This window comes from Sitodiplosis mosellana, unplaced genomic scaffold (genome assembly GCF_009176505.1).
Source record: "Sitodiplosis mosellana isolate CC-2019 unplaced genomic scaffold, AAFC_SMos_1.0 Smas_scaffold_38, whole genome shotgun sequence".
NCBI classification, from domain to species: Eukaryota; Metazoa; Arthropoda; class Insecta; order Diptera; family Cecidomyiidae; genus Sitodiplosis; species Sitodiplosis mosellana.
Genome location: NW_022595280.1, coordinates 1331397 through 1400740, shown reverse-complemented (window position 1 = coordinate 1400740; position 69344 = coordinate 1331397). Strand labels below are relative to the sequence as shown.

At 36.2% G+C, this 69344-nt stretch overlaps 9 protein-coding genes across 36 annotated transcripts in view; 7 read left to right on the top strand and 2 right to left on the bottom strand.

The window, feature by feature from the left end:
• Positions 1-11907, top strand: part of LOC129569587 (gamma-aminobutyric acid receptor subunit alpha-1) — a 19173-nt gene extending 7266 nt beyond the window's left edge. Inside the window, exons 1-14 of one of the 4 annotated variants that reach the window (XM_055448585.1) lie at positions 7404-7716; positions 7797-7853; positions 8561-8713; positions 8813-9085; positions 9178-9215; positions 9440-9507; positions 9593-9685; positions 9774-9901; positions 10013-10095; positions 10211-10410; positions 10495-10616; positions 10726-11035; positions 11181-11343; positions 11433-11901. In XM_055448585.1, coding sequence (XP_055304560.1) covers positions 8562-8713; positions 8813-9085; positions 9178-9215; positions 9440-9507; positions 9593-9685; positions 9774-9901; positions 10013-10095; positions 10211-10410; positions 10495-10616; positions 10726-11035; positions 11181-11343; positions 11433-11596 — 1794 coding nt within the window. In that variant the 5' untranslated portion in view covers positions 7404-7716; positions 7797-7853; position 8561 and the 3' untranslated portion in view covers positions 11597-11901. Of the gene's footprint in view, positions 1-7403; positions 7717-7796; positions 7854-8560; positions 8714-8812; positions 9086-9177; positions 9216-9439; positions 9508-9592; positions 9686-9773; positions 9902-10012; positions 10096-10210; positions 10411-10494; positions 10617-10725; positions 11036-11180; positions 11344-11432 lie in introns of those variants that run through there. The other 3 variants (XM_055448586.1, XM_055448582.1, XM_055448583.1) reach the window with 3 other exon arrangements.
• Positions 11908-12093: 186 nt separating this feature from the next.
• On the top strand, positions 12094-12983 carry LOC129569592 (proclotting enzyme-like). The gene is made up of 3 exons (XM_055448613.1): positions 12094-12390; positions 12473-12540; positions 12618-12983. The coding sequence occupies exons 1-3, from the start codon at positions 12217-12219 to the stop codon at positions 12778-12780; spliced, it is 405 nt and encodes a 134-aa protein (XP_055304588.1). The 5' UTR covers positions 12094-12216; the 3' UTR covers positions 12781-12983.
• A 3141-nt stretch (positions 12984-16124) lies between these two features.
• LOC129569590 (uncharacterized) lies at positions 16125-18575 on the bottom strand. 2 transcript variants are annotated; one of them, XM_055448609.1, is made up of 5 exons: positions 18452-18575; positions 17680-18076; positions 17249-17475; positions 16999-17175; positions 16125-16782 (listed from the first exon to the last, which is right to left on the bottom strand). In XM_055448609.1, the coding sequence occupies exons 2-5, from the start codon at positions 17875-17877 to the stop codon at positions 16530-16532; spliced, it is 855 nt and encodes a 284-aa protein (XP_055304584.1). In that variant the 5' UTR covers positions 17878-18076; positions 18452-18575; the 3' UTR covers positions 16125-16529. The 2 variants fall into 2 exon arrangements, with proteins under 2 accessions (XP_055304584.1, XP_055304585.1); XM_055448610.1 differs by having other exon boundaries at positions 17051-17175.
• Positions 17444-20956, top strand: LOC129569591 (androgen-induced gene 1 protein-like). 2 transcript variants are annotated; one of them, XM_055448611.1, is made up of 4 exons: positions 19172-19379; positions 19455-19685; positions 19779-19999; positions 20116-20956. In XM_055448611.1, the coding sequence occupies exons 2-4, from the start codon at positions 19485-19487 to the stop codon at positions 20447-20449; spliced, it is 756 nt and encodes a 251-aa protein (XP_055304586.1). In that variant the 5' UTR covers positions 19172-19379; positions 19455-19484; the 3' UTR covers positions 20450-20956. The 2 variants fall into 2 exon arrangements, with proteins under 2 accessions (XP_055304587.1, XP_055304586.1); XM_055448612.1 differs by lacking the exons at positions 19172-19379; positions 19455-19685 and adding an exon at positions 17444-18612.
• Positions 20957-22140: 1184 nt separating this feature from the next.
• On the top strand, positions 22141-51940 carry LOC129569588 (paxillin). Of its 18 annotated transcripts, none has more exons than XM_055448591.1 (12): positions 28162-28229; positions 33227-33392; positions 43030-43172; positions 43296-43609; positions 43910-44010; positions 44096-44208; positions 47147-47267; positions 47366-47628; positions 47720-47758; positions 47851-48042; positions 50387-50622; positions 50698-51940. In XM_055448591.1, exons 2-12 carry the CDS (start codon positions 33314-33316, stop codon positions 50726-50728), a joined length of 1632 nt encoding a protein of 543 aa, XP_055304566.1. In that variant the 5' UTR covers positions 28162-28229; positions 33227-33313; the 3' UTR covers positions 50729-51940. The 18 variants fall into 18 exon arrangements, with proteins under 18 accessions (XP_055304572.1, XP_055304579.1, XP_055304578.1 ...); XM_055448587.1 differs by having other exon boundaries at positions 28162-28390; XM_055448590.1 differs by having other exon boundaries at positions 28167-28266.
• LOC129569589 (uncharacterized) lies at positions 38586-41501 on the bottom strand. Of its 2 annotated transcripts, none has more exons than XM_055448607.1 (4): positions 39500-41501; positions 38958-39434; positions 38795-38894; positions 38586-38726 (listed from the first exon to the last, which is right to left on the bottom strand). In XM_055448607.1, the coding sequence occupies exons 1-3, from the start codon at positions 39879-39881 to the stop codon at positions 38815-38817; spliced, it is 939 nt and encodes a 312-aa protein (XP_055304582.1). In that variant the 5' UTR covers positions 39882-41501; the 3' UTR covers positions 38586-38726; positions 38795-38814. The 2 variants fall into 2 exon arrangements, with proteins under 2 accessions (XP_055304582.1, XP_055304583.1); XM_055448608.1 differs by lacking the exon at positions 38586-38726 and adding an exon at positions 38728-38746.
• Positions 51941-56482: 4542 nt separating the features above from the next.
• LOC129569495 (peroxisomal acyl-coenzyme A oxidase 3) lies at positions 56483-62097 on the top strand. Of its 5 annotated transcripts, none has more exons than XM_055448343.1 (10): positions 56483-56711; positions 58673-58979; positions 59052-59207; positions 59267-59589; positions 59671-59953; positions 60077-60202; positions 60320-60427; positions 60546-60780; positions 60909-61363; positions 61435-62097. In XM_055448343.1, the coding sequence occupies exons 2-10, from the start codon at positions 58683-58685 to the stop codon at positions 61537-61539; spliced, it is 2088 nt and encodes a 695-aa protein (XP_055304318.1). In that variant the 5' UTR covers positions 56483-56711; positions 58673-58682; the 3' UTR covers positions 61540-62097. The 5 variants fall into 5 exon arrangements, with proteins under 5 accessions (XP_055304318.1, XP_055304321.1, XP_055304317.1 ...); XM_055448342.1 differs by lacking the exon at positions 56483-56711 and adding an exon at positions 57602-58284; XM_055448344.1 differs by lacking the exon at positions 56483-56711 and adding an exon at positions 58280-58365.
• A 5675-nt stretch (positions 62098-67772) lies between these two features.
• The window catches only part of LOC129569594 (uncharacterized transmembrane protein DDB_G0289901), an 8474-nt gene continuing 6902 nt past the window's right edge, over positions 67773-69344 (top strand). Inside the window, exons 1-2 of the mRNA XM_055448618.1 lie at positions 67773-67818; positions 67918-69344. The exon at positions 67918-69344 is cut by the window's right edge and continues 3805 nt beyond it. The gene's annotated coding sequence lies outside the window, so the exon portion shown is untranslated. The remainder of the gene's footprint in view (positions 67819-67917) is intronic.
• LOC129569674 (uncharacterized) overlaps positions 69217-69344 on the top strand; it is a 2562-nt gene continuing 2434 nt past the window's right edge. Inside the window, exon 1 of the mRNA XM_055448773.1 lies at positions 69217-69277. Within this exon, the coding sequence (XP_055304748.1) occupies positions 69217-69277 (61 nt within the window). The remainder of the gene's footprint in view (positions 69278-69344) is intronic.

Genomic DNA, 69344 nt, shown 5'->3' with positions numbered 1-69344 from the left:
AGATAAATAAATAAATCATTTACACCTGATTTGAACACTTTCACATAGATAAATCAAATGGCACTTTCACTATTATGCAATAGTACATGTTGTTGTTGGGCGGGTGCGCGTCACTCTCTCGCATTGACACAACGTGATTGAATTCGATGCAGATTTTATGTCAATATGCACATGCACACATTTCTCATACTCACCCTTTGAATGGCTATAATCAATGCTAAATGGATGCAGTTATTTTTTTTTTCTTTCTTTTTATTTTCGAAGTTTGACGAATTTCGCGCCGCGGGGGAATTGATTGCAATTCACACATGTGCTACTACACAAAGAACCGAAAGGCATTACCAAATGGCATATACCCGAAACTTGCGAAGAGTTGTACAGTGTACACACACAGTGTGTGTGTGTGTGTCGAAATTGCGGATGAAATCATTTTCGTCACCTTGTTTACATAGGGACTTGAACGACGAACTTTGCACATCCGGAAAGAAAAAAAAACTTGCTGTAAATCAAAGTAGCTGAAAATCTTTGAAATCAAAGCATGTTAAATGTTAAAGTACTTTTATTTTGTGAAATGATTCAACACGAACCAATATGAAAATCGAAAAAAGATTCTGCTTTGGTTGCGAAGTTGCCGCAATTGATGGAGGAGGAGGAGACGATGAATATGTTGTACCAATGTCACGAAAAATCGACAAACACAAATGTTGCTTGCTGAAGCGAAAATCGAGGGAAAAAAAGTAGAAAAGGAGCGCGAATGGGTGAAGCGAAGTGGGGCAAAGGGATACAGTTAGAGAGGGGTAACAGGGATGGGGAACCAAAAAAAGGAAATGGAAAAAAGAGAGAGAAATAGATTGGGAGAAAGAGAGAGTGTATGAGAGAAAAGAAAATTCGGAATGCAAAAGATAGTTAATGGAAAGTGCTTTGGGGTGTATTTTGTTGATATGAAACATAAAACTACAATTTAGTGCGAGAGTATGTCGCATTGGCGATGACATGACGATACAATCACATCGACAGAGCGAACGGCGATGAAATTGAGGAGAAAGCTAGAAGAAAAAAAATGTAAACGCTTCGGATCTTCTCTATTGCTTGACATCACGAACAGGTGTTAGAAATTGAGCCACTGTTGTCATATACGCGCGTAACATGGAATCCCGCACCGATGTTCAATTCGATGTGACATTCATGAATTTCAAATCAGGCAATCGGTGATTTTCACCACCAGCCAGCAAGTTAGCAAAAAACGATTTTAAATGAATTTATTAAAGTTAGAGTTTTTTTTGCATGGAGAAAAGGCAAAAGGCGACCGATATGATGTGAAGAGGGAAGGGAAGGGTATTGTTTATGTGCAGTGGTCAGCACACACATAATGCGGATACCTGTCAGAGACCTTATGTCGAACAATCGACAAGCACACAACAACAACAGCAACATCATCAACAAAAACAGCACAACAGGCAGATTGAAAAGGGATCACTGCTTCGGAAACTTATTTTCGCATTAAGGAAAGCAGGAGACGCAATCAGGCAAATCTGAAATAGCTATATTAAAATCAATGGCATGCCAACTTTTTCGGATGGGTTCCAATAAAAAAAAAACTTTAAATTAAAATTCACGCAGCAGCCAAAAAAAAAAACACTCGGGTTCAAGTAAACACAATACAAAAAGAGTTAAGCATTTATTAGCATCGTCCCTTTTTTCTCATTCTTCTATTTTATGAAGTGGTGAATGAAAAAAATGAACGGAGTTATGATTTTTCTTTCCAAAGAGACTCTACATTCAAAGAAAATTAACCGCGGAATTTTCGGCGGTGAAACATGAAAGTCATTTTCGTAAACTCTCTTGTTGCAACATCAACGCGTCAACAATGAAGCGAACAATTCCACTGTGTGGTATGGAAATACAATCCACTTATCAATTGCACGTATAAAATAAATAAGAAGGTAATCCGCGGTGGCTACAGCATATGGTTTCCGTCGTGTAGCATATTTCTTTTTGTTAGGTGGGAAAAAGTTTCGATGTTGTAATACGATAAAATGCGCAAAATATGCGCCTCATAAAATTACATCATTTTGTTTGAGTTGAATTATTTCGACAATGAAATGAACACACGCAACAAATATTCTTCGCTCTTTCTTTCTTTCTCTCTCTCTCTCTCTCTCTCTCTCTCTCTCTCTCGGCCTCTCTTTCGTGCTCTCTCTCTCAAAGGGTATTTGATTCGCCTAAAATATGTTGTTGCTCGTTTGTTACGATACATTTTTGTTGGCGAAAGAGGAAGAGATGTTTTACGATGCAAATAAAATAAATGCCTAGACATGTGCTTGGGAATAATAAGAGACACAGATATGAAGAATAGAATCGAATTTCGCCCATCGAAGTTGAATTTACTTATGCAAAGTAGTTTGTGCTTGAATCCGCGCGAAATGGAACACTTAATCGGGAGAAAAGCAAAAATAAACCGTATAAAATGCAACATTATAGCAAATCCGGAGCAACAATTGCCTGCCACCTTTTTACCGCTATAAATACACATCCACGGCAATATACGGCATCATATGCGCATTCAGATTCGGTGGCATTATATTCAATTGGCATTATTATGTTCGACAACGTTTTATGACCAAAAATGGTTGGCATCTTCAAGAATTATTATGATGGAAAAAATTCGTTCATATTGCAGCTTATCTGCGTGTGTAATCTCATAAATTCTTAAAGAGCCGCTGAAAATGTGCATTTCCATCATCATATGAAATTATAATCGGTTATCCGCCACTATATTCAACATCTATACACAGCATTTAATATGGGCGAGCAAGAACAAGGCAACAACCTACACTCCGACAACGGTTCTGTATGTTTGGCCGAACGTGTTCCAACGCAAGAATTCCAGCCGTTTTCTAATTTCAAATCTAATTTATTCCACATAATTTCAGTTGAATGACTGCCTTTTTGGCGGCTCCCAAACCATGTGTGCATACGTCAATTATTATCTGTGTTATTAACAATTTGGATGGTTTTGGAAATGTTTTATTTGGTACACACACACACACACATCTTTGCATTTCTATTCTTGGATGCGGTTGGAGAAAGATTTGTGCGGCGGCGATGGCGGTTAAACGAAAGACTCGCGCTTCAAGTTCACGCTTTAAGCATAGGGGTATTGCAACGACCATAAAATATATGTATTTCATCAAGTTTATCAAGCTCTTCCCAAGTTTATGCATAGTGTCGAAATTTTGTTCAAGCTCTACCATCTAAATGTACAGTGAAATAATTTACGGGCACGACGTAAGATGGCGTTTTTTCTGGTCAAAAAAGTTGCAATATCCCTTTGGCTTCAAGTGAATTCCAAGCGTTGCCCAAGTTTTGTGTGATGGAATTCATGAAATTACATTGAATCTTCGCCACTGAACAAAGTGTGCATACAGGAGCCCTGTTTCAATTTCAAGCAGTAGCAGCAGCAGCAGCATTGTGATTGTATTATTTACAGCTATTAGAGACGATAAGCAGGATGACATAGCAATGGCAAGGAAAGTGACTACATGAACAGCAGTACGTCATGTGTGCAAGCAAATTTGTTGCTTAAAAAAGCCAGAGCAAGGAAGAGTGAGAGGATGTTAAGTATTAAATAAACAATATTTGAATAAGGGCGAATGTTCTCTTCATGATAATATTCTCTATATGGTGCGTGAATGACGTTATCACTCACAAAATGTGGGGAACATGGTAAAATGTTGTGATCATAACTTGCGTCGTGTTTGATTTTCGCATCTTTTGCCACCAATGTGATTGGTGAAAAAAAAAACGGGAGACTGAGCGAATGAAACGAAAACCGACGAATCGATGAAAAGCAAAACATCTGCCTTGTCAAACTTGCCGCTCTTAACAAAGCATTTTTTAATTAGTTGTCGAACAAGAAAAAAAAACGAACACATTTTACCAAAGTAAAGTTGTCGAACCCAAAATATGCTGGTTCCATGTATGCGTCGTGTGAACCCTTCTTTGGACCGGGTACTTTAGCCGCTTTACAAATATTGATGCTGTTTTAATCATTGGAAAATGTTTTTGGGCTGAAAATGCAAATAGATGGTTTTTTGTGTCAAACAAAACGATGGCAAAGAGTGAGAGCGAGTAGAAAAGAAACACTCTTGCACTTACAGTTCTCATTTGTGGTTTCATTTTTGTGGTTAGTCAAAGTCGCCGAAAGTTTTTTTTGGTCAGAATTTGTTAACAAAAGAAAAATAGAGAGAAACAGAATGTTTCGGTGTTGCGTCAATCGAACATCGAATTCCTTTTTTCAATGTCCGTACAAAATATCCATAAATTGGTCATCACAATGGATGTGACGGTCCATCCATATAGCTGCAATTGTGCACGTTATCAGTGTTTATATGTAATCTATCTAAGACGATTCCAAACGTTCCATGTTGTCAAATTAAAAAGAGCAATGGGTTGACGGGTGAGTTTCTGGTCCGCGTGCGTAATACGTGTGTACTCCGTCGGAACAGACGTGATACAACAGTTTTATTTCAAAATCCTTTTAAGCCAAAAACTTATGGTTGCTGCTGCTATTGCCGCTGCTGGCTGGCTGCTGATGATGACGACGATTCTGTGCTCTGTGTTGTGGTCGCATTCTTTTCATCTTGCTCGAGCGCCGGGACGTGAGACGATCCATAAAGCACGTTACTATACCCAAACAAACTGTATAAAAGTCGAGTGTATTATAAATAATCATCCACAGTTTGTCCTACTGCTACAATGAGTGGCAATTCAGCACTGTGCGCCCTCAATGATATCATCATTCGCCTTTCTCTTTCCCAACGAAACTTTTGTTTTCTAATTTACTGTTTTGGGTGAGAGATATGAATGTGTGTATGTGTGTGTGTGTGTGTGACGAAAGAAGGAACAAACAGACGAGGAAAAAAGATTGCCGACCGATTTTTGGCTGTTATTAGCATTGCCATTTGCTGCGCGAATGAAAGTTCGCCCTTTGTTGATGCTGTTCGGCGACACCGAACATGAAAAAGACTCCATTTTAATCAACTCGCCGAAAATGGCACTTTTTAATGCATTAGAAAAATGATGGCGAAAAGGGAGTTTACAGTGTTTTGGTGTTAATTGAACTGCGCCAAAAAATTACTTTTCAATTCACAAAAAAAATTGCCAACTAATTTCGGCTCATGCCAAAAAGCACGATGGCTATTTCGGCGATCCGTTCAACGAATGCTTTCATTTATTCGAAATTTTTGGGAGCACCGCGTACACTTTCGATTATGTAGCATTTTTGTATTGCCCAACAGATTTCACTTCGGCAAATTTAATGAAACAAACACAAGTATGTTTCATAAATATAGAAAAAAAGGAGAGTAGCAAAAAAAATGGACTGGATTATAAATGTCTGCAATGAGAGCGAATAGGAGAGCGAAAACATTCTGATGAATGAGCATGTTTCCGTTCGGAACACCACCACATCACATCCAGAAAATGAAGACATTTAGCGAATGTTGTAAGCAGCAATTGGTTCAACCGAAAGTTAGTTTTTGTACACGCTGATGTGTGTCCATATGCTTTCAAATCCGAATCCGAGTCAGAATGAGCGCACGAAAAAGAACAACAACAAAAAGAAAACTCAGGAAAAACTTTAACAAAACGGATAATATATTTTGTGATGAAAATAGCCGCAATGCACATCAGTTATCATAATATGATGAGGGCTCTTCAATTTTTGCTCCATTTCAGCATTTCATCGGAGAATATTTATGGTTCCAAATCCGTTTTATGAGCGCACGCTAGCGACGGAATGAGCGAGTGGCAACTCCGATTCAGCGACATACAAACACAAAACCAGCAACAAAAACGAAAACCGCACGTGATGTCATTGAAACGTACAAATCACAGTCGAATTATCAATCTGCGCTTGCCATTTACTTGATCCACTCAAATCTATTCGCATATCTATGTATGTGTGTGCTGCGCTGAATGACAGTAATGAGTTGAATTGTCCGTATAAGAAGAATGATACGAAAGCACACATACGGCAAAGTACGACCTCTATACCTCTATCATATCAAATGTTAAATGCTGCGAAACATTTGCTGCTGCTTAAATCTTTGGCCAGCCACAAAGTGTTACACACTCTTTCGTTTCTGTTTTTCTCTCACTCACTCGTCCGCTCACTACGATTTGTTTAAAGTTTCTTGAGTTCGTGTATGTATGTCAGATCACATTGCATCTTGCACATGAATGGTGCTAAACTCTTGGGCAAAGACCGAGCTGTGTGGATTTAATTTGTTCCTTGCAAGAAAATGCCGAACGAAACTTCTTGAAAATATAATATAAATTAAGAGTAAAACGGCATTTCAAATTACAGAGCCTCAGGAAAAAGGGGAGAATAGACCTGATGATACTACTATCCACTATGGAAATTCGCCATTTGAAAAGTTTGAATGCTGATAAGAGTGAACGAATAACTTCCTGCAAGGATTTCGAATGACACAATCGATGTGGAGATTCGTCGATGTGAAGGTGGTTCTGAATTTCAATCACGGTTTTTTATCGCCTCAGCTGAAATGGTCGACAATGTATTTACATTTGAATTTTCTGCTGCGTGTGGATTTTTTCTTCTCGAATGGGGTTTTCAAAATGAGGTGCGTGCTCAGCAGTCCAAAATTTAGTCATTAACAATCGATTTGTTTGCAATCATGCCACAATTCAATATACACAGAGATCGACACTGATTAGCTGTGGCAATGGAATTGATCGCAAATCGATTTTTTCCTCTATTCGCCCACTGCTCTCGATGTCAAGTTAATTTATTTTAAACAACTTGCATCGGCCATAAATTCAATGTTAGTGAAGTGGGACGAACACCTAGTGCTTAGTCAGTGAAACGCTGATATCGTTTTTAGTGAATGTGAAAATCAAAACGGAGTTGAATGGAACGAAAAAAGTGTGTGAACATGGTTGAAATCATTGAAATGCCATTCTTGAGTTAAAAGACTTCTTCTTTCTTTTTTTTTTTCGTCAAGTTACAAAAGATTTTTCCCGACAACATCCGATGCGATCTCTCCCTTTCACCCATTTGCACTCCTTCTATGTCTTCCATTCGCACATTCTCTCTTTCCATTGCTCTGCATCTAATTCTCTGTGTATCGGATACGCAATATGCCTTAAAAGCTCATGCAATTACATATGCTACATAAGCAAGGCGCTGTTTCTTTTCATCAAGATATTGTGTAACGCTAGGTGTAACGTGTGATAGTGAATTGTTTTTGCACTAACGCAAAAATATGAATTATGAGTATTTGTACATTGTTGTTGCGTGTGTTCCTTTTGCACTGTGTGCCGCGCTTCCATCCAACTCGACTGAAAAGATTTCTCATTTGAGCATTCCGCATTCGTGCTCCGTCTTATAAACAGTTTTGATCTCTGTGCCGATTGCACTTATCCGCTCGTTTACAACACACTTCCAAAAAGGAATTTCCATCGTTTTTCATAATTGTATGCTGGCAAAATGGCATTTTAAGGCATTGTTTGCTGTTTCACTCACTCGCACACTCAATGAGACAGCACGCGACACGGCTCTCTTCATTTAATTTCGCGAAAAACATCACACAAAGAAAGAATACACTGACGGTTGAATGTGAGATGGTGTAAAGACGGGGATATTAGGCATATTTTTCGTGTAAGAAAAGGGTTCATTGAATACGATAAGAGGTAAACGTTGATTTATTGCACTAAACATTTCAACGAATTACAGCATGACATACAACTTTTTTCCTTTTTTCTCTCACCAGACTCTCTATCTTTTTCTCGCTGTTTTTTCCACATGCTCCTTGAAATCCATTTATTTGGTAAATTGAAGCGCACTGTCATATTCTCATTGAACACTGCGGCTACAAGATAAATGTCCTAATTTATAACCAGACGACTCGACTCAATGAAATGCGATAATATTTATTGAATTTTATTTTACACGAGTTTTATTTTTGGCTAACACGCCGGGAGAGAGAGAACGAAAAAAAAGCACGTAATGTGTGCCATTTGAACACGAAAAATAAAAACATACCGTTCGTCGCCCATCTAACTTTTCTGTTTCGCATTGTTGCGAGTGGGTGAGAAAAATCAAGAAACTGACTGTAACAAATCATGTTAACAAATTGAGAACTCCCACTTTAGCGTGTTTCAACGAGCTGTTTCTTTTTTCTTCTTCTTATTTTTCTTTTTTTGCTCGCTTTCACGCGCACATTTGCTCGTACGTTTGAATGCGATGCAGTTAAGAATAGTCATCATCGTGTGTGTATGTGTGTATTACACCACCATCGTTTAGCATTTTAACCCCAATCCCAGTAATAGAGAGATAAATGAAAGGCCTTTGTTTGCGATAGAAGCGTGAATAAAAACGATGCTCCATAAAACTAAAACCAAGGTTAAGAGTTGCTACATCGACGAATACATCGTTTCAAAGTCAATTTTTGTTCCACCCTCTGCATAATCGCACTAACAAAAAAATTCGTTTTTATTCAATCTCTTGCTCGTTTTCTCTATTCCTTTCGCATAGAATGATTGCCGTGGCTTGGATTGCATGCATTTTTACGGTGGCATCAGCTGGTAATTTTCGAAAGCAAAAACGGACATCACCTGCAGCTATGAAAAATTCAACGCTTGCCAGAGAGATTTATTTAACGCAACAGCACATGTTGCAGCACACAAGGTAATTGCTTCGTAAACGTACACACACACACACACACACACACACACCTGAAACCACAACGAGATAATAGCAACTGGGCTTGGGTTTTAATCAATTTAGACACCATAATCTGGTTGCGGATAAAACTAAAGTGATGAAACATGATGAATACGATTCCAATCAACTTGAGAATACAAATCCACCGCTACCGATGAAATACTTCCCATTGAAAAGTATACCACTGTATCATGCACACTATCATCAGCATACGCATAATGCCAGCAATGGATTGATGTACGATACAGTGCGGAATAGATCGTCCATCAGGAAAAGAGCATCGGCGGGTGAAAAACTATCAACCAACATAACCATGGTTCTCGAAAGTTTGTTAAAGTGAGTTTTTCCACAAAGTGGCTTTGTATTCAATTGCATTTTTTTTTCTTTGTTAAATTCTTGTGATTTATGCAAATACTTTCAAACTGTAGGTCATACAAAAGCAACTACTTACCAACTCATGGACAAGGTTTGTTTTGATTTTACCATCTATCTAAATAGACATGGAGAATTGTTATTGTTTTGATTAAAACTAATTTTGCTTTATTTATTTTTCGTTGTAATGATGAAGTCCTGAATTCAGTTCCCTTTGAAAATATTTGTTCAGTGGATTTTAATCCAAAATCAGTTCTGTATTCAAAAAACAATAATGGAACAAGTTTGCATTTGGTAAAAATTCAAGTTTTTTTCCAGGTGTTCCTACGGTGGTGAAAACGAATATATTGATTCGGAGCATGGGACCCATTTCTGAGCTAGATATGGTATACAACATTACATCTATCAAACCTAATGCGCCAAACATGATACAAGTATAAATCTTCTTTTGAAACTAATTAAATTCTTAAGGAATATTCGATGGATTGCTATTTTCGACAATACTGGAGAGACAGCCGGCTCAAATTTGAGGGTCCAATGAAAACGCTATCGTTGAGCATAAAGGTAAAGATAATTTATTATTCAAGTGATATTAATTAATATTCATTAAAAACCTCCAAATGTGTGAAATAATTAACCGTTTAATTTACAGATGCTTGATAAAATTTGGAAGCCAGATTCAACCTTCTTCAATGGAAAACACTCATATGTTCATACGATTACAGTGCCAAATAAGTTACTTCGACTAACTCAAGAAGGGGACATTTTGTATTCGATGAGGCGAGTCACATCTGACAATGAGAATAAGATTGAGAGAATTTATGGAGATATTTAATTACCAATCACAAAATTAGATTGAACATGTTTGAAAATAAATATTCATATTTGCAGGTTAACAATCAAAGCATCGTGTCCAATGGAGTTGAGGAATTTCCCAATGGATCGACAGTCGTGTCCACTGATTTTAGGAAGTTGTACGTCAAATCTTACATATCTGTTAAAAAATGTTGAATATTATGTTTTGCTTAGATTTTTTGCATTTTGACGAATACTTCTATTTGTCCCATTTCTTTCTCCGGAATGACTCAGATGCCTACACGAAAAATTCGTTGGTCTACGAATGGCAAAGTAATGAAGCGGTCAATTTTGTGCAGGGCATGACGTTAAGTCAATTTGATTTGATGAGCATGCCACAAAGCAACTACACATACACTCGTCGCGAAGGTGAATTTTCAGTGGTTCAAGTCTCTTTCAATTTGCAACGTCACACGGGATACTTTTTGATTCAAGTAATTTATTGTTCTCCGTGGAAATGATACTGAAAGGAAATTCGAATCCAATGTGAATGACATTAAAAGCAGTAATTTTTCTAGGTTTATGTTCCTTGTATTTTAATTGTGGTTTTGTCATGGGTATCATTTTGGATTCATCGAGAAGCAACCAGCGATCGTGTAGGCTTGGGAATCACCACTGTTCTTACACTTTCGACAATTAGGTCAGTTTTCGGAGTCTATTTTTGCCCCTTTAATAGAGCTTCACCTTCTTTTGAGAAAATGGAAAAAGTCTAAAGTCTGTGGTTAATTCAATGGTTATTTTTATTTCAGTCTGGATTCGCGTACCGATTTGCCAAAAGTGCGATATGCCACGGCACTCGATTGGTTCTTACTTATGAGCTTCTTTTATTGCATTGCAACGCTATTGGAGTTTGCCGGTGTTCATTTCTTTACGAAAGTTGGAAGTGGCGAGATTCCGGCGTTGACCGATGATGAATGGGAGGATATAGCGGAGACAGTTGAACAAGCTGGATCAATTCACGTTCAATCAAGGGATATATCACCAAGTCAAAATCAACTGCTAGGAACGCAATCCACTTCGGCACGTAAACGCAATTCGATCATTTGCCCCATTTATAATGTAAGACATTTTACTAGAACGGAAGAGTAGATTCTTCACTTTTTCTCTAAACCTAACCTTTTTCTTCTCTTTCTTTTTCATTTTTCTTCTTTGGCTGAACATTTCAAACTGCAATCATAACTGAATTATGATTATAATTCAAAAGCAGGATCCAACAATAATGTTTCCACCGACGTCGTCGCATTCAACCATGGAACGGACAACGCAAACCGAACCGCCAAGAACCAAAAAATGGAAGCAAATTTGGCTATGTTTCTTGGGCGATGACAAATTCCGCAGACAAAGACAACGTGAAGCTACGGAAAAAAGTTAGTTTGCGCCATTGATTCATTCTAGGATTCATTCATCTTTGGTGTTTTTGAATCATAAGAGTAAATTTTTTTTTGAATATTTTCAGGCGGAAACAAAAAGCGATACATCAATTCGGTTTCATTAATTGATCGCAGTGCTCGCATCGGCTTTCCACTTTCATTTGGAATTCTAATTCTACTCTATTGGCTGATTTATGTCACTTATCAAGATGACTTTCCATTGATCAAGCAACAAGGACGTGCACAGTAAACGTTTTTTCAATCGCCAATCACCATAAAATTCTATCGTGCATGTGGTTTCACTGAAAATTGAAACTGTTTCAGCTAGTAACTAGCTGCTAGTTCTGAAAAGTTATACTTCGTCAAAGCCGAAATTATTTATTTATTCAGACATATATTCATAACATAGCACTATCCTACCACCTAATCAAATTTTATTCAACTCAAGCTAATGCTTTAGAATTATACATTATAATACGATGTCAAATTATATTTAATCGCACTAAATAGCCAGCAAATGTCTTTGAATGTTCGTTGAAATCAGAATAAAATAATGTAAAAACGATATTTGCTTACTCCTCTTTCAATTCATTTATAATTTTTACACCTATTTGCAAGTTTATCGGTTGTAAACAAACGCCGCGGTGTAGAATTTTATCGAATCAGTCAAAGGGAATGTTTCTCTGTTGCGTGGCCTTTCAGTGACAACAGCTGTGCGACAGCAATAAGAATCAAATTATGCTGAACGCATTCATTTATCGTACCATCGCAAACCGAGTGTGCTGAACATTGAGCTATTGCTATTTTCGGATCGTACAACCAATCTGCTTGCCACAATCCGAATTCGTTGATTACACTGGAAAATTGGCCATGATTACGGGCTGGATAAACAGTGGGAATGTCAATAAATACCAATTACATCAAATCAGTGTTCCAATTTGGTCAAACAAACAGTGCGAACAAGTACCTGAATATAATGGCCGATTCACACACAATATGATCGGTGCCGGAGAATACAAAAATGGAACTCGTACAGAGTGCAGTGTAAGACTTACAATTACAAATAATTATAATAAGATAAAAGAGCTTAAACCAACATAATTTCTACTATTTATTTGCATTACAGCTTGACATTGGACAAATGTTTATTGACGGTGAGCATGGTGGCATGGAGATGATTGGAATATACACATTGTAAGTTCTACCTTTCTATCGGTTCTGACATCGGTTTGAGAACAAAGAATTCAGTTTCCGTTTCGTTTTCTTTTCAGCGGTACGAAATGTGGTATTCTTGGAATGCCAGCCATTTATACTCGTGTAGATAAATTCATGCCATGGATTAAGCATATATTATCCAATGAATGTATGTGCGTACCTAAGACTGCCGATCAGGATGTCTCTTTGCAAAAATACGATTCCTGTGATTGCGGTTAATATTAAATGATCCATTTTCTCTGTGTTGTCCAATAAAATATAAAAACAATTTGGCAATGCCACGGTGGTATTAAATGATTTGTGCAACATATCAAAATATATTGTTATCATTTCGATCGATTCAAGTATTATGCATAAAATGATTTCGCTCACAAATTTTTCATATAATTTTGAAAATCGCTAACGTGTTGATTTACTCGGAACTGACACGTTAGCGATTTATGGAATTATCACAAAGTCAGTGGAATGAAACGAGTCTTGAAGTGGACTTGCAATGACAAATAAAACCTCAGTATAAAAGCCACTAATATCTGTTTATGTTTTTTCTCATTCATTTTACTAGTTTGCGGATCACGACGAATGGTAAGCTCCTACATCAAAATGCTGTTTTCGTCAATTTCTCAATTAAATATTATTAGATTAATTTTCTTGCGACTAATTATTATTTATTTATTTATAGCTGGTGCATATGTTGGACTGATTGGAGGAACATTTGAAGATTTCCAATGTTCTGGTTCTTTGACTTCAAACAAACACATTTTAATTCCAGCTAAATGTGCATTTATCTTATATAATCTTCAAAAAACGTATGGAATGTTTGTTAGTTTGACTAACGACATTGATCCAAACATACGTGGAACAGTTTCAATATCGCAATTTTGAAATTGGACGAAGATATAAATATTCAACCAATCGCTTTGCCAACATCACAAACCATCGATTACACTGGGAAATTGGCTAAAATTATCAGCTGGAATGATGGCAATGAGAAGAAAGAGGATTGGTGCACAATGAAAAAATCCACATTTGATCAAGATATTATTGTTGCGATGTGGTCGCACCAACAGTGCAACGAAGCGTCATCTGGAACATTTTTGCAACTAACCGAACATATGATTTGCGCCGGATCTGTAGATGGAAGTCGCTTAATTTGTGAACAAAATGTAAGATCGATTTTATCGAGAAAATTTAGAACATAAAAAATTTTCAACTATTTTTTCGGTTTCTAGCTTGACTATGGACAAATAATCACTGAAAATGAGAGCGAAAAAGGCATGGAAATAGTGGGATTATATACTGACAAATGTAATGCAATTTGTTTCCAAATAGTGCATAACGTTAACATTTTTGTGTTCCGATTATGAGGAAATGTTTTAAACTTGACGCATCAAATAGTGAATTGTTTAAAAAATAATAATTTTTAAATGCGAATAAAAGTTTCAAACTTAAAATCCAAATTCTTTCCTGCATCAAACAATTTTTTTTCAGAACCATTGATAGAATAAGACGATCACAATATTTGATGTAAACACGAGATAGAACTGTCATTGAATCTGTGAAAGAGAAAATGTTTCTGTGAATGCGCCTTATCAGTGACATCTATTATGCGGCATCAATTACAATCAAGCGATGCTGAATGCATTCTTTCATCGCACGTGCAAATCGAATGTGCTGAAAATCGGTTTCATTTTGACATTTAAACGAGCCCTTTTACTCTTCAGTGTTTGATGTTACTTTGTTGGACATTTTTAGCATGTCGGATCTACACAAATTCATTTAAAGTATTGAAAGATTTATTTTATTTTCAAAAAGAAAAGATCAAAGTAACTTGACCTTAAGTCTTCTAGGGGTTGATATTAACCAGTTTCAATAAGAAAATTAGAACAACTGTCTGTGTTAATCGAAGCGGTTGATATGCAGTATCGTAGTTTTTTAGCGAGAAATTCGGAGCATTTAATTGCCGGCGTTCACTTGTGGTGTTGGATCTACTATGATTTTGCGTCTCTTTTTGCACACAAGGACTCCGAAATCGGACCAAGTGTCTTACTGAATTCGACATCACATGGAATGGTTTGTTTGTTGTCATGCACTAAACGGTTCACTTAGAATTCATCAGTTAAATCGTTTTTAGATCTGTCTGATGCTGTTGTGTGTGCTACGTTCTTTCAAAGATGTCCAGGAGACTCAAGAATACAAACTCAATCGCTACGATTCCTTTTCTACGTTTGCTTTTCCGTTCGCCATACATTTTGCTTTATCAATGCTCACCATTCATCGCATCGATCACGAGCTGATTCTACCGAAATCGTATGGATATATTTCACCCAAGTAAGAGAGTCAATCAAATTGGTTATTAAACTCTGAACAATTACTAATGCATTTTTTTTCTTTACAGTTGGTTCAAATACGTGATTCGAACATATATCACGACCTTCTTTTCGATTGAACTCCTCTTGTTATTTAGATACTCAATCATGGAATATGTATCCAGCAAAATTGAAATAATTATCTCCACTATTTGCTATTTTATTTTGATTTTTATCATCCGGATTTTATTTCATGTTCAAATTACTTACGACTGAAACCAGCTGGGCATTGTTGATCAAATTGTTAAAATTATCATTCTAATGAGGTAATAAAAACTCAATTGAATGCTGCTATAATTTGCTATAAAGTCTTTATGTTGACTTAACCGTTTATTGTGCAATCACTTCCAGTTTGGAAGGAGAAATAATGAAAAGGGCTCAGTTCAATCTCTCTTTGTATTGTTTCCTCCATTCCAATTAACCTAATAAATTAATCAATGCATTGATCCATGGATACTAGCTAAAATACGTACAAGATCGATTCAATTCTGTATCAAGTGCATGTTCCACAGGTTGAATTAAAGCGAGCTAGTTGTTATCAGCCCTAATAGCCCGAACTCGGAATAGCCGGTCATTTTTTATTTGCTTTCTCTTCTTTGAATACGTCAATGAAAGGCTTTGGATTGTAGAAGCTGCCAGGTATCCTCAATATATTGTAGTAAATTTTCTAAGAATAAAACGTTTACTCTCTATGATTTAGGTCAACGTAACTGCCACAATGTTTAATCGCACTGCTTGTTCCTTCGACAAATAGTACGAAAAAGTTGGATGATCTTATTCCATTTGCAATCGTTTTCTTTTGAACGATTCTGGAATCACTTTGTAGCATTCGGACTGATTCGGACCATTTTTGCCATCTGACCAGTTATACATTCACGACACTAATTCTTTTTAAGAACCTATTAATTATTTTAGTAGATTCAAAAATTTATTACATGAACCAGACAAGCTGTCAATATTCAAGTGATGTCCTGATGAAAAAGGGTTGGTGGTTTTTGAAACCAGGTTTCTCTACATCGTAATCAACTTGCTATATCACTCGTAACTTTTTATTATAATTGAAATGGGTACTAACCACAATAGCAAATGTTTTGCATGACCAATTGCCATTCGGCGAATGTATCGACAAGTTGTCAATTTGCGGCTACCTTGCTGTCCAACGTTTGTAGTTGTTGATTGCTTTAAACCTAACAATGGTTTCGGATTACTCAGGCACAAACTGTTCTCTTAAGTTTAATTCAACTTTCAATTCTTACATTCAGTTTTTCATCAATCGGTTAACCATTGTGTGAACGTGTTGACAAAATAAATGCTATCAGTTGACATTGAAAATATATACTACGTATTTGACTGCCGAAATCTGTGTTGGGTGTGTTCAACCACAGTATTTATATATAAAATGTTTATTTTTTATTTTTTATTCTTTTTTATCTTCAGTCAAAACTGGAAAAAAACTGAATGCTTCATTTGATTGTATAAATTTGGATCTTAACTCTGTTATGGTTTTGTTTCTTTTATTCATCAAATTTATCGTCGTCAAAAAAAAGAGAAATAATCTCAATTCCGCAAAGTTGAAAGAACGATATGGTTCCGTACAATGACTTATATTTCCTTGCCTCCTGTTTCCTCTGTCCAATCGCACGGGGTTGCGATCCAATGTATCTCATCGATGACTTGGCATCCAATTTTCTCGAAAATTGATCGCGAAGCTGCATTTGCTCTTTTTACAGTTGCAGTTACTCCCGTGCCTTGTTCGCCAATTTGTTTGAAAATAGTTTTTACCACGGACGACCCGAGACCACGCATTCGATATGCGGGTTGTGTGTACAACGTTCCGATTGGTCCAGTTTGAAATCTAAATGAATGAATTAGATCAGACTTTCTAATCGATGATTAATAATAATTTGACGAAAAAAATTTAGGTATTTCTTCGGGATAAAAAAATTCAGTGACAAAAAAATTTGGATCAAGCAATTTTTTTTAAATTAAAAACAAAAATTCAGCAATAATTCAACGAAAAAATTTGAGAGAAAATTTAAAAAAAGTGAATTATTATTTAAAAAAATCCCACTGAAAGCCAGAAGAAACTAAATCATGTCCATCTTGAGTAAAAATGCCGCAACTTGAATTTAATCGAGCCAATCGCTGCAGGTAAAAAAGCGAACCAGAATGATTGAATGGCCATTGTGCATTTGCGATCTCCACGTCTGTGTCGGTGAGCGAACGACTATAGAAACCTTCAGGTAGCCTAAAATATCAGTAAATTAGATTCACTCAAAATATTGATCACACAATCGATTCTTCGGTTTCTTTTCACTCACTGTGTGTTGAGCGCCATTGCTTTTTCTTTTGGCAAATAATACAATAGATTTGGGTCGTCATACTCAAGTTGCAGCTGTTTCCGTCGTATGGTTTCCAACATGATGGGATAATGTTTTGAACGAACATGCATGATCCTGAATCCACTCGAAAAATCCAGTAATTCCAATAGTTTCGTTAGCTTTTCTTTGGAACCACTCAAACAGTCGAAATAGACGTGATATCTGTCCTGTTTTTGGAGAAATATGAATTTGTTGTTGTCTTGTAATAAGGCTATTTTTAATGTGATCTTTGGAATGGCAATTCGCAAATAATTTTCATGTTTGAATTAGGTAATAATTGAATTAGATGTTTTTATATTTCGACATAACGTATCAAAAAATTTGCGTACGGTTACATTAAAATGAATAGCTGTAAATCAATTAAAACCTACCACAACAGCAAACGTTCCATCCGACCAATCTCCGTTCAACGAATATATCGCCAAGTTATCAATTAATCCATCTTTTTGCATCCATCGAATGTAATTGCTAATGGTGGTTAAACCGAGGATCGTTTCTGGTGTCTCGGCATAAAGTGACTTCAAACTCGACCATTTTTCACTTTCAATCTTCACTAATCGGTTTTCCATAGCTTATTCACGCGACTGGATCTTGTGATGTTTCTTCAGAAGTACAAATGCAACTGTAAACAATATTCAGAACACAGACAATTATCTACCATTTCATTCAGAAATTTCCATAACCCGTTTTCTTATCTTCATGCTTGGATCATTGTTTTCTTGTGCCAATTCTGTATCGCACTGACTGCATCAATATCTGCATACTTGTCTGCTTGATATGAGAACAAAAATAAAAATGCAATCATTGACCGGTATAGAAACGCTACTCATAGAAAAAATGACAATATTATGAGCGATAAGATTGAAGAGATAAGGTAAATTGAATATTACAACAGGTAATGTTTGTAGCGTATGTGGCATACAGTATACCAAAAATCGATTGGAATTATAAAAATTGAAGGCAAAGTACAGCAGCCAAATAAAAATGAAATGTCATCGCTAATTCAGTTAGTGTCATTCCTTCGATTGGTATTGTACTTTGAACGACAATAAGCGAACCATTTTCTTGAAGGAAAAAATCAGTAGAGAATTTGAAGATTTGGATAAACAAATGAGTTTAAAATGGCTTTGTGTGTTGATATACCGCGCATTCTGATGAAATTATTCCATTTCGTTGCCTGGAGCCAATATTTTTTTGCGATATTTTATGATCTCAATTATGTCGTAGTGCCACGCAGTGATACACATCTGATGACACGGCCTGGTTTCGGTGGGCGACTCCGATTTTTGACATATTGGTGTCTGGTGAGTAATACAGAGGAATAAAGTGAGCAGATAATAAGAATAGCCAAAGAACGATTATAAAAAAAAGAATCAACCAAAAGTCGGTTTGAAATTGTAACAAAAAAAACCGTTTTTACACTGCATTTCAGCTGGCATTGTTCTAGTGATAATCCAATTATTTGTTCGCAGAACAAACGATAAGGTCGACCACTCAAAGACGTTGTGTGTTAGTCTGAAAGAAGAAGAAGAAAAAGAAGAAGAAAACGGGTCAAATGATGAACCGATAATTTCTAATTAGTCAAAATGATTTGTTCAAAATATGTTACCTTGGGCTCACGTGTGTGTGCTACATTGAGCTTTGGTGTTGTCTCACGCCACACGAACCAAAACATGTGTTAAATCACTTGATATACATCAATGTGTACTACACATTGTGTAGCCCATACACTATACTGTACGGCTGAGACAACATTTACACAGCAAAATACAGCACAAAGTGCCTATCGTATAATACAGTGCTGTGTGTTCACATTCCATACTCAAAACAACAACAAACACGTTCAGTACACATACAAACTGACGCACAAATACTTGTGCAACGATAGCTTCTGTCATCGCAGTGGCCCCTGTCACAGTGTTATCAAAAATAATAATACTCTGCACTTGACTATCGGGTTTTGGTTTTAATCAAATGTGATTTACCTTGTGGGCTATTTACGATTGACTCGTGAAACGCGAAAGTTTAATCGGGAATTGTATCTGTCACGATTTCTATCCTATTTCAAAACGTAATTACGGAATCCAAATATTGTGTCAAAGTGAAAATATTCGATTCGTTTGGTTGATTTTCAATTAATTGATAGTTCAAAGTCCATCAGAAGAAGTGATTCAGAATGGCAACCGTATCGGCTAATACGTGGAATCGGGGCATATTCTTGGCGCTAAGAAATTTAGTGCATCTTATAGCTGCCGTACACTTTTGGTTTGGCATCTTGTTTGATTTCAAATACGTGTATCCGCCAGAAGATCATCCCGCGTACAAACCACTCACAAGTTTTGGTGGAAAATTTCGCTATTTAACCATTCTCGGAGCGGTGTGTATCTGTGACAAATTGCACAAAAACCCTTAAAATGGAGTTGAAAAAAAAATCGATTTTATCTAATTTAATTTTCTGTTTCATTCATAGATATTCCAAGCGTTCTACTTTACACTATGTGTGGTGAATGATTTTATTGGTACAAATGAACATCATCCAAAGCGACCATCGAAACTACGCACGTTTAAGGATTACATCTTTGCAACTTTCGCATTTCCACTGGCAATGAATGTGGCCATTTCCTTTTGGTCCATCTATGCCATCGATCGTGAATTGATCCTACCCAAATCGTTTGAATCATTCTTCCCACAGTAAGTTATCATTTTGAATTCAAGTAACTTAGACTTACACCACATTGACATTTCATTTTGAAACGAGAGAAAAAAAAAATCGATATTAACCCATCAAATTTTCCCTTTATTTCCAGTTGGTTGAATCATGTGATGCACACAAATATTGTGATTTTCATTTTGCTGGAGCTATTTACGAGCTATCGTCAATATCCGAAGCGCAAGACTGGCTTCACTGGATTGCTCATTTTCAACATTTTGTACGTGATTTGGATTCATATCATCAAGTACAAGTCGGACAGATGGGTCTATCCAATTTTAGAGGTGCTTAGCTTGCCGCAACGCATTGGCTTCATCGTGTTCATTGGCGTGTTTGGAATCAGTTTTTATTTCGTCGGTGAATATCTGAACAACAAGATTTGGGCCAACGAACTCAAACTCACCAAATCAAGTGGCAAAAAGCACAAGTAATTTAATCCAGATTCAATGTGAATGTAAAAGAAGAGGAAAAAAAACCAACAATCGCCAAATTACTATTTGCAATTGTCACAAATTCACAAAAGCAATTTGAACAAATTTTTATTGTGCAATAACACTACTTAATTCCAATTTCCATAGTAATTCGTAGATATTTGTTGTCAGTTATGTGTGTATTCATATTAGTATATATTTATGAACAATTGTCGGGTTTTTAGTCCAATTTATGAACAAATCAAATTAATTAGAACAATTATTGGCTGTTAGGAGCTAAATTTGTAAATGTTGTGGAATTTATCAATGTTTTAATGATCAAAATCTTTGCTCAATTTCATTAGGTGTTTTAAAAAAATAGCAGAAAGAAGATTGTAGAAAAGTTCCGTTTTCTCTAAATGACATGTTACGTAGCTCTGAATTTCTTTATGAGTTATAAACTCTCTCAGTAAAAGTTACCAAACACAGGAAAATAAAAATAAAAAGAAATTGCGGTTTTATTTGGAAGTCAAACGTGTTTTCATCTTGTTTTGAGGTAAAAATTTTGTTTTTTTTTCAAGAAATGAAACGCTTCACGTTTCCACTCAGTTCCAGTTTGATAGCAGTGGCGGCAGCACTGGTTCTCGGTTTGTCAGCACAGTTGCTGAATTGGCTGTGACATTCACTCATAAACAAAGGCTTTGACAGATGAAAAACATTTCGAACGTAGTATAAAGTGAGTTTGCACAAAGAATCGAAGAGATTGCACACATCGGTGCTTTTATCTAATTGAATTAATTTGACGGAAGAAATTCACAACTTCGACGTAAAAATCACAAGGTAATTACAAAATAAAAAATTGAATAAATCAATTCGATGACTGACATTGAATGACAAATACTGAAAATCGCCCATTTTTCATTCGGCAGCTATCAGCGCGAACCGAAGCGACGATGAACCGATCAGCAGAAGATGAATGGGTCAAGTGTCCGTACAACGAGGCACACGTTTTGCCATACCACCGTATGCCGTATCATTTGGTGAAATGCAAGCCCAAATACAATGGTCCACCGCTCGATACGTGCCCGTTCAACGCCACGCATCTCGTACCGAAGGGTACACTGGAAGAGCACTTCAAAACATGCGTCGCATTTTTCCATGCCAATCGCGAACGATTCGAACGCAATGAGCGCGTCAGCCAACAAAACCATTGATATTAGTTTCTAGAGATAATTTATGCCAGAGGTGCAATTATTTATAGCAAATTGATCAAAATGATTTGATTTAAGGCTAGAGATTTAAGTCTCATCGAAAATAAGTAAATAAAAATATTTTCATTTTTTTGTACAATCAAATCATGACCGTGTTTTTTATTGAGATATTTCTTGTTTTGTTCTGTCCAATTTAGTTATTCCAGCATTTTTCTATGAAGAATTCATTTTTCCAGGTTTTGCCTTTTTCTCCACCAAAAACCAAATGTTTGATTTCAAACAAATCATTTTTTCTCAATTCACAACAAAACCGCTATAAATAGCTATCTCCAAAGTAAGTATATGAAATGAAAACAAAAACAACCGCAAAACGAGAAAAAACCGAATGTCAATTCAGCATGCGTGAATTCCACCACTGTTAGCAATGTCTGATTTCGCGCGCTCGTTGTTGGTACCAAAATCCATCGTTTCAATTGTTCCACGTTGTGTGCGCCATGTTTCATACACATTGCTGCTGTGTGCATGTGTGCAAGTAAGTGTATGTGACACTGTCAGTGAGTGGTGGAATAGGGTCTGAGGCAGAAGCCAAATTCATTCCTTCAAGTATTAGCCACGGAGAAGCTGGTCTGCAATTAAAGAAAAACGAGTGCAAAAACTAAACAATTTAAAAATACATAAACATACAAATCATAACTGCCCAAAGGCATAAAAAAAGTTGAAAAATTCCCACTTGTTTTTTGAAAAATCACTGTTCCGTGCCACCAGGAAAAAAAATGGATGATTTGGGTGAGTAAAAGAATTTTTATGTTGTTTTTTTTTCTCTTTCTCTATCTGCATCTTTATGATATAACTCGCTACGGTTTTTTTTCATCTTGCTTTTGAATTGTAACAAATAAATCTCATCCGCATAATTTATTAAGATCCTTTGTTTAAATTAAATACCGCTTCAGTTTGTGTTCATTTATGTGATAACTTCTCCAAAGTGACACACTCACACACACGGAACAAGTATAGATATGTATAGTCGGTTTTTTTTTATCTCGATTATTTTTTTCTGCGCTGTTTTGCGTGTATATCATGTGCATACAGCATATAAGGAAAAAAAATGAATTAAAACGCATTTAGATTTGTTTTTTTTTGTAAGTCGCAAAGATTTAATGATTCATTGGGCAGAAACAATTCTGACTGATTTTTCTTGACCAATTGAATATTGCGCACAGTAAGTTCAGCTGGAATCGTCTTGTGGTTAATCGAAATGTTATTTGTTTGACAAAAAAGAAATGTCCAGACCAAAACCCCTTTTTTAATCCCGTTCAACACACGATGCATTTGAACGGAATTCGTCTCTTTTTCGATAGTGTTTTTTTCTCTTTAGTTTTTTTTTTCGTCGAAGTTGTGAAATTCATTTTAAAAATTTGCATTTTGTACATAGGCTTGTTTTTTATGTTCTCAGTGTTCATGTATGAGATATGAATGTATGGTGTCATCGCATTGAATAATTGCGTATCACACACCGAATTTCAATGAACCTATTATAATTTATGGTTTATGGGAGATCTAATTGATTTAGTAAATTAAAATGAAAAACCAATTCGGCAAAATGAAAAAAAAAAACGTCAATCCCAACGCGATTCGATTGTGTTCCGAGCAATAAAATGGCAGATTACGCTATTTAGCACGTCTCTGTGTATTTTTTTTTATGTTGTACATACACGCTGTAACAACAAAAGACAGTAAGAAAAAAATACGTATATATACAAGCCTCTGTACTAAACGTACACAGAAAAATGCTAAGAAGAGAGAAAAAACGCCCGAAGAATAGAAAGAAAAGGGGGAAGAAAGAAAAAAACGAAGAAGAAAAAACATGCAAAGTCATAGAGTAGGCTCGAAATGTGATAAACAGGTACAGCTATTGCTCTGTTGATTTGCGTTTATTGGACGGCTTGCACACTCAAACTCCGCACATACACATATCCATACAAACATACATAAATTCACTACATTAAGACATCTCACACAAATGTACAAAGCATTGTTATTGCTTTAAAAAGCAATGCCATTCCTTGCACAATGCGTCCTTACTTCCTTTTGTTTCAAATGAATATTTTTCTCTCCCTCTCTCATCTGTACACATACACGCACTCTGTTCCCCGCTCCTTGCACTGCTGGAGCACACTGAGAAAATAAGTTACAGTGATATATGAATCGGGTATTATCTTTGACAATGTTTGCACAATTTGATCCATCTCAAATTGCCAAATAAGGAGTTGTTTGTGCTCGGTTCAAATTTCTCTACCTGAGCGCTGAGCACGTCTCATTCGCGCCGCATAAGCCACTAGAAATCGTCCACATTATAAAAAATTTGAATTTTAATTAAATTTATTGTTTGAGACAATGGTGGCGGTGGCGGTGGCGGTCATTCAAATCACACATTTCCGTGCGTCTTTGTTGTGTGGCATACAAAGTTTTGGGCATTCTAAAAATATCCTTACATGTATGAACATGATTTCGCAACAGTATGGCTATATTGCTAATTCCACCAATGAACCATTTTTCCAGTTTTTTTTGTTCATCATTCTCGTTGTTGTTGTCGTTCTCATTTGGCCGACTTTCCTGTACACACATTTCAAATAAAAGCAAACCAATTCTCTGTGCTGCGATCACTGTCTTTGTGTTTGCGTTATCTTCGATTCCCTTTTCTCTTCTGCTTCAAGGCCAGAAAGAAAACAATTATGTACGTTGATGAGAGACAACGCGCGATCGCACTGATGACTCACACGCAACAGGCGAACACATATTTCCAATGCACGGATACCAGAGATGAACATAAAGTAATGGAAGAAAAGAGATTCTTTTTTGCATCTCTGGAGGTTTTCTTCGTTTCGTTTCGTTCCGTCGTCGTTTTTGTTTTTAAGTGCCTGTATGCGTAGCGAATTTTCTGTTGTTATTTCGCTTCTCACTTATGTACGAGCTTTTCAGTCTTGTCGTTTTGTTATATACACACACATGCTTTACCGGCCGAATTATCGGCATAAATAACGAAAACGGGAATTAGACACAATGCATTGTCTCTGTGTATACCAATATACACAAGAAAAAAAAACAACAATCGTTCGCAGTCACTTATGTACTACATGACGTGACGCTGTAAACAAAAACACATGCTTTTCGGATTTATTTACTTATTCGTCATCGTCTGCATTTTCATTTATTCCACATTCATATTTTCATGTTTTCGTTCGGTTTCTATGCGAATTTTACGATTGTTGAACTATTTTTGACATTGTGACCGTGCAGAAGGGCATTTTATCGGCAAAATATATTTATTGCCAATTTCAATCAGTCCAGCAAATTTGACAGACGAAAATAAACAGCTTAATTTATGGCCTCAGTTTTTTTCTCGTACTCGGTCCTCACACCGTGCGTGCAACAGTTCATTTCAGTTGAAAAGAAGAAAAAAATGGCAAACTGAAAATAAAAAATTGAAGGAAAAAAACAACAACAACAACAACAACACACAGTTGAAATACGAATGCGGCAAATCAAAGATTCAAATAATCGATAACGACTGTCTCTGGTTGTTTTATTTTAGCGAAAAAATAGAGACATTGTTGCTTCAGACTTCATTCTCTCCTTCGTCCATCACAATGTTGTTTTTAATAAATATTTTCGGTATCGTAGCTTATAATTTCACCATTGCGAAATCGAAGGAACCACAGTTTATCGCAGACGTGAGATGAAATGTAAACAATTTTTTTTTTATGGAAAATGTAAATAACATTCATCATAAAGGGTGACATTGAAGTTCGAAGAATATTTGATTCCAAAGGAAATGTCATTCGATGTGTTGAAAAGATTCAAACCAGAAATAAGAGTGTTTATATGGCCTTTGATAGGTCTATTTAGTCTCGAGAAAATGCATCTTCTGAGATATAACACGGCATAAACAAGGCTTTTGTTCGTTGACATGTGTTATTCGCAGATGACATAATCGTTTACAGTTATTCACACGGTCAATGCGACTCTTGCATCAGTTGTCAGTGAATATAAACGGCGCTAAAACAAATTGCGTACATGAGTTTTATGATTAAATTCAATCCAAATATCCATTCTATTATCCCATACTGACGCAATTGACAATACGTAATTTGTTGTTTTTTTTCTTCTTCGTGGCGTCGTCCATTGACACACAATTCGTATAGAATTGTTCACTCAATTACACCGGATCCGCACATTTATTTATAACGCTGCGAATAAATACGAATGTGAATAAGCCGGACCGGTGAGTAAATAAATGACGACTTTGTATGCAATGGACAGAGTCCAATACCACATTCGATTCCAGTGCAAAAATAAACAGAAAAAAAATCATACGAATTAATTCGTTAATTAACCAATCGATTTAATATAATGACTAAATCTAATCGCTTGCGCTTATTATTATCTACTTGTTTCCGAAGTGTGTGTGTGTGTTTGTATCGTGTGCTTGATAGCCCTTTGCCAGTAGCATAGCAACAGTACTACTATATTGTGTTTGAGCCTCTTTTTTTCTCCTGAAAAATTTTGTTTGATTCGTTAGTTCTAAAATTAATCGTATGAATTGTGTAAAATGACTACGAGATCGAAACAACGGTTCATTATTGTCATTTCGTCGGTTCGCGTGAATGGTTCATAATCTAAACACGGTGCCACTCAAGACACACGCCGTGTGCAAGAGAATGATCGACGTTCAGTTATGAAAAGTGAGATGTTTTATTTTTAGCAAGTGGCCATTTCTCTGTTGAACAACAATTTATCATGGCGTTGTGGCGTTGTGTGTGTTTTTTTTTTCTCTCTCGCGGGATAAATGAAATTGTATCACGACATTTTTGCCAGTCGTCATTAAATGGGAGGGAGGGAAACGTAGTCAATTTTTCATGTTTAATTGAATTTAGTATAGAACCAACCGAAATATTTTAAATAGTCAAATTGCATAAATAGTTTATTTCCATCCAGCGAAAATGTATCATTTGTGAACATTTGCGTATCGTTTCCATCATTTTCGGTCCATAAGCGATCCTAACCGTTGCGGTGGAAGATCGGGGTTTTTGTTTTGTTTCTCTTCTGTCTCTTTCTCGTGGCATTTTGTCTATTTCTGTTTACGATGCTCTTAATGGTGTGGTTTACGACGTTTTCGGGTTTCGCTGTGGTACACGGCTAATGGTTTTACTCCTTTTTCTCTACTATATTCAATTTTCAAAAAAAAACCCAGCAAAACCCAAATTTATATAGACCATTTAACCGTCTCGCAAAATTTATTACAACAAATTTCAAAATTATTTATTTTCGAAGAGTTTGCCACTTTTTATGTTGAGCATTTTGCAGTAATTTCTACTGTATGCTTCTTTTTTAATGGTTCTAAACATAGCTGAATAAAATGTTGCATTCAAGTTAATCGACTGAAATTGCGATTCCCTTTATGTGACTGCTTTTCAGTGTGTTTTTTTTGCCTTCATTACATCAGTTCCTCATTCGCACTATCAGCATAATGTTTTGCCTCTCGGAAAAGCCGACGAGATCAAATCAACGGGTTTGGTTTTAATCGACTTGATTTTCGCTTCACACGATGGCAAAACAGGCTTATCCGTGCGCCGTTTCAAATGGAATGAAGTTAATTAAAATGAATTGGCATCGCATTGCATTGCATTGCATTGTCGTTGTTAGTCCAAGTGCACAATTTCACTGCCGGGCACTGTACATGAAACTGCAGACATACGCACGATATGCGCGAAATTCGCAAGAATCGCAAACGCTAGGCTAATTTACAAAAGCAACAGCGAATTACAAAGCCGTTTATTGTTTGGGTGGCGCTTCTATCAAATTGTATTCAATCACAATATCCGACCGCAGATTGCTTAGAACGAACGAATGAACGCACGAATGCCCTAACATGATAGTTGTTTTTTTTAATATTTTTACACAGTGAGAATATAACAATCATTTCGATGATGATGATGATCGATCGCCTCAATGTACTATTATAACAACTAAATGGCAAACGGGCCCAGCGTTCACGATCGGTGTGTCGGTTGCATTTATCGACAGCGTTTTGAGGCCCATCCGCAGCAGCTTTTGATTCTCTTTTTTTTTCATTTCGAAAATCATATTGAACCGAACCGAACAAAACAAATGGAAGCACATAAAAACAGTCAATAGAATGCCAAAGCAACCATAATAATCATGATCCAAACTGACTGATGATTGCACGACACACAACCGGGCGAGTGAATGAGACAGAGAGTCCATATGAATATTGTTATGAATGTGAATAGCAGGCGCTCGCTCGTTTGTTCGCCCGCTCCAACGCGCGCGCGTATTATTTTGTTATTTTTGCTTGTTTGTTTGTCTCCTCTCGAAGTCTCTCGGGCCACTGGCGCACATATAGTATTTCTCAAAATACACACTCGGCCGGGAGAGGAGTGAGGAGCTGAAGCTGCTGACACAACTGACTGAATTCGGTGCCGTTGTAAGTCATATTGTTCTGTTGTCGTTCGCCAGCCGCCAGTGATAGACACACGCTTAAATCGCATTTTTTTCGTCATCTGTTCTCAGTCGGTATCAAACGTTCCAAGCGTTTTAACAGTTTATGTACGTTTGTGCGCTAGATTCACTCTTTTTTTTCGTGCGTGTGTGAACAATGTTCTTTGTTGCGGGCATTTTTATTGCGTGAAATTTTTTTGAATCAATTTTCGGTTTGGTCCAATTATTTATGGTATTTTGGTGCATTATATTTTGTTATTCCCGAGAGACGAAATGTGATTCTAGAGAAAACATTATCGATTTCGTCATAAACTTTCACACTGTGTTTGAATAGTGCATAGATAAAAATCGATCTGTCCAGTTTCGATGCAGTTTTCCACGATACTAACTGTTGTATTTCATCGTTATACCGATATTCTGATCGTATACAGTGTGAATCGATTGATAAGATAATGAAAATATTCAACCGACTACAGCCGAATGCGATGAAATTCTAGAAATCACCATTCGAAACTCCAATTTTATTTACAAATTGTGTTTGATTCGAGAAGTGCAAATAGAACGCAGTGACAAAATCGCCTTTAGGTCGTATTTCTCGTAAGAGAGAGAGAGAGAGAGAGAGAGAGAGAGAGAGAGAGAGAGGGAGAGAGAGAGTGTTACAATATTTGGGCGCACGACGATCATCAAGTGATGTCAAATAATGATGATGATGACGACGGCTGACGACGATGGTGATGGGAAATTCGTTGCTTAATTTTTAGTGTTTTTTCTCGTTTTCACATTTTGTTCGAAATTAAAAGAAACAAAATAAAAATAAACACTCAGTTCAAGACTCTCACTTGAGAGTCGTAAGAGAAAGAGAGCGTGTGCGTTTTATTTTACAACGCAAATCCAACGATAAATGTCCCGTGTGTAGGTTATGAATCGGTTTTGATGTATCAAACAGACCATATCGTCGTCGACAACATCAACAAATCACACGACAAATTTCATCGTATCGAAATAAAAATACACATCATCCAATAGACTGAATTCAAATGTGTGTGGACATATATATATATATATATTTTCAGTGGGCCAGAATGAAAAACAACAAATTTGGCCACGTGTGCGTGTGCCCGTTCGTTTTCGAAATGACTATCCAAAAAGCCGTTTGATCTTTGTTGATCTCGGTTTTGTCGCGCCCGTATAATTTCAATCCTTGCACCAAGCATTTCATTTTTGCAACTGTCATTAAGTGTTTTTTCACTTCATCGTCTTCTAAATATTTCGTTACCGTTTATTTTCGGACCATTCATGTGATTAGTTCGCAGAATTTATAATTCGTCCAGGTGTGAAAAAATGTCTGTGTGTTTGTGTCTGTGCACGTTTTGGGTGAATGAAATGGTGTTAAATGAAACATATTGAAGCCGAGTGTCTCTCGCTTTAATTAGATTCCATAACGATTTCCTGTGTGAAATGGTCTGACGCTGTGTATGCGTTTGAATGCAATTTGATCGAGTCGATCTTGCATTGCACCACAAGTCACTTGTTGCCTACACATAAAATCCGATCACATCCACACAATTAACACTGTTTTTATCTTTACTGTGTGCCTCCCAATGGAAAAGTACGAATGTTACCAATTGAGATATGCATATTTAACACCGAGTGTGTGTTTGTGTTGTTGTTTCACATGTGGCCAACGTTGTGGCTCAATCCACCATGGAACTCAGCTCTGAACGCCCAATATTTGCGCCGAGAATTCCATGCTGCATTTTAATGTTTCTTCTGTTTTGTAAGCGATATGTTTTTTTTTCGTTTCTTGTTTGTATTCTCTCTGTGTTCGGTTGCATAGTGTGTTACATAGTTTCGTCACCATATTTAGTTGTTTTACATGTTCCCGTTCATTGTATGCATATTATGCCATATATATCGAAGCGTTTCGTGCTTGAATAATAAAAACTAATCGGAAATTTAAGTGCGTTCTAAATTCTTGATTGGTCGATGTGATAATAAGTGACGCTAATGGGAAACAATTTGCTGTAAAATAAACTGCTCCATTCTAATTAAGTGCAATTTAGTGGAGAAAAAGAGGGAGCTATTGAGAGGCAGTCTCTTTTATGTTATGATCACTTACATCACGACCCATTTGGTTAATTAAATGCCATGTACAAGTGCAGTCCAGTGTTTTTTTCCGTCGTGAGTCGTTACACTATTTTCATGTGTGTTGTTGTCGTTTCAATTCGGTGGCAAGTGCCAAAATACAATTAAAAATAGAATCTTAAATCAATTTTATGCTTGTTTGTGTGACGGTTCTTCTTCGTTTTTTTTGTCGTTTACAATACCGTCGATGCGTATGTATGACTCATACACGCAGTCTTACATGTCGCGGACGATTTGAACGAAGTAAAATGTTTACATGAACGAATACATGCACTGTAGGGTTTATTTAGACGCTCAAACGACAACGATCGACATCGGAAAATTGGCCCACAAAAAATAAAAGTTGCCTTGATAAATGTCAACACACCGTTTGATGGGATATTTTTGGGATCAATTGCAATTCATTGCGAATTATGTCATCGAGAGGATTCAATTGAGGCTTGAATCGATTATTATCGCACATATTTCGGAGCATTTTCGATGGATTTGATCGAGAGAGAGAGAGAGAGAGAGAGAGAGAGAAAGAGAGAGAGGAAAGGAGAATGTGGAATAATTCGGGGGATTCAATTATTCGGAAGCACAATATGTTGTGTAAATGTTTGTGGAACTGAAGACAACGATGAAAAATGGCGCGATGGAGAGAAATGAGATTCAATGTGAGACACACTTGAGAAGAGATTTTATGGATGGAAATATGAATGTCAAGTGGAGAATGGCAATTTTTTTTCTCGAAGAAATTGAAATTTCACGGAAGAAAATGAACGAAATTTGATTTAAACATTGGATCTGAAGCAAGAAACCAGCTATTTCTTCTAACTGTTTCTATCGTAGTGTTATTTTCATTTAAATTAACATCTGTTGAATTAAGATTTTTTTTTCTCAAATTCGGAACAATCCATTATAAAATCGAAAATATTCATAAATTTGCAGAATGTCATTATACGGCCGAACTTGGCAGTGAGCAGACGTTTGATTTTCCCGAATTGAATTCACAAGAATTGCAATTATTTGCGGGCGACTTTGCAAATACGTTGAACAATTGCTCTTTGTCCGATTTAGGGCTGAACGAAGGCGCAAATTCGGTGAAACAAGAACCGCAGCAAAATAATCAGGCGGTTGTCGTGTACCAGCCACCGCAGCAACAACATCAGCAAGTGCCGGAGCACTTTGGTAGCCATCCTTCATTGATGGCGGTTCAATCCAATTATGCGTTCGATATGACGGTTCAGCCAGACCCATCGGTCATATTTTCGCAAAACAAGTTGTTCATCAAACGTGGTGTGAAAATGACGTTCCGTGTATGCTATCGTGAACAAGAGCGCAATGAACCGCTGTTCTTGCGAGCGATGCTCGTTTTTTCGAAACCAGCTGAAATGCATTTGCCAGTGAAGCGGTGCAACAATCATCGTACAGGCAACGGGGAAGCGGTTGCACTTGCCAGTATCATTCGCATAAATAATCCGAAAGCCGTATACTGGGGCGATGAAGCCGGCGAAACGTTTGGCCAACGTTTGTCTGTGGTTATTCCACTTGAAAACGGACACTTCGATGAGGACGGCAATAAAACGCAGGATATATCGTGCGAATTCTGGTGCCTAAGCTCTTGTTCATCAGGAATCAATCGTCGCCCGACAACCCTGGTATTCACACTTGAAAATGTCAACTGTGTATTGCTGGGCAAAGGAACTCAAGAATTGAAGGTGTGCAGCTGCCCAAAGAGGGATGCTGAACGCGAAGCTGTGGAACGCAAACGGAAGAGCGAAGCCGTACCATATCCACGGGGCAAAAAACCAAAGTACGAGCGTCCTTTGCCACCACAACAACAAAATGTCAAAATTGAACCCAAATTCGAATCAGACTCTGATTCCAACAATGAAAACAGTCACAACAATCCGGTGCCGCCAGTGTCATTGATGACGGTAAATATTCCAACAGAACTGGCTTCTGCTTTCCTGGACGTTGGATACAATTTGATTGCCGGCAAACTGCGTAAAATCGACGAACGTGCTGTTTCCATCAGATCAGCCTATGAAAGTTGCTTGAAAGAAATCGAAAAGCAACAAAAGAAATTTGATCGCAATTGATTGGCTTCAATTCCTGCCACACACACTTACAAAAGAAAGTTTTCTGAGATATTTCCTTCATGCAATTTCCATAAAAAAGGCATGAGGATCATAAAACGTAATTTTAAGCGAAATACACCAATTTACAAAGGTGTCGAAAAGTCAACGCATTTATGCGTTATTATTTTGGTGTTTCACACGATTTACGTGAAACGATAAGCTTTTTTTTCCTTCCCTTATTTGTTAGAAAAATAGAATGTGCATGCTTGTCCGACTTGACCGAATATTGATTTCGATTAACTGAATAACAAAAGTAGTAAAATGCATTTAAAAATCAATATTCGCAAAAATCAAGTGACACTTATGACACACATATTTAGTGTTTGTTTAAGTTTAAAAGAAAATATTTTTTTTCACTTTATTTTACATTATTTTACATTGTTAAGAGCATAATGATGCTCAAAATTACAAAAATATCAGTACAACTTTTTTACTTCTCGAAATATTTTTGAAATTTTAAACGCAAAATAATAGATTTCTCTTCATATTTGTCGAATAAAACAAGCGACGACATATACAAAAACAGACAGAAAAAAAAATGATTTAAAAAAAATGAAAACCGCAATTTGACAAACGCGAAATGAATTTGTTGTTAGCATTAAGATTATATATCCAATTTATATATGAGAAAATAAAAAAAAAAAAAATCGATTGACATAAACTCCAAATGTTTTCACTGAATCAATCTTTTTTCGGGGACCTTATCTGATCTTACTTAAACCTTTTCTGAATTACGATACGCCGAAACGCTCTCTTTCTACTTGCGAATTAAAAAAAAAACACTCAAAACCATATTGCAGTGCTTAAAAACTGATTGAAAAGACTGATAGTGAACAGAAAACTCTAAGTCAAATAGAAACAAATAGAAAAAAAACACATAATTCAAAATGGATCGTACGATGTATGGAAAAATTGAAGTGCGGAACCCATATCGCTGCATTCGAGAGAAAGGAATTTCACCTGGATGTAAGTTTATCTTCTATTTTTCTTTGATAACACCAAATAACAATACCTCCAAAAATACCATCTATTTTTTGCACAAAATCTTCTGCTAAACCGTAAAAATTGTTCGCTTTGCTGAAAAACGGCATATTTCAATCGAATTGAATCAATTCAAACCACAAATCAAAACAAAATATACGAAAAATGCTATTCATCGAATACTATTCAAACTTGTTGTCAAGAAGAAAACAAGACCGCAGAGTGTCGCTTTGCTCCACTTGAGATTTTAGTAACTTATTCTATTTTGTTGTTTCACAACAAACTACTTTTTTGCGCACTACATGAAATGTATTTCATCGAAGCAACTTTGCATTAATGTATCATTAAAAATCGTCCCTTTTAATAGCACTATGGATTAAAAGCATAGTACGAAGGATATATATATATATTTGCAACAAAGTAGGTACAGAAAAAAGATTTTCTCAGTTATCTCAATAATGAATTACAAGATCTTGTTTTAATTTCTTTTTTGAAAGATACATACTGCCTCTGGTTTAAATTGAATAAACATAATGAGCATAAAATTGAAAGCCACTCTAATTCTGTTCATGGCTAAAAAAAAGTATTGGGAAAAAAAACCAGATTAGTAGCTCTATATTTCATGTAGTGCTAATAAAAATGAAACTTTTTATAAAAATAAATAAGCTCATGTCAAACAATTAATCATACAAAATGTGATGTCCAAGCCAAAATGTCATATAAAAAGACAGAAGAAAAGACACCGTTTGACTGACGAGTCCAATTTATTAGAAATCTCAACCACTTGCTGTGTCAAAATGCCAACCGCAGAATATCATTCTTTTCGAAATGGATTGAATGCGATGAGAGCCAAATGTAGCTACATTTTATTGATGAACAGTGGACACCGTAGATATTGTAACTAAATATTGTGTCCGATTTTGAGATATGCTATATCCATATTGACGTCATACAAAGCATATTGTTTGCTATTTCAAAACATATTTCGATTGGCGTCTGACCTACGATCTACATAGTCCCGTCGTGTGTTGCTTGCGAGTATTTTTGTTTTCTGAAACGGGCGATAAAATGCGTGTGTTGCTCACAATATACACAAAACATATACACACATGCATTCGAGACGATGGCGCACGATCGCATTAGTCAATGACACACACAGCGCAACAAAGAAGTTGAGCCAAATGTTGTTTTCAACTCAAATCGAATGTGTATATCGTTTATGGAATGTATTGAGATTCAATTGTATGCGCCTACGATGATTTTATTTCGATTTAACACATGCGTTCCAAAAGTTCCAAACACCAAGTAACAGCGGAATTGGATGGGATTGTGTGTCTCTTAACTCGACGGTGCAGAGCACAACATAAGTTGTGGTTTATGTGAGTGTGTGTTTTGGTTGTGTTGAAGTATTTTAATGCATGGTCATATCAAGTCATCGATATATGGTGGAACGACTACACATTCACGCCGCACGCTAATGCTCACATTGAAAACTCCGTTACTGGTGTTGGTGTGTCGTTTACATTGCGCTCACACACTTCACACTCTCTTCCAGTTTTTTTTCTCGTAAGTTGAATCACAGAGAAGTCGCATTTTTTCCTTAGTATCGTCAAGTCTTTCCTCTACATTGAATGCAATTCTTGTCAATTGAATCATCGCCTAAATTTTTTTGCTTGCCATCTTTCTTTTTTTTTGTTCAACAATATTTTGCGAGCTGAACATCTGCATCAACAATTAAAATATTTTTCGTGAATTCAGTGACCTTCCGATCCAAAAGAAAACGATTCGATTCTAGTTTTTGTGGAAACCAACCAAATCAGTGTCATTTGATGTGTTTGTGTTGTGCGATCGCCCCCATTTAAGGAGTATAATAGAATAATTTGCTAATCCGTTTCAAAAGGCAAATCAATTAATAGAAAAATTATTATACATTTTGCGGTCAAAAGTGATTTATTTTGAAGAAGAAAGAAAAATAGAAGCAGAATAAAACTCACAAAACGAGAACAATTATAAAGTGAATTGGAAACGGTTGCTTGCTCATTTTTTTTTTCGTGTTCATTCTTCTTCCATATGTAACAGACGTGATTTTGCGATTTCAGTTCATTGCAAATGACTCCTCACTAGACTATTTTTTTTTTCATTTTCAAGACGTTCAAGTGCACCAACACCAACCAATTCAACTGTTTTTTTTTCTCAAATATCTCATTCGCTTTCATTTTTATATTTGACTTTTGCTATTTGCTCTTTTCCTTCGCTTTTGCAACAACACACAGTATTTTATCGCACGAATCGCGTAGTGTTTTGTTAGTTTGTGTAAATAGCACCCGTTTGGACTAGAACAATGTCAGGTAATTTAGAAATCTTCGTATGATTATTTCACTTTGATTTAAGAAGAAAAAACGAAAAACGTTCGCTTGAGAAATGTGTAAACAATCTATGCGTAACATTATTAAGTAAAAATCGAAACAAAATGAGCATCTGGCTTTGGGTTTGGTCGTCATCATCGACAGTTGTAAACATAGCAATGCGAAAATTTGAATTTCTTTCGGTCGAATTTTTCGGTACGCCACATTTTCCTTGAAAAAGTCATTCCAATTTGATTTTCTTCACAAAATACATTTCGCTCGGTGAACCGATGATCACGCTGAATTCGTCATTTCAAAGGAATCCCACTTGAAACTTGTCGATGCAGTTTGGCGAGTGGAATTTGTAGCGCTTCACCGCAATACCTTCCGATAAAATTGTGTTCGTGTATGTGCGGTGTGGTGCGTGTGCGTGTGCGTGTGCGAAAGACAAAAATTCAGTAGTGCTCATTATTCACGATCATTTCCTTTTTATGTCGGCATCGGTGAATTTTGAAACAACAAACTCGTTACCCAATTTGGTCAAATGACTTGGAACAACATTTGTTTTCAATGTGATCACTTCATCAGGCCCAGTACAAATTCTCGCTATACTATCTTTGTTGTTGTGTAGAGAGCACATAAATTCTCTCTGTTGCCAAAACCAATCACTTAGAGAATCAACACCGAAGCAATGAAATGCTGATTACGCAAAACGTCTGGCTCCATATTTGCAACTGATTCGATTTCATTAAGTCCAATTGACACTGAATCGGATTGAAAGAAAATGAAAAAAAACAATGTTAATAAGCACTCGCAGTCGGTGGAGAGAAAAAAAAACATCATTTGTTTAATGTAGTTGGGTGTGTTTGCGTACAGGAACATGCAACAGAAAAAAAACTGTAATTGTTTCCTTGTTTTTGCGTCGGTTATCGTTCCAAATACCTAAATATTGGCTTTTGATTACGTAAAACGCAATTCCATACACGATTGTGTGGCACAAGCGGAACTTACTTCTGCTAGAAAAAAAACATAACCTTTCAAAACATGAAAGAATACACTGATGGTGAAGAGAGAAAAACGGTCGGTTGATCGTAAATCATGAATCGAAGTCATTGAGAAATTGCAGTATTGATATATGTCACCTTGACGCTGAAACCATTGAGCATACACTTCACTTCAACGACATTCTCGTTCATGACATTTTCGAGTATAAATTAGTTTTCTTATGCAGCGGTTGATGACATTTTTACACATGTAAACAGCGAATGCGATGATGTCATTCATTCATTCTTCAGAAAACCAGAAAACAACATCTCTCAAAAAGCCAATCAATGTTTCTCTTCAACATGTATGGTGATTATTTTGGTGGGTTATTTGTTCAAATACCGCGAATATTCATAATTTGCTGTTCATCTAGCTAGTTGTCAGCTTTGCCTAACAATCTAAATCATTTTCATCGAAATTAATTTATTCGCCATTCGATAAAAGATTACGCAATTGCGTGGGCAGAGCCTGTTTCTCTCTCTCTCTCTCTCGTTGTGTGCTGCTTGTTCAGTGAACGAATAGCGCTGTCAGTGTATTTGGTTCAATTAAATACCATTCAATAATGCTCCCACCATATAAATGACACACAAAAGAGTACATGTCGCCTTGTTGCCTGTAACACCTCTGATATTTATTTAGTCAATGAATGTTTAACATACATTTAAATTAAAAAATTTTATTTACAGCAAGTGCCAATTGACTTTTATTTTCACGTTCAATGCCAATTCAAAATGAATTGAATTTGACCAGAGTGTGTGTATAACAGAGTGAAAAACGCCGGAAGTTAGGCAAAAAAGTTTTATAACTGAATCGATCATTTGGCATCTACACAATATTCGAGCCGAATGAGTTTCGACTACACGCACAAAAATGTATTATGAAGTGTTTATTGCTTGGTCTCATCACGGTATAATACATGATATTCATTACCGCATGTTGTTTTGACGCTTTGCGTGCACCAAAACACATCAATTTTCATTAAGAATGTTAACAGTTTCGAACAGAGAAAAAAGTCGACACCACAAAAATGGCTGCACTCGATCATTAACGCGAATACAAAGTGAGAAGTTGCGTCATCATGAGGAATTCCAAAAATACTTCGAATTCATTTGGATGGAACGAATGATTCAATGCAACAAAACTATTTGTAGCAAACGCTTCCAATTTGATGAATTGTTACGGTGGACAATCGAAAGAATTTTCCATCATGGTTTGAAATTTAGTAACACAATGTGTAATTTATTTTCATTTCACTTGAACAATGTGCATTTCTTTTTCAATATGCTGTATGCAATATGCAAAATCCAGTGATAATAAATTGCAAAATTTGGTGAAAAGAACAACGAAACTCTCGATCACTTTAACGGCGGTATTTAACGGCAGCATCCACATGAACGAGTCACTATGATAATCAGTGCAAAAAAAAGAGGGAGACAAAGCTCAAAAGTCTCGACACTTATCGTGTGTTGAAGTCTGATTGTTTTTCGTTAATCCCATTTTACCGCAACCCATCTGACTTAATCAAGAATCCCGTGTTTAAAGTTGATTCAATTCACGAAAGATTAAATAATAAGAAATGGATGCATTCATTATCTGTGATTGAAAATGATATTCATGATTGGAATTTCTAGTGCGCACAATACGATTGATTGACAAGTGAAAAGCTTACATTTCCAAGAGCTTCCAAATTGCAATAAACCATGCCCCATCCAGAGAAATTGATCTCTTCTTGCGAACGGGCAATGATCAAAACAATATACTTCCGGAATATGGCTGGAGAGTCGTACCACTTCAAATTGTAGGCAGCAAAGCCAATGTCTTTAATATGATCTATTGCATGTGATGCATAATTGCAAAATGTAGCAGTTAAAAGTAAACCGACCATTACGCAAATGATGCTAAAACCAACGGTAACCGGGTCAAATTCGCACTAGAGAAAAGAAGAGGTAGCTATGGTCTGACAGTTAAATCTAAAGCAAATCGATAGCGAATATTTACATATTCCAGTGTATAAATGGTCATTGCAATAAAAAGTGCCATTGGTGGTAAAAGCCAGAATATTCCACAGCTGTACATTGATGCAACCCAATTGAAAACACTTTAGAAAAACCAAAAATTCCCCATTAGATTCATTGAAATGTAAGAATTGAAGATTACTCACTCATAAATACTCTGATGAATTCCAACAAATTGCGAAATGTCGTATGGACTTTGTTGTATATGTAGGCCGTTTTGTAAGGATTTCGCTCAGCGATTGCTTCGTCAATGTCTCGGTCAATTGATGCGGCCAGTATATCAATGTGCTCGGAAATGGCAGCGATATAATGGTAACAAGATACAAAGTAACCGGTCACCGGTACCAGAATCGATGCAAAAGCAAAAGACATGCTAGCGCAAACGAACCAAAACAGGTACCAACCCAATATAGTTTGTGTATTAAACGGCATTTTCAGATTGTATGGTAAAACTAATTTCTCAGCGTCAAAATTGCCCGTAACAAGGTAAAAAATGGATTTGGCAAAAGCGGACACATAAATTGCTTGCTCGAGATGTGTATAACGTGAAACTCTTTCGGTAAATGTGCGACAATATTGTTCGCGTCGCCAATAATTCTCGTATATTTTCGATTCATCCACAGCTGAGTGATAAAAAAACGGAACACTATGTTGTAATCAATTCAAGTACTATGCACACTATTATTACCTTCATCAACAATTGACTGCAACCGTTCGTGCAAGGCTGTCACATCGTCCGAGTTAATTCCAATGCCGATGTACATGGCGACCGATTGAATACCACCGATAATCATAGCACAAGTTTGCAACGAAAGAAACAAATCATCATAGTTATGCATAACAAACTGTACACTTGCCACAGTTGACCAGGCCAGAAAGAATACGATGAAATAATTTGAAAAAGTCGTGTAAAAACTATGGGGTGGCGTTAGTAAACTGCAGCGCCGTAGCCAGAAAAAAAAATTGGAGGGTGCAAAATCGAAATTTTTCTTTTGTTGCACCTTTGAAACCCGATTTTGCGCCCGAACTTGTTGCACCTTTGAAATTTTTGGAGGGTGCAATGCACCCATTGCGCCAGCCTGGCTACGGCGCTGGTAAACTGGCCGATATTATTCCCCATCGTGCACTTAAGATTTTATTCAAATCAAGCACGGTGAATTTGGTCATTGAAAAATTGGTTTTGGGAAAAAAAATCGATTAGGATTTTCTGCTTTGCAGAGAATAGACCGTAGACTTTGATTTCACAAACTCAACTAAAATGAACATATCGTCATTTTCTATGCGAAAACATTTTCCTTAAAACAGATACTCCATGTTAATTGCCCGTAGATAATAAAAATTTCACAACATCGACGTGGATTGAGCAATCAATTGCAAATCGATTTTGGACGTAGTTAGTTGCTACGATTGCAATAAATTCACTTGATTTTAACGATCAAACACGCAGTATATAGTTTTCGTGAGAATAAAATCCTTGTTGCGTGGAAAACATAACAAATGTCCAAATAATTATGTCTGTTGATTTTTTTTATGACTTGTGATAACCGTTTTTCTCTGGCTGCTTTTTGGAAATTGAACCTTCGTCTAAAATCGATACGTTATTGATTGCTCAATCAACATTGATGTTCTGAAGCAACTATCATTTGTGAGCGATTACCCACTCTGAGAATTGGGACAAAAAAAGTATATATTGCTTTCACTTGGGGATTTGGAATGAAAAATTGGGAAAATCCTTTAAAAGTGTGATTTCTTCAAGGGCGACCTTACATTCTGTTGAAAAATAGTTGCGATGCATTTGAGATACCTGATTAATTGAATAATTTATTTGAAAAATTCATGCAAAGCATTCGGTTTTAACTGAATAGTTTGGCAGTGGACAGGCAGAAAATTCGATTTCACACCATCATAAGCATTGATGAACAAGTGTACGTCGATCATCTAAAAATGTTTTTTTCTTCAACTACTTAAGCAGTCTACTACTGCTGCTTTCTGGACATAGCATAAATGTGATGCCTTTCAATTCTACCAATGAAATATTCACAGTGGAAAAGCCGCCAAAACAAAATATGTGTCAATGATTCAAATCGTAGATGCTAAACTTTCATTTTCGTGTTTGATGTTGCAATGAAATGCAACTAATTAATGTGATTCGATGCTTTTATTCCCATGACAATTTGATTTAGAACCAACGACAACGACGTCGACGCTGTTGGCGATCAGAATTGGCCCATCAAAACTACCGCGTCGATGAACAGCAGTAGTTTTTCGATTTGGCGTTGTGTGTTGTACTAACACTGATACAGTTTGTAGTTAGGTGTTGTAAATTGCGTAAGACGCGACAGATCTCATCACCAAGCACTGTCACTCTTTTTTGATGTGAAACGTTCACAACAACGCACACAAGAAGATTTATTGAAGTGACGGAAAAAAATTAAATGAAAATTTGCTTCATAAATAACAACACGCACATTCGTACCTACACCGTTTCGTGCTCTCTCACACTCACTCACTCACTCACTTGCTCACTCTATCTAGCGCCTGTTGATATTGGCACACATCATACCGTTATACACGAATCATTTTTTTTTTCGTGTGGCGCGCATAAAATTTCATGTGTATCATGGCGGTTGATGTTTAATGATCTAGTTCGCTTCTCTCTAAAAATGTTTACAACAAGTCAGTTTTTTTCGGTGCTGTGACGCTGCACAACGCGTTTTTGTCGAATTGCTTCGCACTTACTCGGTATCATCGTCTGTTGTTCTGACAACACCACAACGAACAGAAAGAAAAAATAATAATTTAGTATGCAATTGTGATATTGAGTGCTTGGAAATTGGAAAGAGAGAGGGAGAGATTCTGATAGATAAATAGATTCTTGATACGATCGAAAGTCCGGAGTTGTGGATTACTAATTAAACCCCGAGAGGATCTGCACTTGATTGGTGCGATTTGACTATCGATTTCAACAAGTCGCGAATTTCCGCTAGCGATTATCATAAATCAACAAAGGCGATTCTTTTCAGTCGGAATTGATCGAGCGTATGAGAGTGTATGTGTGCGCTGGTTGGATATGTGTGACAATATTTCGCCTGGATGGTGTTAATAGATCTAAATGCTGATGTATTTAGCAAAAGAAAAACAAAGTTAGATTGAAATTGTACGCGTGAATTGTTCCGGAGCGTTTATTTCTCGCTTCGTTTTGTTGTTGTTGACTTAAATTATTCTCTTTACTCCACCAATCTCACTCACATCACATGTCTCTCAATGTCTATTTATAACCGCTTGTAAGCAAACTCTTTTTTTTCGCTCTGCAGCTTGTGTGTGTTTTTGTTTTGCTTTTAATTTACTTCGTTCGTGTTGCAAGTCGGACAACAGATTTATTTTCAGTGTAAACATTCAATTGGTTGCAAACAAAAGAGCATCCCGTTATCACGTTCTACCTTGAATTCGAAATGAAATTTAAACGCGAAGTTCAGAATTACGAGCGACACACATCTTTTGCATTGAAATTCTTTATGACAAGAGAGTGAGAGTGCGACGTGTTTGTCTGTTCGATTTGATAGCAGAGTGAATGAGTGTGTGAGTGTGTGTATGTGCCCTCGTGAGCGATAATATTTCGCAACAAAATTATGTATGATGAGTTTTTTTTGACATTCATATGGAAATGAACGTATTTGAATTGAGGTGAAAGAGTCTTTTCGCTGGCATTTAATTGCGTGTATCGTCTTTCTATATTCTTGAGTGTAGATACAACGAACGATCTTCAGCCAAAAATAAAATCGAAAAATACTATTTAAAAAAAAAAACCGAACATCATGAGCAAATCTCTCAACGCCAACTTTTCGGGACCATTTAAAGTGGGAGCATACGAAAATTATTTGAGTAAGTTTTCGATTGAGACGAAGAAAATATATTGCTGAATTATATGGTCTTTTGAACGCACACACAGTGTGTATTACACACACACACACGCAGCTCAAGCAGTTTATCGTCAAGCTGAAAATTTTGCGAAATTTATGATTTATTTTCAATTAAGAAAATGTAACGCATTGGAAACCACTGCCACCAATATGCGAAAATATCACCTTGTTATTGACTCAAATCTATCTTAACTGACTAGCGATTCGTGACTCACGTGTTTTATTTTTAGCCGCTTGAGAAGCTTGAGAAACTTGAAATTGATCTCCTTTTGTCTTTTTCTTGTTGTTTTTTTTACAGACGCTCTTCTTGCCGACCTGCAGAACAGTGTGCCAGGAGGTCAACAAAATCCACTGAATCACTTGAGTCACGCGTACACTGGCCAAAATGGAAACGCCAGCTCGGGATATGGCTCGTTGCGCTCAAGGCCAACTCCACAAGCGGTAAGAGAACCTTACTATAAGAGGGAGACTTTTCACATATTTCAATTTCACATTTTGAACTAATAAATATCTCCAACTTTTTGAAATAGTTAATAATTTGATAAAATTCAATTTTATTTACAGACTTCACCTTACCAAGAAGTACGAAGAGTGATAACAACGGATCAAAAATCCGCACCTGGTTCGCAATACTCACAAACCAACACACATTATAACAATCAAAATGGAACTGGAACCGCTGGCAATCTGTCTGAATTGGATACGCTTCTGCAAGACTTGAGCCAAGCTCGTTACGGTGCCAATTTGAAACCCGTTAAATCTAGTCTTGGATCACAAAATGAATTGAATGATTCGATTAAACGGCCATCCGTTGATGATTTGTTAGAGGAGCTGAGCAATGCACAAGCCTCTGGGCCCGTGTATGCAGTGCCAAGTCGGTACGTTAATTTTCATCTTTTTCAGACCAAAAAAAAAAAACAAAATTCGTTTTCATATGAATTTCAAGAAAATTTTGTCTTCATCAATCATACATACACTCATGAAATCTCAAATTAGTTGAAATGCTCGCTGAAAATCGACCTCAACATTCATAGATTTTGGCTAAATTGCGTCTTTTCTATTTATTTATCACTTTTCTTCGAATTTTTTCTATAATTTTGGCCTTAAAACTTCAATATAACGAAGAAATGTCAATAATTCAAAATTAATATTTCAATCTCTTTGAATTTATTCTTCAGATTTGGTTCAAGCAAATCACCTGGAGGAAAACATGTGACGATTACAGTTCGCGAAACAAAAACGGAACGAATGACTCCGGTCAATCAGTCTGGTCATCCTGGTGAGTTGATCCTTCCGAAAAAAAAGGAGAAATTGCTATTTCGATTGAAAATTGTCTAATCATATTCATTCAATTACCTTACCAGGCGACCAAGAGGTTATTCAAAAAGTAATCCAACATTCAAATTCAGCTGTACCACATGCTTCGACTGCTACAAGAGAGTTGGACGATCTGATGGCATCGTTATCTGATTTCAAGGTACGTGTTCAATCAAAAACGCCGCCTACTGATTTTTCTAATTTTCATATCAAAATCGCATAAGTAACACAACTAACGTATGATGATTGCCAGTTGAACAGGTATTTGAGAATCGGTTTGAGGTACTGAACCAGAGCGATGAAAGTGATTTCGTTGTCGGTGCAGTGTAACCTTGCTGAGCTGATACAAACTAACTTGCACACTAAAAAAAAATCTGAAATGATTGTGACTTATGGGATTATTGGCCGACTCTTTCTCAAATTCGAAGCGCGTCAACTCAAGAAATTTCGTCGTATAAAAAAACAACACCCGCATCCTAAAAGCTTGAAGCAACAAAGTTGTTCTCAAAGATGGGGCAAGAAGACGACGACTGGCAAATGTTTATCGAGCAAATAACGTAACAAATTAATGTACTAACATGTTAATCTACATGTTTTGACAGCTTGATCTCAACGATAAAGCGTAATTGTCACAGTGTTCGGTTTGCCAAAATGTTCGGCACATTAAAAATTACATGTTCAATATATATTCCGAAAATGTTTGTCGCGTATTTGGAGAGCGATCGAACGTTGTTTTCACAGAGAAACGAAAATAATGTACCGTGTTTTGAATGTTAAGCGGGAGCATATTTATAAAATGACCCATTAAATAATTCACTGAATTTGTTTTTCAAAAGTCGGGTCGGTCGACGAGCACATGGCTGGTGACAATTTCGTATTTGGATCAAGCACACAAATAGATTAGCGATTTTCTCTTTGTTTATGTGTTCTGTCGCTCATATGCGCCGATATTTCACTGAATCGGAACAAATTACGTCGAAATTATCTTCCGCTCCTTTTTGAGGTTGCACCAATAAAATGCACTCATTTAATGCCGACTCTCTTAACATGTTTCTGCTTTCTCTCGAGCACTTGCTGAGTTTGAACTCGCCTTGAACCATAAAACAATTCAATTTAATGGAAAATGTAACGATTCGGAACATAAAATCCGATGAAAATCAAATTGTTTTCTGTGATCCAGAATTGATTTGTTTTTTTTTTCGTTTCAATGAAAACGAATATAAGTGTGTGATTTGTGAATGCCTAAAAATACAGAGAAAACAAAATAATAATGTGAAGAATATTCGGCAGTGGCACTGGGTGTGCATGCGTTGAATCACTCGCCGTTCACAGTTGTATTATGCCCAGTTTAATCGAGCGCGTCGTCTCTATTGTCGATCGCGAAAACAAACCAACAGAATGAGAAATCAACTGATTCAAGAACACAACAATATTCTCGCCCATAGAGAGTTTCGATTCGATTTCATGCGCGCATATTCGCCTCACATCAGATATAAATATAGAAAAATTTATGAAGCATATAGAAAATTGGTTGGCGTCGAATCCTTTCTTGGATTCGGGTGCGCATCATATTCATGGGCGCACAATTGTGGCCTGTTCGTGCGCACGCACACACTTTCGCGGACTGACTCCACACCAGCGTATGATTCACAAGCGCTAACTAAGTATGTTTACAATTGGCTAAATCGGTATACACACGTCAGCCGTTTGCTTCATCTATCACGATACAATCGATGCAAACAGAATTCGAAGCGAAAAAAAAGAAGAAAAGAAGTCGAGCATTGTAAATGTTGCGTTTGCGTACTTCTATTCCCCACTTTCTACGCAAACTTCGGAATATAAAAAGAGGAAAAAATCGAGGATTTTTTTTTTATTGAATTTCTCAAGATCAAGCGAAATTTTCACTCGAGAAAGAGACAGACGATTTCCCAACATCTTGTTTGGAGTCGGCAAGAGTGAGAACATTCTATTTGATTGTGTATTGAGAGAAACGAAAAAAAAACCACTTCGTGAAAACTTATAGGCAGCGCCTCACCATTTTGTATAAATCGCAACGACTGCTTCTTTCAGTCAAACAACAGTGATCAAACGGTTAGCATCTCATTTTCAATTTGTTGATAATTTTTCGGATTTTTCGCCATTCTCTTCGACTTCGACACATTCCGTATTCAACTGGAAATATTCGCACGGATTTCAATTGGATTCGCATATTTTTTTGACGAATTTAACGATTTTATTGTATTATTCAAACGTTTTTGAGGTTTTTTTCGGCAATTTTCTTCGATTTTTCGGCAATTTTCTTCAAGTTTTATTTTAAAATCATCTTTAAATTAACTGCGTCGTTTGACTGGAGCTCGACTGTGATATTTTTTTCAATTTTATAATCGAATCGTGATTGTTCTAAAGATTTTCTTCAGATAAAGCATCATTTTCAAAAAATTAAATCCAAAATTTGGAAGGTTCAACCCAATTCAATTTTTTCATTTCCAATTTTCAATCCATTGAAACGATGCTAATAAGTGTTCATATTCAAAAGTCACCAGCTAGGGCTCGGCTGAAGCGAAAAGCTCATTTTCGAGTTAGACCGAGTAATTTGTCAACAGCTCTCAGCAGACGCAGATAATATCATTATCGAATTATGTAAGGCCGGAGATGGGTTCAAAAATAAATTCACAACTCACGGAATGTACAAATAAATAAACAAAACGCACAAATATCGCCAAGCCCCGAAGATGAAAACAAGACGTGAGCGCGCGATCGCGCTGCAAAATTTTCTTCTCGATTCGGGTTATAAAGTCGTTAGGAGAGAGAGAGAGAGAGAGAGAGAGAGAGAGAGAGAGCGATGGGGAAGAGAGAAAAAGTCATCACATATCGAATTTATTTTTAAAAGAGATAGCGTGCAAAAGGAAGAAGAGAATCGAGCGAAAATAAAAAAACTGCACACTTGAGAAATCATATAATAATTTCGGTCGGCGGTTGGCTAATTTAGATAAAGAGAAAGGCAGCAGAGAAGAGAGAGAGCCTATTACTTCACGCTATTAATAATAACTTTTTCGGTGTGTCTATTTTCGTTCACCACCGACATTTTCACATTTCAGATTAACTCCAGCGCTCATCAGCAACAGACGGTTACTGAGTACGCAAAACCGAATCAAGGTATTTCGTATTCGCACCAGGAGACAACTATTCATCATAACGATCAATTGGATTCTATGCTAGGTTTGTACCATCCAGCCAAACAAACAAGCACACATTCAACGCGTTTCGAATACATTTTTTGACAAAAAATTTTTTCTTCTGTTGCGGGGGAATTGCAGGAAGCCTACAAGAAAACATGAATCGTCAAGGAGTTACCACAACACAAAAAGGATGTTGCAGCGCTTGCGACAAGCCAATCGTTGGCCAAGTGATTACTGCTTTGGGTCGCACATGGCATCCGGAACATTTCACATGCAGCCACTGCTGCCAAGAGTTGGGCACACGCAACTTCTTTGAACGCGATGGAGCACCATATTGCGAGCCAGACTACCATAACTTGTTCAGCCCACGCTGTGCCTACTGCAACGGTGCCATTTTGGATGTACGTCGACAAACAACAGACAACCATTTGAAATGGAAAAACAATTTATGGGATAACATCTAATCTTTTTTCTTTGTTTTCCTTTTTATAGAAATGTGTTACGGCATTGGACAAGACCTGGCACACTGAGGTTTGATTTTTTTTAAATTTCTAATAACATTTTCTAAATATTTAGAAGAAAAAAAATAAATTTAATATCAATTGTTTTGGAAAAAAATTTAGCATTTCTTCTGCGCTCAATGCGGTCAACAATTCGGCGAAGATGGCTTCCATGAACGGGACGGTAAGGCCTATTGCCGCAACGATTACTTCGACATGTTTGCACCAAAGTGCAGTGGATGCAACCGCGCCATCATGGAAAACTACATCTCAGCATTGAATGCCCAATGGCACGCTGAGTGCTTCGTCTGCCGGGTAAGTCACAACCCATTTTATCTTTATTTCAAGAAAAAAAAACTGATTTGAATTGGCAACAACAACGCGAAGTGTCATTTGCTTGACACCAAATGGAAGCTTGTGTGGAACATTTTACTGTGAAAATTTCGATTTTGTTAACTTTTCCAACTTTTTGATACAACAGGATTGTAAAAAACCAGTCAGAGGTAAATCATTCTATGCAATGGAGGGTAAACCAGTTTGCCCGCCATGCGTTGGAGTCGAAGCCGACGATTAAACACACATACAAACACAAGTACACAAACACAATCACACACAATTACACAAACACACACACAACACACACACACACACAATAAAACACACTCGAACGAGCTCGAAGAGAAAAGCAAGCAAATCAACCAGCAAACGAAATATCAATAATGCATTGAGATGATCAACCGAACGATGTGCCATGCAAACAGTGCACACACAGAATTATGCTGCAAATGCTTATGCCCTTGCCCCTTTTCTTTTCTTCTAGCACTCAAACACAAACAACATCAACACTTGTCTCTAGGGAAAAAAAACAACACACATTTCTGAAACGATCCCTTTTAACCAACCAAAATCGAAGAACTGGCCACCTTTTCAATTGTGCTGAAAAGAGCCAATCTTCGATTTTAGATTATAAGTTGATTGAACAATTTATTTATTATAATTTTCAATGAATTGTATTTGCAATGGAAAAATAAAGTTAAAAAAAAATAAAAAAAGAAAAAAAAACACAAATAACAAAAAAAAAACAAACACAAAAAACAAAACCAATCCAAATAAAAACAGAAAACGGGCGTGACATCACCGTTTCACGCGGCTTGGCCAGTCAGTTGGTCAGTTGCTAGGGTAATGTCTCGGTCCGTTATCTGTGTCTTCAAGCCGTGCGTAGGCGTGATGTTCAAGTTCATGTCACGTTCCACCGCATCGCGTCGCACTCGATCGCTCCGGCGATTGGTTGTGTCACTTGTGTGTGACACAATTTATGATGTGCAAATGACGCCATTTTTTTGCGGAAAATCCTACGTATCGCGTCCTCAAGACCTTCGAAGATCCACTGAATCATTTCACGTAAATGTCCGATTGACGTGTTGGGTTTCCTTCCGCAAACACTACCGTGTCACGGAAGAGGTACGCCATCACAATTCAATACGCACATTTCATGTTTAAAAATAGATTTTTCTCTAATTTAAAATTTTCTTTGATTAATAAAGCTATATAAACAGATGATTCATTCATTCGCTGTCTCCATCGGCTCAATGGAATTCGGTCAAAACCTGTTGAGACTATTCCATTTCATCGACGATTTCGTTTTCAATTTTCCAAATCCAATTTTTGTTCCATAGTTTTTAGCTTATATTTTCCATTTGCAAATACAATTTCAAAGTCCGTGATTGAGATTAATTCAACGGATGTGTTAAGATTCGTTCGACCAAACATCGATTTTATGAACAGATTTCCTTTGGCGCAAATGTGTAAACAATCGACAAAATCGCCATTAAATCTACCGATTTATCGCATGTTTGATGTTGTTCAACGGAAACACATGCGAGGAATTGATGCTTTAAATGTGTTTAGAATTTGAGAAATTCCAAAACTTTTGTGTATTACACGAAAAATATTACATTTCAATCGTTCAACAAATATTATTTATGAAAATAAACTTCGAAGCGGACATAAGTTGAAGCGAACAAAATAATCGGTGTCATTTGTTCTTCATCGTGCAAAATAGCAGTTGGCAAAAGCGACAATATTTTAATAACGATATTAAAATTAATGCGACGCCAAACGAAATGACAGAAAAAATTATTTCATACTGGCACCGTGGCCACAGCGTGCAGCACCAGAGCATCACTTCGATTTTGGTAACAAGCGGGCAATAAAATATTTGGCCAACAATTTTTACACACATATTTTCATTGGCACTAGCGATTATCGTGCACTGGGCTGTGACGAAAATCACTCGGCTCTGATTTGCTTCGTCTCTCTCTCTCTCGTTCACAGCCTCTTTCGAAGGCGAACAAAATCAAATATCCTAAAAATAACATTTCAATTTATATTCACGATTTTGTTTGGCGAACCAATTTTTTTCTCCTGCTGTTGCTTCTTCTTTATTAATATTAAGTAAATAAAATTGACATTCACTTTGAGCCGTTGAGGACACACAGCGGAAATGCTCTACATATGTTCGACGAATGTTCAGTAAACACACAAATCTACTCCAGATCGAGTTTGTTTGTTGATTTGCCATTCATTTTACAAATAGATATGTTTACACTCTCGCAGAGTATATACAAATGATGTTAATGACTTTATTGTTTTGTTGCAGGATTGCCGTCAACCCTTCCAAAATGGATCATTTTTCGATCACGAAGGATTGCCTTATTGTGAAACTCACTATCACGCAAAACGTGGATCACTTTGCGCTGGCTGCTCCAAGCCAATCACTGGACGGTGCATTACTGCTATGTTCCGAAAGTTCCATCCGGAGCATTTTGTGTGCGCTTTTTGCTTGAAACAACTCAACAAAGGCACATTCAAAGAACAAAATGATAAGCCCTACTGGTAATTCAAATATTCAAAGAATTTTATTCGAAGATTTAATTTTTTCTTAATTTTATTCCTTTTTTTATATTTAAGCCACGAATGCTTCGACAAACTGTTCAGTTAAAGCAAATCACGTGCGATCACATCAACAACAACAACCGATGATGACGACGAAAACATACAGAGAAATCCCATCTAACTAACAAACAAGTCAATTTCAAACGAGAAGATCATTTTATTAATACAATTATTAAAATGAAACGCGCATTTCTGTGAGAGAAAAAAAAACACACATACACAATTTGAAACGATATCGTTAAGATGAACTATTTTATTGAAATTAAAGCAAAACGACGCAAGGAAACGAAAATCATTTGCTAAATTCTAGTGTTATTCTATTGAGATATATTATTTTTTTCATCTGTCTAATGTAAATAAACGAATTGGCTGGAAGGACTATTTACACGGACGAGACATTCAACGATTCGATTTATCGTTCGCGCACATCGCAAATTTAATTTGCAAATTACGCTCGCGAGAAAGCACAAGATCATTCGCGTGCTCTTTTAATGTTTTTCTTTTTCTGTTGCATCGTTTATCTAAATATACTCCTCCTAATTGTAGTATAAATTATCGCTTGTTCCAAATTCATTTGGTTTTTTTTTTTTAAATCCAATCAAACAACTTTATATCTCCGACATTTATTTTCGGAATATAAACTTACTAAAAAACAATTGCTTTCTTTTGTAAATAACGAGAAGAACTACAGCCGACAAATCGAGAGAATAATTTTGTCAATTCGTTTTTCTTCTAATTTTTTTTTTCGAATATAACTAACTGCAGTTTAGAAGGCGCTACATTGACATGGTTTCCGATTTGTTGCGCACACGCGTGTCAATGTTTTTTTATTGTAAATAAGAAGGAGAAATGAGAATGGGATGCCATTTACGTCAAAATGCATCAAGTGCATCTCAAGTCACGATCGACTGAGATTCAGATAGGAAAAAAACAAAGCAATGAAAATACACACTCACAGCGAAACAAACATAACGAACAGACTAAAGAGATACTTCAACCAATTGTAATTTTTATTTTTATACTCGATCATAATAAACAATGATTTGTTTGTCTCGCAACAAACAAACTCATTCCGAATCAAATCAGGATTTTATACTGCACCACACATAATCCGTTCATACTAAAACTTAGCGCCAAAAAAACAACTACAACAACAATTATATCACATCATGAAAATTATTATGAATGCTGCAGAAGCACAAAATAACTTGAAATTCTTTTTTTTCAATAAACATAAAGACTTTTTAACAATTTACAAGCGTTTTGTCTTTTAATGATGAAATTACAAAAGGTGTTGTATTCAAGTATTCTGTGAATTGGAAGAAAAAATAAATTTTTTCATATTTTCCCCTTTTTTCATAATGTTCAATGTCTATGTTCATTAGGGTGGTCCAAACTGATTTATCATGGTAAGGTATATGCTCCCAATAGCTTAAAATTAAATTGGCCTCAAAACTAGCTGATTCCCTTTTTCAGATAGAAAAAATATTAGAATCTAGTGGTCGATAGAGCGAAAGTTGCGCCTGGTCCCATAGACTTCATTGGCACATAGTGTTGGCTTCCAATGTTGACCCAGTTTGAAGGGCAGGTGTCAAAAAGTGAAAAAAGTACAAAAACCACCCCAAAGTTGGTAAACCTCACTACTCAACCCCAAAGCAATTGCATTTTTGGATTCCTCGTCGAAAATTAGCCATGACTCCCGAACATCAGTTTCTAATAAAAACCTCTCACTTTGGCTCAAATCATCTCTGAATGTGCAGTGGGAAAAATTGATATTTTTCTATACATTTATACGGATTTTTTTTGCATTTTTCCGGTTTTTCTCCCATAACTCGAACCCCATATGAGACGGAGCAGAATTTTGTTCAGCAAAGTTTTAGATCTCGCTGAAACCTACAATTTTGTTGCGCTTAGTCATCACTTATCTCTTATCAGTAAGGAGAAAACAGTGATAATTGATAAAAGCTATGAAGAAATTTCAACTTTTTTATTGCCACTGTGAACAAAACAGCGTGATCAACGAGATAAAAGGTCATAATTCCCATAAAATTTACTCATATCCTCAGCTTGTTGTTCACACATAATGTTGACGTAATCCATATCGTATGGTCCATATGGGCCTATTATTTTATTTTAATCATTTTTTGTTGTTAAATGCAACCGCAAACTCGATCAGATAAAAACGTCTGCGTTTTCCTGTTCAACTTGATTTTATTCTTCTAAATTTTCTCACTCAGTGACAATTGTTTGAGAAATTCAAATATACGCATAACTAATGGTCCACTAAAAAACATTTGCCATATGTGTGAATAGACGGCCAGACGTCGAACAGAATTAATTTTTTGAACTAATTAATTGTTTTACACTGCGGTAATTATTTCGGAAATAAATTTTTATGAATAGTGAATTAATAAATCTGTTCTTTTTTCCCCTGAAAAAGTAATAAATAAAAAGTTTTACGAGCGTAAAACGGACTTTTCCGCACAAGTATTTTTTTGAAGTTGATGTCCTCAAAGTAATCATGTAAAATGACCCATAAAGTGTATTTTTAAATGGAAAAAAGTTGAAAATAAAAATTAAAAAGAAGACCATCATGGTTGACCAATCATTTAACACGGCTAACGATAAGAAAATGATATAAAAAACCAGAAAATGCATTTTGAAATGAAAAAAGTTGAAAAAAAATTCAAAAAAATATAGAAAAAAAGTCAATCATGGTCGGCCATCGTGTTATAAATCATTTAACACGGATTAACATGATAAAATCGTGTTAAAATAAAAAGAATTACATTGGTAATCCCGAACTTTTCCGTACCGTTGGCCTGCGTTGTCTGTAGGTACTTTTGGTTATTTTTTGTGAATTTTCTTGAAATAAAGGCAGTGAAAATATAATAATAAAAATAAAGTGAAAAATCGGTCACTTTAACTAAAACTTCGACAATTTTGTATGAGAGGTACCCGTAAACCGATTTCTATTGGCTTCAAACTTTCTGAGGTTTCATTTTTTGGAGTAAAAATAAGATTCTGAAAGTTTCATGTTGATCGCATTTGCAGAAGTTTGATTTTTTGTCCTCAATTTTTTTCGAAATGTTCTTGGAAAAAATTGAGGGCCAAAAATCAAACTTCTGCACATGCGATCAACATGAAACTTTCAGAATCTTATTTTTTCTCCAAAAAATGAAACCTCAGAAAGTTTGAAGCCAATCAGAATCGATTAACGGGTACCTCCCATACAAAATTGTCCAAAAATCGGTAATTTTAGTCAAAATTTCAAAAATTTTGTATGGGAGGTACCCGTAAATTGATTCCGATTGGTTTCAAACTTTCAGAACCTTATTTTTATCCCAAAAAATGAAATACAAGAAAGTTTGAAGCCAATCGGAGTCGATTTACAGGTACCTCCCATACAAAAGTGTCAATTTTTTGAGGTTTTTCTTAGGGCAAGTACCCCAGGATCAAATCAAAAATGGCTCATCTTCGAACTTAAACTAAGTTTTTCGAATACAAAACTTTTGGCGTTTCCAGATTTTGATTATCTCAATTATTTTTTGAGTTATCGTGTTTACAAACAGCTACGACAACGACGACAACGACGACGGCACACGAACGGAAAAGTGTCTCAAAAAGTGGTTTTCTACGCGTTTCATGAGTTTTTATGATGATCTAAGCTAATTTTGCGAAAAAAGTTTTCGGGACCAATTCCTATACTTTCCCTTGACACGTTGTGTACGGAAAAGTAACAAATCAAAAATCCGTTCTATGATAACAACAACAAAATTTTTTTTCAAAAAAATCCAAGGGTGAAATTCTATGACATCCGACAATTACCAGATGAACTAGTCCAATTTGACCCAACTTTTGATACATCCAAGGTATGTACTAATAGTGACTCCTGGCCAAATTTGAGCGAAATCGTTCAAGCGGTTCGAAAGTTATCGTGGACACAACCAAAAATCGTAGTTTTTGGGCCATCATGGTCGGCCATCATGTTATAAACCATTTAACACTGCCTAATATTATAAAACTATGTGAGAACGATACAACAATCCACTCTAGGTTGATGAAAAAAGACATTTTTTTACTTTTCCGTACACAATGTGTCAAGGGAAAGTATAGGAATTGGTCCCGAAAACTTTTTTCGCAAAATTAGCTTAGATCATCATAAAAACTCATGAAACGCGTAGAAAACCACTTTTTGAGACACTTTTCCGTTCGTGTGCCGTCGTCGTTGTCGTCGTTGTCGTAGCTGTTTGTAAACACGATAACTCAAAAAATAATTGAGATAATCAAAATCTGGAAACGCCAAAAGTTTTGTATTCGAAAAACTTAGTTTAAGTTCGAAGATGAGCCATTTTTGATTTGATCCTGGGGTACTTGCCCTAAGAAAAACCTCAAAAAATTGACACTTTTGTATGGGAGGTACCTGTAAATCGACTCCGATTGGCTTCAAACTTTCTTGTATTTCATTTTTTGGGATAAAAATAAGGTTCTGAAAGTTTGAAACCAATCGGAATCAATTTACGGGTACCTCCCATACAAAATTTTTGAAATTTTGACTAAAATTACCGATTTTTGGACAATTTTGTATGGGAGGTACCCGTTAATCGATTCTGATTGGCTTCAAACTTTCTGAGGTTTCATTTTTTGGAGAAAAAATAAGATTCTGAAAGTTTCATGTTGATCGCATGTGCAGAAGTTTGATTTTTGGCCCTCAATTTTTTCCAAGAACATTTCGAAAAAAATTGAGGACAAAAAATCAAACTTCTGCAAATGCGATCAACATGAAACTTTCAGAATCTTATTTTTACTCCAAAAAATGAAACCTCAGAAAGTTTGAAGCCAATAGAAATCGGTTTACGGGTACCTCTCATACAAAATTGTCGAAGTTTTAGTTAAAGTGACCGATTTTTCACTTTATTTTTATTATTATATTTTCACTGCCTTTATTTCAAGAAAATTCACAAAAAATAACCAAAAGTACCTACAGACAACGCAGGCCAACGGTACGGAAAAGTTCGGGATTACCAATGTAATTCTTTTTATTTCGATATAATCCAAGGGGGGACCCTTGGGTGATTTTCTATGATGTCCCAAAAGTACCAGATGAACTGGTCCAATTTGGCCCAACTTTTGATACATCCAAGATATTTACTAATTGTGACTCCTGGAAAATTTTGAGCGAAATCGCTTGAGCGGTTCGAAAGTTATCGTGGACACAACAAAAATTAGCACACTTTTTATCACGTCGATCGCTATACTTTTCTCACACACTTTGTGTGCGGAAAAGTAAAAAATGTACATTATCTGGTTAAAAACAATCACCGTAATAACATACGAACGAATATGACATAGAATATCAAATTAACGTTAATTTCGGACAGCAGATGGATTATTGATAGTTGTACTTGTCAATGCCATAAAATCAGTATATGTGCAGTTCTTATTATCCGCGCCATTCAATGAAACCACTGAAATCACCGTCATTGTAACGAAAATATAAGTCACCGTAACAGATGATTAAAACAAAAACCGAATACCACACAGTTCGAAGCTAAGCCGAGTGTTTTGTATAAACTGTGTCGTTGTGTTGGCATAAAAATAGAAAATCCTTACGGTGGCCAAAAATGGATTCCAAAACAACTGACAACAGAGTGGTTGAACCATTCACAATAGACAGTTGTGTATATGGGTAATTGGAACTGGCGGATACAATTGTTCATTCGGTATGAATCGATTCATGAGTCATGTGAATGCGTACTTCAGTTCGAATTACAAGCATGTCGTCAGACGAGCGATAAATGTAGCGGGAATTGGCTATTAAGTGAATGTTTTATTGTACGAGTACATATGTACTCAGTATCGTGTGTTATGTACTTTTTGTTGTTGTTGCCCAATACATTGAGGTGGTATGATGAATTCGATATACTTTATCACGTAATGTTCATTCGTTCTCCATGTACGGAATTCAATCATATTTAGTTCTAGTTTTGGATTGAAGCGGGAACGTTGGTTTTGCTGAAAATAATTCGGTGAGTGCCGGGGCCCGGAGTTGAATAATTCAAATAAATGTTAATTGAATAAATCATAAGTTAGCATATGGACACCAAGTGCTAATTCCTATGCGATTTTAACTTGAGTCGCATGTTTTTCGGGGCGATAAATAAATACACCCATCAAACAAGTGGCCAAGTTTGATCATGTTGATTTGTTAGTTTTTGAATATTCAATATTAATTAATGTTTAAACACAAGTGGAATTCGTACCTAGAGTGACGTATGTTTTAGCGCAAAAAAGCAATGATTTCGATTAAATTCAAATATTTTCAATTCAAATCAAAATAATTCAAGCGTCTCAATTAATTAAACATGTAAATTTATATCGAACGGAGACAGATCATTTCCCCTCAATTTATCAAATAAAGTGTGGATTCAGGTTGTGGTTTCAGTGGCATGTTTTTCGCAAATGAAAAACGATTGCATGTAATCGCAATAGAAATGCAAATGAGTTTTGACCTGCATCAATCCTGAAGCAATAAGATTTTTTGTCAATATAAAAGTGTTTGTCGAACTGATTGAACCGATGGGTCACGTAATATAATCATCCTAAAACAAAATTGAACGACATTGGTGTTTATTATCACTACATCGGCTTTTCAGTATGATTCAAACCACATGAATTTCAATAATTTGCGCTTTCAGCAACACCAGCAATTTTGCCCATAAAAGATATAATAAAATTGTTCGTAGTGCGACAGCAAAACCGATACCGACTTATCAGATTAAAGAAGAAGAAAAAAAAGCGAAATGAAACGATGACAAAAACAGAGAGCGGGCGAGTATACAATCAACGAAAATATCCATGGAAATATCCATGGAAATAAATCGAACGATTGGATGAAATTCATAAGAAAAACACCGAACGAAAAATCGATACACAATCGTGTCACAGTGTGTATAGAATGTCGTGTATAAGAACGAAACAAGAAAAAAAAAGAACAGCGGCACACAGGAGAATTTTCCTAGTCTCCATCCACAAAAAAAAATCTACTCTCTATATATACACCACAGAGGAATGGATGTTTATAGAGAGAACACTGTTCATATGTGCGAGATTGCTGTCGTGCCGAAGTGAACCGTATATATACTTTCATACTAATGGATTGCACGTGGTCAGTGTTCGCTTTGTATGTGTGCGTGTATGAGCGTATGTATGCCATATCGTCGGGGCGGCGAATGTATTTGTGCGGAATATTGTGATTGTGTGTGGCCGGCATATTTGACAAGTTTACGTTGTGTGTATAGTGGCGACAGCTAGAGCAATGTGCGTGAGCATCAAACAAAACAAATGCGAGAAATACACACAGCCAACAACAGAACAGAGTCGAGCAGAGGATCTCATTCACAAATTCAAACAACAAAACTCTATGTGTTACACAATATTCGGTCTCGTTTGCGCACCAATGTCACACGCAAACATCATACGATATGCTTTTTCCCTGTTTCCGACTCTATATCTCCCTCTCTTTCCGTGTGTCTCATGTGTGTCTGTGTATGCATGAGAGCGTGTATAAAGCATGCAATTGTATATCCAATATCATATTTCGTGAGCCAAAAGAATTTTTTTTCTCTCTCTACTCATAACACATTTTTAAGGTTATGGGTGTGTGTTGACGATACATTTCTGGTAACGAAACCAACGAAATAATTAAAAATTAAAAATATCTCGATTTTTATCCGAATTTGGTTTGTAATTATAATTCTGTGTACTATTTTTTCGAAATTCCATTTAATCATCGTTTCTACGGAATATTTCACGCAATTTGCAATTAGTCAGTTGCAGTGTGTTATCAGTGGGAAAATTTTCACAGAAATTCCGAAATCACAGAAATTCGGGCAAATCTTGGAAATGCACTTGAAATAAAATCGTGCCAACTTTTAGCCCACTGAATTATTGTGTTGTTTTCACTAAGTTTTTTATTTTCTTTTGTCAGAAATCTAAAAATGGCAAGCGTAAGAGACACAAGTTTCATTCCGGATATGCCGTCTGGTCCACTGGATGAATATCGCAAACGAGCGAAATTCGATTGGAAGCAACTGCGTTTAGTGTTTGAAGATGAGAATTTATTACGGCTTAAATATAAAACATGGAATAGAATTGAATCAAATCCATTGTTTGCTAAACCACGACACACACTGTCCGCCGATCAGCAAAAATACCGAGCTGCCATGCAAATGAATGCAACAAATCTTCTGAAATTAGCACCGCCCGATGTTGATAAAATGAATCATAGTCAAAAGGTGTGTGTGTGTGTTTACGGACTATTTATCTGTGTGTTGTTCGGTTTCTAATGTCATTGTTTCGTTTTTTAGACACGGTATTTGATGAGTATCAACGAGGCCCTTCGTTCAGTGTGTCCTAGTCTATCGGTGAAAATAGCGCTCGGCGTTGGATTATTCAACAATGCACTGCTCGCTATGGGTACTGAACGACACACCAAATATTATGAAGCTGCGTGGAAAGGAGAAGTATGACACAAATGTCCATTGTTTGCTTTCGAATAATTAATCGATTCGATTTATTACAGATTATTACGTGTTTGGCCATCACCGAAGTATCACACGGCAGCAACACAAAACGCATTCGAACCACCGCTCGATACGATCCAAAAACACAAGAATTCGTCATTCATACACCGGATTTTGAGGCAGCCAAGTGTTGGGTCGGGAATCTCGGTAAAACTGCAACAATTGCACTGACATTTGCCATTCTGTACACGGGTGATGGTAAAAATCATGGTCTGCATGGTTTTCTCATTCCAATCAGAGATCCAAACACACTAAAACCATATCCAGGCGTTTTAGTCGGCGATATCGGCGAGAAAATTGGACTGAATGGCATTGATAACGGGTATGCTGATAAGCCAAACGACCGAAAATAGTCATTTTTGATAGTTATATCTCATTTTTGTCTGACATAATTCCACTTAAGGTTTGTCATGTTCAACAATTATCGCATACCACGGGAAAACCTTTTGAACAAAACCGGTGACGTAACACCGGACGGTCAATATGAAAGTGTTTTTGGTGATCCAACCAAAATTCTGGGAGCCGCACTTGAATCATTCTCCGCTGGACGCATCGGTATCATGCAAGAGTCATCCAATACGCTCGCCGATGCCATCGTCATTGCCGTACGGTATGCGGCTGTTCGAAAACAATTCGGCCAAGATATCAACGGACCTGAAATGCCAATCATTGAATACCAACTGCACGTAAGTTCAACACAAACTAATTCTTGAATCTATTTGAAGAGTTCATTTTTTGGACGCTATTTAGAGACGGACATTTCAATTTCGATGACGTAATGAATAATATTTGATTTAATGATTTTACAGCAATGGCGTCTATTCCCATACTTGGCAGCTGCATGTGTGCTCAAGATTTCTGTGACAACATTGACTGATGTTTATTTGGCCATAGTCGAGAAATCCAGGGCAAATAGCAATGGTTTTGAGGAATTGGTAAGTAAAATCTCATGACTTTACACTTATTTACACAAAAAATAAAGTCGTTGGAAGTGCAATTCACGGTTTTCCAACGAATAAAAGAAAATATTGAACATAATTTTGTAATTTTAGACCAAAGAAGTGTCAGAGATTCATGCGCTGATATCCAGTTCGAAGGCATTGCTGACGTGGACCGCCAGAGATGCTATTCAAGAAGCACGTGAGGCTTGCGGTGGTCATGTATGTACTTATTTTTCGTCAGAGTTCCGATGAAAATACCGCTAAAGATTGAATTTGTTGCGCAAATCATTTGCTTCTCCTTTTACTAATCATTTCATTCATTCTGATGACTTCGCAGGGTTACCACAAAGCTGCCAATTTGGGTGAGCTGAGAAACAATCATGATGCATGTTGTACATATGAAGGCGATAATAATGTGTTGGGCCAACAAACATCCAATTGGCTCGTTCGACAATGGGAAAATGGAGTTGAGAATCCATCGGGCACAGCTGCATTCATTGATAAACGTGATGTCATTATGAAATATACCTTTGAAAAAGTTCGGGATAAGAATACATTGAATAGTATTGAATGTGAGCATTTTATCTGATTTTCTTTATTTTTCAATTTAAATTTGTCGATCTTGTGATTTCAACAATCCAGATTCAAAAACCACGAATGTATTCATTCAATAAACTAAACCATTTGACTTAAATTCCAGTTTTCATTGACTGCTACGAATGGCTAATGTGTTACCTCATGGATTCAACGTCAAAGCATATGCAACAATCAACAAACAGTGGAGCGAGTAGATTTGATGCACGTAACAATGCTCAAGTGTACCGTGCCCGTGATTTGACTCGAACTTATTCCGAGTATTATGCGCTAAAAAGTTTCCAAAAACGGCTGACACATCCCGATATAACCAGTTCACTGCGACCGATCTTGAAGTTGGTTGGTCAAATATATGGGTTTTGGTGTTTGGAACGACACTTGGCGTTATTCTACCAAGGCGGTTTTTCCGCAACCACCGCACAAAATGCATTTGCTGACACAGTACAAACTGAACTGTTACGCCTTTGTGGCGAATTGAAAGACAGTTCTGTAGCCATTGTCGATGCGCTCGCCCCACCCGACTTTGCTCTAAATTCAATAATCGGAAAATCCGACGGATTGGTAAGTCAGCCAAATGACGGCAATATCAGTGACGCTGTTTGAATAACACTTTTTCTTCATTTGAATTTCAGCTGTATGAAAACCTGCAGAACGAATTCATGACGAATCCGGGTGCTATGGAACGAGCCTCTTGGTGGAAAGACGTTCGTATACCCGTCGCCAAATCCAAACTATAAATTTAAAAATAAAAGATCGCAACAATAGCAACAACAAAACAACTAGATTTATATATGAAAAGAGCGCATTTCCATTTGTTTAGAAAACATTTTATTGTAATAGCCCTTTTCCATGTTCATGGAACGGCTGACTGGGTGCTATGAGAAGGCTCAATTTATCTACACACACAAAATATTTTTTTTCTCGATTTTTTTTTTAAATTATCGTCATCGGCAACCAGTCCAGCTGTTCAATTCAACTGTATACATACACTGATATTATTATTTTGTTTTTCATCTGTCGAACGTTTTTTATAAATGGCGTTTTATCATCTAAATCTATTTTTTATGCGAAAGGAGTGAACAAACGTATTTTTTACATGGATAAATATTAACATCTCAAATGATTCAGAAAAACGGAATATATTCATTGTTCACACAAAAAAAAACATCCAATATCATTGAATCTATCAAGTGTTTTAGAGAAATTCCTTATTTATAAATGTGCCTGAATTGTCCTAAAAAACAAGTAAAAAAACCATTTGAAATAAATCAATCAAGCAATTTGAAATGAAAAAAGTTGTTTGTTTTCATTGAGCCGGGCCTAGATGTGACTGTTTGACACAGTTTCGATACGACTGTTTCACTTTTCATTTTTTTTAAATTATAATTTTTATGGCATGACTATATGAGATTGAAATATCCGTTCCAAGTTTCCCTTCAAAGTTCTCAGACGCACTTTATTTACAAGAAGCATATGACGTGCTATTCTAGAGATAAATATCCTATCAAGCCAATTCAGTCTTTATTGAACTTTTGACGGCTAATGTTTAATTCAGATTAATTGGGTTTATTTGCATGATGTCGCTGAAAATATGGATCATCGCCGTAATTTCATCGATTTGGTTTAATGTGGCGTTATCTGGTATTCAATCACTATTGTATAATATTGCGTGAATTGAAAATATTTATTTTCCATTTTCCATTTTTCAGTACCCAGGCTTTTTAGGTAATTTATGTCGCAATTTGAGGGATTTATTCAACATTTCGAAATAAATGGATGTCGAAAGAAGTATTTATGAAGATGTCGACCAATGTCACCTAGCATGGAACAAACGAAGAAATTTTCAAAGAATGACTTTTCTGACCACATATAGCGCTGTAACTTCCTACACAGCTAGAAAACCGTTCTGAAAATTTGATGGCAGCTTCATGACGATGAAACAAGACGCTCAGTCAATTTTGAGCGATATCTCGTGCGGGCAAATCGAGTTACCATCAAAAATGTTACCTAGCATGGAAAAAACTCGAAAAGTGATGACAAATAAAAGACAAAAAAGGTGGTTCCCGAACAAAAGTTATGTTTTTCATACATTTTGCAATGAAAATATCAATTTTTGTTCGGGAGATACCCTAAAAATACACTTTTTGGATAGATGTCTTAGCAAAAAGTTTTTTTTTTCGAAAAAAATTGGGAATCTACTCAAACAGAAGCTCTTAAGAATGATTTTTGAGGTACCTCCCGAACAAAAATTGATATTTTTATAGCAAAATGCATGAAAATCGTAACTTTTGTTCGGGAGGTACCTCGAAAAGCCAAATTTCAGAGTTTTTGTTTGGTAAGACGCCCCATATTTTCGAGGAAATAACTTTGCACAAAGACAACCACCCTAAAAGGCCTATACCTAAGGATTTTTTGGCCAAAAATCGATTTTCTGAGAGTTGAAATCGAACCAACCGAATATGCGGCTAGAAATATATGAAAACATCACTCGAGTTGGTCATGTAGGTACTTAAAATATTCGTGAAGGATCATACTAGATGTTCAAAGGTAGCAAAGACAGAAATTGTTTGCTCAATGAGTCGTGATTTGCACAGTTTAATCCCAGAAAATCGCACTTTTTGACACAAAAATCACACAAACCTGTAACAAATGAAACTAGAAATCTATCCCTCGTCTAAAATTGGGTTGATATAGACACATTTTTGTAAGGATTTCGACTAAAATTCGAATTTTTGGGCGACATAATTAAATGGCCAAATTTGGGGAGATTTTCCAATATTTGTTGCTCTATCAATGTCCAGAGGCACATTTTGAGTTAAAATATGATGTCATATCGATAGCTCGGAACAAGTTGAGTCGGATAAAGGTGTTTTCAGATTGATTTATAGTGAACTGGATCACCATAAGTGGGCAAATATACAGAAAAATGACAAATTTCGGCGATTTTCGTCAAATTGACACTATTTTTTTAAATATCCTGAAATTAATCACTGTGGATCGATCCTATTCAACGGAATTTTCTACGAGCTACTAAATTACATATATTTATGCATCACATTTAGAGCAAATTGCGATAATATGTCGAAAAATGGGCATTTTTCAGGTGATTTTTTCAAAATGCCCGGGGCAACTCCAGGTACCAGATATCAAAAAAGTGTCAGAACAAAATTTTCATCTCTCCCCATGATCTATCGATCGCACACTATTTATTTTTAATTCCATCGGATTTTCAAAATCGATCACCCCTACTATACAGGTATATTCTGTAAGGGAAAGCCGACAACTACAGAACCACCACTCATTTTCCCGGAAGGTGAACATGTAAGTATAGCCAGCCAACCACATATTGCTTGGCCATGAAACATAATCTATGAACTCTTCTCTAACTGTGTATTTACTCCAGGGTGGGAACGAAATATGCAAAAAATCGTAGAACGAGACCGAAATCTGGATCGTTTTCCAGTCTTAAAGACTACATTCGGAAACGAAGATTTTTCGCGTCGTCACCAGAAGAGAGATGACTCGGCGCTGGATAGAATTGGAACTAAAATTGCATACATTTTCAAACCAGTTACTAATCTGTTTGTTGGTTGGTTTTGAATGAATTATTTCCAATGCACGTAAAATAAATGTGATGTTTGGAATTAGTGCCTGTTATTAAGTATAAGAGTTTCTGCATATAAAGTAGCATAGTGTGAAATAAACGAATTATTTATTTTTTTTGAAATTTTTATTTTTATTTGAAGGAAGTATTTCACACGGGTTTGAAATGGCTTAGATTTTACGAGTGTTTACGCCTTCTAACAGATATACCTAGTACGGATTAATTGCGATGGTCATAACCCCAATCTAGCGACTAGTCTGTGTTTTGTAGAAGAATAAATTTGTTTGCATGTACTAGTTTTTTTAAAGAAAAAAGTAGCAAAAATCCCAAATAACAGGAATGAACAAACCGAGGGCAAAACTATACGAGAACATTTAATACATTGTTTGAATACGTCTGAATGAATCAAATGCTAAGATCATTTATTGGAAAATTTAATACAAAGGTCGCGTTTCGTATCCTTTGACTAACACTTCCAATGCATACAAACACAATTCCTTGTACGATGACATCTGAGTCGACAAATCCAACGAAAGCTTTGAAGGAATGACAGCGATCAAAGGAAAGCGATCGGACAAAAGCAAAGAAATAAACCAAAATAAAAGTAAACACGACCGCAGAGCTTCGCTTCGCTCCGCTCTGCGTTCTTCAGTTTTTAGTTATTTAATCTATTTTGTTGTTTCACAACAAACTATTTTTTGGCGCACTACATGAAATGTATTTCATCAAAGTAACTTTGAAGTAATATATTTATTTGCAAAATGAATTACAAGATCTTGATTTTATTTCTTTTTTGAAATACACTGCCTTTGGCTTGAATTAAATAAATAATATGAGCATCGAATCTAAAATCACTTTAATTCTGTTCAAGACTCAGAAAAATACTATACGAAAAATTAATGTAATTTTTAAACAACATTTGATAACAAAAATTTGATTGGCGCTTTGAGATGTTGTGCACTTATTTGTCGTTAGTGCACCTGTTTTAAATTAAATCAAAAATATGAGCATAAAATTCAAATTCACCATAATTTGTTTCATCACTCAAAAAGTATTAAGAAAAAAAAGCAGATTAGTAGCTCTACATTTCATGTAGTGCTAAAAAAGCACGTCAATATGATCCGCACTTTGTCGGTTAGATGGCTCCTTGCTAGCGTTTCAAATTAAAGCCGTTATTGTTGTAAACGAATCCCAACAAAATCGTGCTGCTTATGCAACTGTAGCAAGATGTGTTTTCGTGATAAGTTATGGCAATTGAATCTACTACAAATAGATTATTTGAATAAAATATACAACAATTTTGAGAAAATTCTGTCCCAAAATCACTTCGAATAGAATAGAATGATTGAAGATCAGATTGTTTAATAATGGGTTTGTTTCGTTTTTCAATAGAATTTTGGTGTTGATTTTTCAATATTCAAAATCGACTCTAAAATTTCAAAGCTAATGCATATCAGATCAAAGTTGTGTAAACATGACAAGATTAGAAGGAAGCGGTGTTCATGAAATTCTATGGAGACGTTATATTGAGTCTTAGTTCTTCATAATCTTTTTGGTTGTTCGAACAAAATTTAAAATGTAGATTTCTGTTTTCGAAATAAATGACATATGAGCTCGAGCAATTGTCCATACATTGCTCTCATAATCATTCATATCGTATAGTACAGCCAATTAAGTTATTCAAATAATTCAGAGGTCGTTTGAAATCATACCACATTGCCGAAAAAACTGTCATATATGAAAAAAGCCATTTGTATTAAAAGATACGCACTTCCATTAGATCCAATTAAAAGCAATTCTTGAAATATTTCTCTCTCTAACTCTATCTTTCTCCCACTTTATCGTTCAACAAACGAGCGAATGCGGATATAGTGAACTCTAATTGACCGTGAAAAGAATTCTGATTGAGTTGATACGGTTCAGTTCCGTCTGGTTGTGAGAAATGCTGAACGGAGACCATTGTTATTTGGGCACATCAATTGAGCCATATGCATTCGAAATGCGTCGTTTAAAAAAATAAAGACGCTATGTGAATTCATTGCTGATGCGAGACCTTGGAATGAATTTCAATAAATATGAAACTCGTGTGATGACAACGACGACGACGGCAAGAACAAAATTACATATTTGACCTATTTAACATCGATACTGCTGACTTGTTCGCATATATAAACCAATTAAATTGATAAACCGATAAATGTTGAAAAAATTGAGTGTCTTTAAAAATGAGGATGATTGATTTCTGAGGGTTCTGGTTGAATAGCCGACTGCATTTGATTACAACAGCTGTACTCCGCATTTTCGCGGTTGTTATCGGCTCAAATTGAATAATGTTGTCCATTCCATATTTCGATAGATTACTGAAGGTCATCTTCAAAAATCACCGACTGCACTTTTTTTATTGTACAACATTAACCCACGATTTTGGAAATATTCCATTAAAACATTGTTTGACTTAGTTTCTATTGTTTTGTGAACATCGTTTCAATTTTTGATGACAAATTGAATGTACTTAAGTCGATGAAGTCATTAAATATTGGGAAATTGGAACTCTTTTCCAAGAAACGTGCGTAGCCGCAGAATATGGAATATTTACTCATAATGATGATAAACAAAATTGGATTCTAAAAAGGATTACGACAGGCCATTGGGAACTTTGAACATTAATTCAGCATAACATGAGACAAATAGTCGAAAATTATCCATGACTAATACATGCAATGTTTAGTTAACAGTGTTTACTTTTCGAACAAATGTAAAGAACAATGGATTAATAAAATTCCCCGAAAACGAAATGGGATTATGTCAAAAAAAAAATTAATGATAATCGGCACCTAGATCGGCTCGAAATATTCGTTTAACATCGATTAACCAACAAATTCTATACGTATGAACACGTGAAATCCATCACAGAATGAACTAAAATTGAGCATCTAGCGATTACAGCGTTTGCGAAATCATTGCCGTTCTTTTATCTTCTTCGCACTTCAATGCTCGAATCAATTTCAACTCATTGTGTTCTCTCTATATTGAGCAACACCTTGGAATGACTAATTTTGCACCAAAATTTCTACAAACAAACGAACAGAAAAAATGTGAACAAACCGCAAAACAAAGCGATACATTGTTGTTTGCTGAGTGTGTACAGTGTACACTCTTGCCGTTGATTTCTTTTGCCATTATGCAAAACATCATCACCGTCGCCGTCGTCGCTGTCGTCGTCGTCTTCATCGTTGTGGTGTGTGTGTGTGTGTGTTTCGTCGTGTTTGTTTGTGTACGTATGAAGTGCGCCAAGTGAATATATGGTGAATGCTTGTCACACTGTTTAGACTTGATATAGCCCGATAGTTTCATCGGCTGTGTTATTTATATTCGATAAATGCCCGTGACCAAACGTGATTTCGTACTTTCTGTGAGTTCTCTTTTTTTCTCGTGCTGTTTTGACGAAACTCAACAAGTGGATTGAATTTTTATTTAATTTTGTTTGTTTGTTTCTTATTATTTTGTGCAGATTTTTGGGTAAAATTGACAAGATTTGGTGAAACAAAAGAAAAAAGTGAGTAATTGTGTGAAATTTAGTGTTGAAGTGCGAATTTTTTGGAATTTTTTCCAACAAATCAAAGTACAACAATATCTGTTATGTCAATGATTTATGCACTTCATGTGGCATTCCAAGAAAAAAATCGCAAAATTTTAATCAAAACAAAGAAAAACCCCATGTAAATCGAAACATTAAAAATATATCAGAATATTGGCTGATAAAATGTAAATTGATTTGATTAATATGAAGCGATAGCATTGACTTTTTTGTGTGTCTCGTTTACCGTTCTCAATATGCAAATAAAATAATGAGTGTGATGTACCGTTAACCACTTGAACGACGCTCTCATCAAACTGTCTCTGACTATATTAAATAGGCCACACACGTTTTGTATTGAAAATTGAAAAAAAAACAGAACAGATCGACCATTTAGTAGAAAATACGTAATCAGAATCGGAAGATTTTGCAAAATAAATACGCGTTTAGTTCATCACTGACATCATATCAGGTTTCTTATTTGCATCTCATTCTCTCGCCCATCCATTAGTCCACCAGCGATGCGTCAAAGAATGAGCATATGAAGTGAACGTACAAAAGTGTGATTGAATGGTTCTTTGTCCACCAGACAAACAATATCATCAGTATGTATCAGTTGTTTCGCTGGTTGTTCACCAGCGTTCATAGCAAAGACGTGATTTCACAAAACGCAAATGCTCACTTCTGAATGATTCTTGCTTTCGTATTCCAATCCTTATTCGTACACTGACATTATGATCTCATTTGATCAGGCACACTTATCTTCCGTCTTTTTGTTTTGGGGAATTCCGAAAAACAATTTTTGATCAACGAAATAAAACAGCAAAATTCTATTATTTTGGTTTATCTCCATATTAATCAAACTATTGTACTTGAAATGACATTGAACTCCGCATTTCTCCAATGTAAAGACACGAGATCACTCGCATGCTAAGGCTTAGCAGTTAAGCTGTTATGCATACAAAGAATAGAAACCGAAAACAATGTTTAAAATAGAACAGAACTTGTTTAGACTATTTGCTCAATGCGAGTGAACTCCAGGAAAACCGGTCGATTGCATTTGCTTCATCTTCTTGTTTGTCGGCAATTCAGTCAAGTCAATCTCTTGGCGAAGAACACAAGCATTTTGACAATTTTTACATTCAGTTCATTTAAATGATTACTAAAAATAGATAGATTTCTCATTCCCAGGTTATTGCGGTGAAATTTAATCAACTTGAAACAATAATAAACATGGTTCCGCTTGCAGTCTTTGGCATTTTAGCCATTTTTATATCAACTGGAGTTGAATGTGGTAAGTATTTTTATTCACTATTCCGATGGAGAGTGATCAGTTTCAACCGATGAAGTCATGGTTTTGA

Bases quoted from the DNA above. Each gene is read 5' to 3' on its own strand.
- LOC129569592 (XM_055448613.1), top strand. From the start codon at position 12,217: ATGATTACGGGCTGGATAAACAGTGGGAATGTCAATAAATACCAATTA. The intron at 12,391-12,472 runs GTAAGACTTACA...TTTGCATTACAG, and splicing joins GAACTCGTACAGAGTGCAGT to CTTGACATTGGACAAATGTT. The intron at 12,541-12,617 runs GTAAGTTCTACC...TTTTCTTTTCAG, and splicing joins ATGATTGGAATATACACATT to CGGTACGAAATGTGGTATTC.
- LOC129569590 (XM_055448609.1), bottom strand. From the start codon at position 17,877: ATGGAAAACCGATTAGTGAAGATTGAAAGTGAAAAATGGTCGAGTTTG. The intron at 17,476-17,679 runs GTAGGTTTTAAT...CTCCAAAAACAG, and splicing joins ATGGAACGTTTGCTGTTGTG to GACAGATATCACGTCTATTT. The intron at 16,783-16,998 runs GTGGGATTTTTT...TCATTCATTTAG, and splicing joins TTAGTTTCTTCTGGCTTTCA to ATTTCAAACTGGACCAATCG.
- LOC129569591 (XM_055448611.1), top strand. From the start codon at position 19,485: ATGGCAACCGTATCGGCTAATACGTGGAATCGGGGCATATTCTTGGCG. The intron at 19,686-19,778 runs GTGTGTATCTGT...TTTCATTCATAG, and splicing joins ATTTAACCATTCTCGGAGCG to ATATTCCAAGCGTTCTACTT. The intron at 20,000-20,115 runs GTAAGTTATCAT...CTTTATTTCCAG, and splicing joins TTTGAATCATTCTTCCCACA to TTGGTTGAATCATGTGATGC.
- LOC129569588 (XM_055448591.1), top strand. From the start codon at position 33,314: ATGGATCGTACGATGTATGGAAAAATTGAAGTGCGGAACCCATATCGC. The intron at 47,268-47,365 runs GTTTGTACCATC...GGGGAATTGCAG, and splicing joins TCAATTGGATTCTATGCTAG to GAAGCCTACAAGAAAACATG. The intron at 50,623-50,697 runs GTAATTCAAATA...TTTATATTTAAG, and splicing joins CAAAATGATAAGCCCTACTG to CCACGAATGCTTCGACAAAC.
- LOC129569589 (XM_055448607.1), bottom strand. From the start codon at position 39,881: ATGGGTGCATTGCACCCTCCAAAAATTTCAAAGGTGCAACAAGTTCGG. The intron at 39,435-39,499 runs GTAATAATAGTG...TTTATCACTCAG, and splicing joins GCAGTCAATTGTTGATGAAG to CTGTGGATGAATCGAAAATA. The intron at 38,895-38,957 runs GTGAGTAATCTT...GTTTTTCTAAAG, and splicing joins ATTCATCAGAGTATTTATGA to TGTTTTCAATTGGGTTGCAT.
- LOC129569495 (XM_055448342.1), top strand. From the start codon at position 58,256: ATGCAATTGTATATCCAATATCATATTTC. The intron at 58,980-59,051 runs GTGTGTGTGTGT...TTCGTTTTTTAG, and splicing joins AAATGAATCATAGTCAAAAG to ACACGGTATTTGATGAGTAT. The intron at 59,590-59,670 runs GTATGCTGATAA...ATTCCACTTAAG, and splicing joins CTGAATGGCATTGATAACGG to GTTTGTCATGTTCAACAATT.